Genomic DNA, 71388 nt, shown 5'->3' with positions numbered 1-71388 from the left:
GACTGAATCCCAAATTATAAATTATATTAAGACATTCATTCTTAGAAGCTGGAGGAGAGGCAATAGAGTAGATTCAGGTAAAGTTTTATAAGAATTTGAGACAAACTTCTTTCTTTGGCAAAACATTTCTCAAACATTAGTAAATCTTTCACATTATTTTGGTGTAAATAGGTTTTTGATCCTATTATTACAGTCCTGATAGTGATGATTATTTACTTTGATTACAGAGTCAAAAATACACAGTACGCCTTAACTAAACTATCCTTTGCAACAACTTCAGGCTTTTTAAGAAATTCACAGATGATTATCATCTGATGATAGAGATAAGTCTCTATATTACACACTTTGACCGACTTTAAAGTCCTTTTGGCTTCTTCTGAATGTCATAAATCCCTAATTAACTTTTCAAAGATGTTAAGTGTTTTTGGTAGATAAGCTTCAGAAATCCCTGGACTCCATATGAACAAGCTAGATATTAGCTTCTAAACCCATTTCAAAGTCCAGAAGTTTTTTTATTTTTTTATTCTCGAGATAAAATATAAAATACATTAGAAGGAAATGTTTGTTGTAAAAGCTAAGGGCCACAATGGGTATTTTACTAAAATCAAACAAAGTTTAAATTCAATCATTGTAAGAAAATAGTTATTTAATCCCTCCCAACACCAAACAAAATAGAAATTAAATGCTAATCTGGAGAATTTAAAGTTTGGACAGGAACTTCATAACTAAATGGGAATGGCTGTGACAGTTTGCAGTTTTTCTTCCTGACAGAGGTTTTTGCATCGATACAGAGATTGTGCAACATCATGTGTGACAGTTATAAGAAAAGCTTTTGCTTTACATATTATAATTTCCATACTTCAAACTTTTGATTTCTGTTGAACAGATTGCTGTCAATGACTGAAGATATAAACCATTTTTATGTATTTTTTTGCAACATGGAGCATTCTTGCATTCTGCAACCAAGTGAAATAAATTTACCAAAAGTCACCACATGTTTGCAGGGAAACTACAGCTGATAAAAGATGAAAACTGTGTTACATTTTTCATTGTAAGATTAGTAAAAAAATGAAATAAAATAAAAACTATGCACCATTTTCTTGTGTCCCGTGTGTCTCAATGAACCATCTGAGTTGGTAAACCAGGTTTATTTGTTTAGTCCTGGGCTCCACAAAATCAGTCTGAGAGTCAAAAATGGTCCTGGTGCAGTCATTAAAAGACCTGACATACTTTTGTCAGCCTGCCACCAGACAAGGCTGTGCTAAATGTCCCACATTCCCCGCTCTCATTCTCAAACACCTACTCGCTGCTGAAGGAGGATAATGCCATTTGCACCTGTTCAGATTTTCTCTGATGCTTTTCCCATGTGACGTAAAAGTTATATGTGAACTCTCTTTTTAAGGTCCCGGAGGTCCTATGTGTTATGTCTTGTTATTGCATGTAAAGGACAGCAGGGGGAGCTCTGACTATGTACAAGATAAGATATGCGGAAAGAAGAAGAAGGAGAAAGTAAAGAGAGTACTGAAGCTGAGCTACGTGTGATGCCTGCTTATTCCACTATTTCTACATAGCACACCACAACATTGGCGACGAGGATGTCTATTTCTGTGCCTTTACCTACTCCATTCATGCCATGCCCAGGGGAACCAGCGATACCGTTTCCAACATGGCTAAAGATGTTCGACAACTACATGTTGGTCATAGCTGCATCGGGGGATAGCTGGCCTGATGCCAGAAAGCGCGCGGTTTTACTTCATGCCCTGGGTACAGAGGGCCAACGGCTTTTCTACACCCTGCCAAATACCGGAGACACGTTTACTACTGCTATTGCTGCCCTTAAAGAACATTTTGTGCCGAAGGTGAACGTCATTGCTGAACGTCACAAGTTTCGACAACGAGCACAGAGACCGGATGAGACGGTAAACCAATTCTTAGCTTCTCTACGGGAGTTAGCTGCTACATGTGATTTTGGGAACATGGAGGACCAAATGCTACGTGATCAACTGATTGAGGGTGTTGCTAATACTCGCATAAGAGACAGATTATTGCTTGAACCGGACTTAACACTTGCTAAAGCTACTACATTGGCGTTGCAAATTGAAAGTGGATTAAGAGATGCTAACGTCCTTTCTGATGCTACCGCTGCTAGCGCTTCTGCTCCAGTGAGGGCCGTACAAAAACAACCAAAGCAAAGCCGCCGCTGGGACACGAAGAAGAAGCCGCCGGATCCTGCTCCTGCTACGACTCAAGCTGCTGCTAACCGCCGTTCCTGCTTCCGCTGTGGATCTTTCAACCACCTTGCTAACAAACCTTCATGCCCTGCTGCTAAAATGACATGCAACAAGTGTGGTAAAGTGGGACATTTTTCACGAGTATGCCGTTCGACTCAAAAGGAGGTACGTGAAGTCGTCATTAATGAGCCCACAGTTCTTTACATGAACAATGCAGTGCAAGACAAGATCCTCTGCACAGTTCAAGTGACTGTTAATGGACGATGCAAAGATGTTGAGCTGATTGTGGATACAGGCTCATCGGTGTCCATTATACCAGAGAACATTTACCAGACCTACTTTTCTGAATGTGTGCTAACTGAACCTACATTTGCTCTTGTTACCTATGCAAAAGAGAAGATTTCTGTAAAAGGGTGCTTAAAAGCTACTGTTTCTCATGATAGTCATTCTACTGCAGGTACTCTTGTTGTTGTTGAGTCAGGTGCTGCTCTTCTTGGCTTAGATTTGTTTCAGGCTTTACAAATGAAACTTGAAGGACGAAAGGTTATTACTACTAGTACTTCTCCTACCCCTACGGTTGAACCTGCTGTGCCAGAGACTGTATCAGATCATTCTCCAGACATGTCAGTTCAGGAAGTTGGCTACGCTAAAAACTTCATACACAAAGTACATATACTGCCTAATGCTGTTCCAGTGCAACAAAAAACTCAGGAGACTTCCATTTTCAGTAAGACAAGCTGTTTCAGAGGAGCTCAAAGATCTCCAGGATAAGGGCGTCATTGAACGTATTGATGCTTCTCCTTGGGTTTCTCCCATAGTCGTGACACAAAGAAGAGAGGGAGGAAAGCCACGCATGTGTGTTGATTTAAGGGAGCCAAATAAAGTAATTGTTGCTGATTGCCATCCATTACCACACATGGATGAACTGTTCTCAAATCTACGAGGGGCTACTGTTTTTTCCACGATTGATTTAGCTTCTGCCTACCACCAAATGCCTCTGCATCCTGAAAGTCGTGATATTACAGCATTTATCACCCATGATGGACTTTTTCGTTTCTGCAGAGTTCCTTTTGGCTTAGCTTCTGCCTCATCAGCGTTTCAGAAAATGATGTCAATCATCCTTGCAGGTTTGCCAGGTGTACAAGCGTACCTGGATGACATCATCTGCTATGGCTCTACACAAAAAGAACATGATGAAAATTTACGGAGAGTTCTTCAAGCCTTGACTGATGCTGGACTCAAACTGAACATGCACAAATGTAAATTCAATCAACCTTCACTAAACTACCTGGGTCACACCATTTCAAAAGACGGTCTTCAACCAGATCAGGATAGAGTCACTGCTGTGATTCATGCTCCAGCTCCACACGACACGTCTTCTCTGAGATCTTTCCTTGGTCTTGCATCATGGTACAGTAAGTTCATTCCAGATTTTGCGACTGTTATTGAGCCATTACGTGCAGTGCTCAGAGACTCCACAGATTTAAGCTTCAAGTGGACGACAGAAGCACAGTCTAGCTTCACTTCACTTAAAGACCTGATAGTCAATAGTCCTGCCTTAGCTCTGTATGACCCTGAGTTACCAACCTATGTTACAACTGATGCTTCAGACTATGGACTGGGCGCAGTGTTAACTCAACTGCATTCAGATGAAAGTGAGAGAGTTGTCGCTTTTGCATCAAGAACTCTTTCTTCTGCTGAGCGCAAGTACTCCACGGTCGAACGTGAAGCTCTTGCCTGCGTTTGGGCTGTGGAAAGGTGGAGAACCTACCTCTGGGGTCGTCGCTTTGTTCTTCGTACAGATCACCAAGCACTTACGACTTTACTCACCTCTAAAGGTTCTGGCCGTGCTGGACTAAGGATTGCCAGATGGTCCGCTCGACTGCTCTGCTTTACATACGACGTCACTTATCGCCCAGGAAATCAAAACGTCACTGCTGACTGCCTGTCTCGACTACCGCTAACTGCTGAAAATGAGGCAACAGAGGAACCTGACATGATTGCTGCTGTTTTTAAGGAGTCACTGTGTGCCATTTCCCTTCCAGAGTTCACTTCTGCCAGCGAAATCTGTCCAGAACTTTCACTACTGCGCAACCAGATTGACAAAGGTTGGCCTAAATCCAAAAAAGGTCTTCCAGAGAACCTTACTCCATACTTTCAGATACGACATGAGTTATCAGTTCATGGTTCACTGATATTGAGATTGACAGATCGACTAGTTGTCCCTGCTTCACTGCGTGCCAGACTTGTTGACTTGGCACATGAAGGACATCAAGGCATTGTCCGTACCAAGCAAAGACTGCGTGAACTTTTCTGGTGGCCACAACTGGACAAATTTGTACATTCTGTCATTGCTTCCTGTGTTAACTGCCAGTTCAGTGATAAGGTAGCCATAACTGCTCCTGCTCCACTCACTCCAGTTGAATTTCCTAGTAAGCCATGGGAAAAAGTTGCAATAGACATTACAGGTCCATTTGAAAATGCTACATGGGACTGCCGTTATGCTATTGTACTTACAGATTACTACAGCAAATGGCCTGAGGTTGCATTCAGTTCTACTGTCACTACAGATGTTATCATTCGTTTTTTAGCCACTGTGTTCAGTAGGGAAGGTAATCCAATGTATCTTGTCTCAGATAATGGTTGTCAGTTTACTTCTCATGCATTTAGTACTTTTCTGAGAGAGAGAGAGATACAGCACTTAAGGTCTAGTGTATACTACCCTAAAGCAAATGGTGCTGTGGAAAGATTCAACAGAGTACTTAAGGAGTGCATACAAACATCTGAAAGAAGTCACAGCTCATGGAAGGAAGCTGTAACAGAATTCTTGCACAACTACCGAGCTACTCCTCATGCAACCACGGGAGTAACCCCATTTGAGCTACTGAGAAACAGAAAGATGCGCACCAAGTTAAACATACTCCCAGTAGAACTGAAAAGCAAAACACATGCCCAAATACAACAGAGGGTGAAACAAAAGCAAAATAAAATGAAGGAATACGCAGACAAGAAAATGAGAGCTAAAGTACCAACAGTCAAAGTGGGTGACACTGTTCGTGTTCGCAGACCTGAGCACGTTTCCAAAGGATCTTCAAGATTTACAGAACCACGGACTGTCATAAAGAAAGTTGGACAAAACACTTTCTTACTAAGTGACGGACGCAAGTGGAATGCTTCAAAACTTGCACACTTCCCAAAACAAACCTTAACTGGTTCAGAACAAATCAGTGATACTGTATTTGATACCTTTGCACTGCCAGGAAACACTAATGAACCTGCTGCTGTACCTAGAAGAAGTCAGAGATCTAGAAATACACCAAGATGGTTGACAGGTTTTGTAAGATAAAGTGAAAATTAATGTAACCACTCCTGTTCAGAATGGTATTAGTGTTCGGTAAGACAAGTAAAGATTACTACTGTTCTGCTAAAGTAAAATACAGTAAAAATAAATAGGTTTAAATGTTCATCCTGTAATGCTTATGGTTAACAGTGAAACTGGTAATTTTATTCTAATGCTGATATTCATTTAATGTACTGTTGCTACTTGAGCTAATATGGTTCGTAAACTTTTCAAATTACTGTTGGCTTGCTGAAATGGTAATTTTACAAACTTAGTTTCCTGCTGTCAGTTATACAGTGCAAATGTAAGTAATTGCTTCAGGAAAAGGGAAAATGTTATGTCTTGTTATTGCATGTAAAGGACAGCAGGGGGAGCTCTGACTATGTACAAGATAAGATATGCGGAAAGAAGAAGAAGGAGAAAGTAAAGAGAGTACTGAAGCTGAGCTACGTGTGATGCCTGCTTATTCCACTATTTCTACATAGCACACCACAACACTATGGATTAGCGATTCTGTTCAAATAATGCCACCATGGGATAAATGTCAGCAAAATGTCACAGAGAAGTCAGAACTGCATGTTCTTTATCTCTATATCCATGAGCATAGAGTCCAACTGTTGCTGCACAGCGTCGCAGTCATAATGGTCCATCAACTAACCCACTTTTAAATCTGTCCACAAAATCTGTTCTTGTTTTTGTACTCGTGCCCTCTTTGTGTCATCTGCATTTTCAGCAACAACCACAACATTAAGAGCTGGTATGTTAACTGCTAAGCCTGCCGAGCAAAACATGTTTCCACACATAAATTATTTTTTCTTTTATGGGAACATTTTGCCTTTGTTGAGTTCTTCCCTTTATTTTTAACACTGCGCTGTCAATTCAAACTTCAGCGTATGGCTCCAATTTATGTTGGCATTGTTTAAACTGAGGCTTTCCACACTATCTGATTTTTTTTTATTGCAAGACACATTTGGACTGAATACACTAGATCAGGGGACTTCAAATCCAGGCCTCGAGGTGCTGGTGCCAGGCAACTTTTAGACGTGTCCCTGGTCCAACACACCTGAATAAAATAACTGAATCACCTCCTCATCATCTGAATTTTAAGAAAGATCAAACAATAAGAAGTCAGCATTCGCTGACATAGACAATGTTCTTACAATCTGAGACACAGCAGAGCAGACAGCAACATCACTCAGAACATGTTTTTTATTAAAAAGCTCCTTCTCTGCCACAGCCACCTGGTGGTGAAACAAAATTACTAAACATGTGCAACAGCAGTTTTATTCAAACTTATGTATGACGCATTACTATCGGTCAAAATCGGAAAGGCACAAAGCTGTACGATATTTGCAATATAAACTACATGTTAAATTTACCCAGTATTGGTTTTTAAATGTGTGTTCACATTCCAACTTCTTGTCTAGTGTGTTCATATATTTATCTATCACATTTTGTAATTATTTTTTCCTATATCTATTGATCAACAGAACTTGGCACAACACTTCCAATGTTGCCCCTACATTCATAAATGAATGAACCTTAAAGATCGTTAAATTTTAGTGAACAGAAAGAATCTTGGTGGGCTAAAACAAGAAAGAGATGGATTTAGTGTCAGACAGTGAGTAAATTTGGTTATCAAAATGCTTATATAGTGTATATAAATATCAGATTTTAATGTTCTGCCAAATTGCTTGCTGACACTTTGTGTTTAGCTGGCTTGTATGTAACAAGGATCAGGATATTTCACAGCAGCACCAACATAAAACTTCCAACAAGGACTAAATCCTACGTTCTGTATTTGCGTGAAAAAAAAAAAAAACACAAAACAAAACAAAAACTGGCAGCCTTTCAGAGGTCATATTGTACTAAAACCTCATCTTGTTCCTGAAAGTTCAACTCTATCCTCTGCAGTAGGAGTAAACTCTCCTCTAAGCTCTAATCTCCCTTTACATCACAATCAGTCTCTTCTATGTTTCTTTACGACACTCAGCCATCAATCCCTCATCCCGACCCAACCTTCTTTTTCCTGTTTCTTATCATTCAGCCCATCTGTTGCTGTTTCTATGGATGGCAAATCAGAACACAGAATAAGAGCTAGATATAGAAGCACAAAATATTTTTACGTTTTCTATGAGTCTTTGAATAAGGTCTCCTTTTATAATTACTGTTGTTGTTCTTACTGCTATGATTTCTGCTGTGACAAAAATCCCATCTGGCCAGATGAAACGAAAAGATATCACTAGACTTTGAGGGATTATTTGGATTTCCTTTATCTTTGTAAAAGTTGAGTTTATTCAAATAAAACCCAACTGTTTTTGGCCATGAGCTAATGCTGATTCAGGGGAGTTGGAGAAAGAATGAATCGAAAGGTTGCTCTTGAGAACTGAACTTGGGCAGCACTGCAATATCAGCAATGATGAGTCTATTGGCCTTAGTAGTAAACACTAAACATCGTGACTTAGAGCGGCCAAATGAGCCTCGGTGGAAATAGTCAGCACATATGACTAAATGTTCATTGAAAATAAATATATTTGCAATATGAAGCTGAAACCACATATCAGATTCTGAATTATTAGCCAAGAATGTACAAATGAATAAGGAATTTCACTCCTGTTTTCAAGCACTCCCCACATACAGACCTAAAGTACAAATATATAAACTTTAGAGGAAATAAAAATAAGGATAAAGGAACAATATGCATTAATTTGCAGTCACTGTTTTTTGTGTTGTGAGAAAAAAAAGGATCGTTGTGCAGAAATGCTTATTTTGTGTTTTCAATAGAGTTTCTGACTGATCAGGTTGTAAGGTGTTTACTGGCAAGGGATTCTCCCTGAAAGCAATATCTTAGAAATTACTTCTGAAGCATATCAGTCAGAAACACATTGACTGACCTTCCTTCATTTCTGAAGAGGGAAAAGCACCTGTTCCACCTCTTAACATTCAGAGAGAAGGAGGACTTCTCCAAGAAAATACAATGGCATCTTGGTCAGCAACATCTCTCTACCAGCCTGCAGCCAGGATTCATTCATCCTTTGTTTTTTATAAGTTATGAATGAATAAATGAATGAACACCTGTATAAAACCTGTTTCTCCAAAGACCCGTGGATTTTTCTTGTCTGAGTGGAAGGATATTAGCTGCAACACCATAATCAGATTCAGAGATGTTGTCAAGGGAAGGTCAAAACGTATAATTTGAATCACCTACTTGGTGGTGCACACGCTGGGTGTCTGCTTGCAGCTATAAATAACCCATTCTGGTTTCCAAAGGACGATGTTTATCAAGACTAAATAAAAGCAGTGATGTGGTTGTTCCCTGCAGGTCAACCCTGAAATGTTCCCCATTAAAGGGAATTGCATTATGGGGTTTATAAAGGACCCAATCCCGAGGCTGGCAGTGGTGGAAATGAGAAGGCCTTCACTAACAAATAAACTGAGGGAACTTACACATAAATCACAGGGAGAAAGGGACATGGAGCACCTGCAGCATAGCAGAATGAACAATGGCAGCCAGTGAGGTTATACACTGAGGCAAGGATAGAGAATGATATTGACTCCAAATAAGTTTAATCAGGGGAATGTGGAACAGCTGTCAAGGAGAGTAAACCTGGAGACTGAATGAAGATGAAATAAAAAGCACAAATATCACAGAGGGAGCTAAACTAGACACACAATGATCTACAAGTCAAATGGGGAAAGTAGGGCAAACCAAAATGCACAAAGGGAAAAACACAACAGATAAATAAGAAACTAAATAAAGGAATGAACCTTAATAACAATAATGAACACAGAGAAACTAATTAAATTTGGCAAAGCCTTACAAACATATATTAACAAAGAAATTATCAGAAAACCAGTCAGGAAATTGTATCAAATGAGAAGTGTTTTAGATGATTTTCCTGGTTTGAAGATATTTGCTCAATTTTGCCTTTTTAAAAATCCAAATTTGAACTATGCTAAAATATAACAATGGAGAGAATCAGCCAAGTACAAACAGTACTCCAACAAATGGGGTTTTGGTGTGATAAAGAGATTGTGTACAACCTCTACTACTCAAACCCATAACAAATCACTCGGAAAAAAATCAGTATGTAGCCTTAACATTCTTCTACAAGCACACAAACAGAAGATTAAACCTAAAATCCAGGTGTTATTAATCTTTTCCTGATAGTGCATGGCAAACTCCATACGACCTTATGCAGACATTTTGCAAAACTTTTGAAGATAGTTTGAACTCACCACTAACACTCCACAAAACTGTAATAATAACACAAGTCGCTTGATCATGCTGACTTTTTGAGTAAAATTTCTGTCATACACATTTCCTGTTTTGCACCCAGAAGCACCAAAGCAAAAAAAAAAAAAAAAAAAAAAAAAAAAAAAACTGTTACCATGTCAACATGGAACAAACATGACCAATGAAAATCTTTGTTCGTCTTAAATTTGAAATACAGCCAAAAAAACAACCTCAACAAAACAACACTGTTAAAGTCACATTGATATTGTTGGGCTGATATACCGTGCTTCTGATAGTTTTGTTCGTATGGCAACATCAACACAGATATTATTACTACATCCTGTCAGTTTTCTTACACATGGGTGAATCCAATGACTGAAAATCTTCTTACGATATGTGAACAAACTCATTCTGAATATAGCCAGTTATGCCTCTGCAACAAACATTTCAGATCAGTAAGTCAGATTAGTGTCAGAATTTGCCTGACCAAAGAGAGAAACCTTTCACAATATGCAACATCAGCAGAAAAAAGAAATTGTAGTTTAACAAAGCTTGAAGTGTTCTTTATATCATAAATGCAACTTTTGAAATGCTGAGGAGAGAAGTCGTGTACTATGCAGTCCACTTAATCACCATCAATTACCAGTGTCATGTTTAGGTTGATAAAGAACCCGAGTGAGGAACTGAATGAACATCTTTAGTGAATAATAACAAGGAGAACTTAAAGAGAGGGAATGCAAGGAAGCAGGTCCAGAACATTTGGCAAGGAAACAGAAGAATCCAGTAACAAATACAGAAAATCCAGGAGCTAAAATATTGAGGAGTGAGTTTACTGACAAGACGCAGGTGGTTGATTACAAACAGGCAAAGCTGGGAGAGAAGGAGATGAACCATAAAGCACAGATGGAACTGAATATGGGCTGAATGGATCTAGAACCAAAACCAAAGTTCATTCACATTCACATTTTTGAAATGGATAATTATTTTTAAATTATTGAATTTTAAACTGCAACTAGCACTATTTTGAAAACAGAATTAATCAAGAAAAAAATAATAATAATCCATGTCAGGTATTTCACTCGCTGGTAATGAATGGAAGCAGCTGAAAATGACACTTCTCTCTGTCCTAAACACGTTCTATGCTAACCACATCAGGTATGGAGAAAAGCTAAATCAAATCAGAACTGGGTTCTGCAGCAGCAACACTGTGAAGATAATCTAGCAAACATCCAGTATTGTGTAAAATAAACAATGCTCAGTGGGAATCAGCAAACCCACTGACATGTCGTCGGAGAAGGAAGGAGAAAAACTCATGTTTCCTTTAAGTTTTCTTGCTGCTCTTAAACATTATAGGAAAAAAGGCCAGACGACGAAAGAACAGGGAATGCACCTATTCATTCATTTGACAAAACAAATCAGTTGAAGTCCTCCAAAAGCTGATCAGAAGGCAGATTATCCCAACCAATACTGGGCTTATCTGTTAATGCGACTGCAACAGTTCATTCTTGAAAAGGTGTATTTTCTGTGCTTCCATGTCTGACCTCGTCAGATTACAGTCACAAATTACATTTTTAGACGTAACATATAAAATGCTCAGCTGCCATCTGATTAATTGAAAGCAGCCCATGTCTGATAGCGGCTTATGTCAGCCAAGCAATGTAAACACCAGCTCATGAACTCAGAAGTGACCCAATTTTTTTTTTTTTTTTGGCCCTACCTGTCCAAAGACGGAAGCCACAATGGGGCGCAGCTTCCTCTTGTCTCCTTCTGGCAACCAGAGGTCTGCAGGGTCTCCATCAGGGGAGGACAGACTCAAGGTCTTGGCTTTGGGCTTTGGTGGCCTCTTTATGCTTGCTGAACTCCACCGTCTGAAGGATTCAATCTTTTTCTTAATGGAGCCCTAGAGAGCAGTATCAATGGTGTCAACCAAAGCGCAGCAAAAATCACTCGAAAGAAAGACGGGAAGGAAACATAAGATGACACAATCTTACAAAATGAGAAAAAAATGTTCAAATAGATTTTTTTTTCTTATAATTAATAGAATAGACTTTGCATCTGCATCAGTGGCAGAACTTTGCACATCACAGTCATATATTGACATCCACATCCACTGACCTTCTTTACTAGTTTTCCCTCCCGCACGTCCATTGACTGCACCCTTTTCATCTCAGTCATCTTTGCGGTCCAGCTGAACCACAGAGACGTCTTTATTTTGTTCTCCCTGCGCCTCGGTCTCTCGTTCTGTCCTCCTCTTTATCTGTCACTACAGCATCTGACACCAAATCATAATCTGAGGTATATCCCCCCGCTGCCTTTGCTCCTCCTCTCATCCCTCACACTCTCCATGTTTTACCCCTCCTCTTTTATTTACATCCATCTCTCGCTTCATTATGCGTTTGACCGGATTTTATTTATTCTCCAGACTGTGCACATTTCCATTCACAACGAAGCATATCAGTAGGAAATGTTCTTTAGTCCTGTCATATAATTGACCCTTTGTAGGAAATAGATCTAAATATTCAGAGTTACATATTTATCAGAGGTGTATCAGTGGCACTCCTCACATTGTGTCTGATATGAGCCTGCCACTATTTTCCGCCCATGTATGTGAGTTCTTTGATAATCCTGTATTTATTTCCGCACTCACCCTTCTGCTCTCATGCTAATGTTGGCTTATCCTCAATCCTCTGCAATTTATAGTGCTTCACATTGTTCATCATTTTCCCCATATGGGACGGTGCTTCTTATGCATGCGCTAAATCGTACATACACACAAATACCAATTAAACATCTCAACTGCAAGGAGCTTTTAGCGCTGGCTTTCCGGGCTCCGTTTCTGCTGCGTTCCTCAGAGAAAAAAAATTATTACCATTGTAGAAATTTATCGCAGAAAAAGCTTTTTATAATGATATAAAGATCAATATATTATTTCTATTAATACAAGTTAGGCTGGTTGAGATCCAGAGTTTTCAAGGTGCAGACAACTAAAATACAACTAACAAAAAATACAGCCAAGATGAATTTCAAAAGCAACAAAACTTGCAAGCTTTTAAAAATCTTAGAGAGCTATCAGGTGTGATGGTTTCAATTGTTGCCGCAGTGAGTGTCAGAATTAGGGGGATCATGTGAGATGGTCTATTTTCCAACTCAGATGGGATGTTCAGGTTAAAAAGTCCTGAAAGTACAAGTTGTGACCTTGATGTTTGCTAGATGTAAGTCAAGTCAAATGAAATTTATTTGTATAGTGTATTTTAGCAACAAGGCAGTTCAATGTGCTTCACATGATAAAAACATAAGACAGTCAACAAACAACAGAAAAAGAAGCACAGATAATAACTTCAGTTTTGTTTCTGTTCATCTGGAGAAAGTTATGGTACATCCATGAACTGATTTGATCTAATAATCTGCTCAGGGCTTGGATAAATAATTGGACCTTGTGACATTGTAATGTAAAGCTATGTATCATCTATTTAGTTATGGGATCTGATTTTATTACTTATTATAGTAGGTTTCAAACCAATCAATTATTCTACCATGGATTCCACCCAGATCTCCTGTCGCTTCAATTTTTATGTTCAGCAGAGTTAAATGATGCGCTGAGGTTCAACAGAACGAGCACTGAGGTTCTTCCATATTCTAAAAGTTTATATGTAGGACAATAATAGTCCACAATAATAGTCCAAGTATTGATTTATATATCAAACTGCTCCCCAGGATGCATGAGTATAAAGATGCCCTGTTGACATACATTGATGGGTCAGAATGTACATTCTAGTATAATTTTTAAAGAATTGTGAATGATCTGGTTTTAGAGGCCACATTAAAAATGCACCCAAGAAACGGCCTGGCTAAAAGAAAGAAATCGCTTTCCATGGGAAAAAAATGTGCCATATTCAACCGTTCTGGGCGGTCTAATAGCTGGGTGTGCCATTCCAAGCATTTTAATCCCTTTGAATGCTTATTATAATCCTGCAATATAAGCAAAACAGAAACAAGTCTTACCAACATGTTACAAGTTATTAAAACATTCTCTTTTAATTAGATTACGGATGAAATACATCTGTCTTAACAGATTTACGTAGCTAAACCTTGTGGAAGACAAAACAATTTATGTTGATCAATAGAGCCTATGCTTAAGCAGTAAAAAAAATAACTAACCAAAAATGACTTGGTCAGTTCCTACTGTTTTGCTTCATCTTTTCATCCTTGATTCCTCTTAATTTCCATTTGTGCCTCTTATGCTTTATAACTGTCTCACTGGCTAATTTCTATTAACATCAAAAAACGACCCATCACCAAAACATTTCAGTCAAACTGAGCTTAACTAGAGTATTTCAATATCTTGATACTTTTCTTTGCAGCTCTGCTGTTGTCATCAGATTATTGTCTTGTCTCAAACCAGCCAAACTCACGCTTCAGCTTTTAGAAACATGATTTTTCTCAAAGCATGTATAGCATCCATGGATTTTTAGTCTTTTCATTTACACTGACATTTTGGCCTCTTTTCTCTTCAGCTGGCCATTTGGATTTTAAGATTTCTTTTTATTAGTTGTTTTTATTTCTCAAAATAATACCAAACAGAACATGTATTTGTGACCTTCCAGGCTCCAAACGAATATTTTTCTTCATATGAAAGTCATTTGCAAGTGCATCAAACTCTCTTATGAGACAAAGGATAAGATCACAAAGGTTAACCATCTTATTCCCTTTTAGTTAAAATAGTTCAGAAGTTTTCTTTTAGCACACTTTTTCAACATTCGTTATGCCAAAACTCAGATTGAGAAATTACTTCTGTTGCAGAGTGGTTTTAAATACCTTAAATATGCAAAACAATATTTGGCACAAAGTTTGTTTGAGTTAAGAAAAAATGTTGTGGTCACACTTAAAAAAGAAAACAGGTGATCCAATAAAAAAAAGAGTTCATTTGTTATAGGTGATCATGTTAAGTTCATCCAACTAAATACATTTATTTTATCACATTGTCATGTTAAACAGATGTAAAGTAGACAAGCTTAATTCCATTTCACGTAACAAACTTCCTTTTTTAAGTTGGAAGTCTATTCTTCTTTTTCAGTGCAGAATCACACATCTGTGAAAATCTCTGATGTCAGAGAAGAGAAAGCTCTCGGTAACAGCTTCCACGTTGCCTAAAAGTTGGTTTCTGAGCGAGCGATGAGTCCTGGTTGAGTTGCTCCAGGGATCAAAGCGAGTCTTGGAGAGCCTTTGAGTGTCAGAACTTTGAGAAAACTTTGATCCACCAAAACAGCCAGACCTGGTTGCATCAGAACCAGGGCTGATCATGCTTCTTTAGTTTTTTTCTTCATTTTTAAGGTATGCTTTGGTGTATTCAATAACCTGTTAGTGTACTTTTTGCATTAATAAGCTGGTTCCAACACCAAAGTGGCATACCTCCAGGTGTCTAAACCCAGAGCAAAAAGGCCACTGCTACTGTTCTATCTTAGAATGCTTGGTCTCAGTTGGTCGAAGAAGAATGTCTGTTTAGACGCTGAACCATTCTATGCTATCCTCTCTTAACCCTCTGATGCGTGAGTGACTGACTATACAGTCTGTGACTGGGTCCTTTTTGACCCAGGTTACAATCAATGTGTTTTTATGCTACTTTTGTCATTTTGATTCAAAATAATGTTTTGTATAATACTTTCTACTGTGTTTTATTTCACACAAGAGTTATTTCATGTTTGAAATATTTAAATTTTTCACTTTTTTAAACGTTTTTAGAACAATTTGTAGAACATTTCTGACAATTTGTAGAATAGTTTTAAAACAAAATCACAACAGCAGCAATTTTACAACAACAATGATGAAATGTCAATAATGGACAATGTTAACATCCATTATGTGTGTGTGTGTGTGTGTGGGGGTGTGTGTGTGTGGGCATGAGGGGGGCTGCAAAAGAGCACGTTTCTAGAAACTAGCTAGCTAACCAAGCTAGCTAACATTACTGTCTATATTCTATTATGCTATGTGTATCATGCATGTGAGTGTGTGTATGTGTGTGATTTATTTATCCATCCATTCATCCATCCATCCATCCATCTATCCATCCATCCATCCATCCATCCATCTATCCATCCATCCATCCATCCATCTTCCGATTATCTGGGGTCGGGTCAGTTATTAAGGAGGCTCAGAGTTTGCTCTCCCCAGCCTCTTGTTCCAGCTCCTCTGGGGGAACCCATGGCGTTCCCAGACCAGCTGAGCATGTCCTGGGTCTTCCCCTGGCCTCCTCCTGATGGAACATCCCGGAACACCTCACCAGAGAGGCGTCCAGGAGGCATCCTGACCAGATGCAGAGTCACCTCAACTGGCTCCTCTCGACATGAAGGAGCAGCGGCTCTACTCTGAGTCCCTCCCGGATATCTGACCTTCTCACCCTATCTCTAAGGGAGAGCCCAGACATCCTACAGGGAAAACTAATTTTGGCTGCTTGTATCCGTGACCTGGTTCTTTCGGACATGACCCAACACTCATGACCATAGACGAGGGTAGGAACTTAGATCAATCAGCAAATCACGAGCTTCGCTTTTTGGCTCAGTTCTCTCTTCACCACGACAGACTGGTACAGCGTCCACTTCACTGCAGACACTGCACCAATCCACCAGTCGAACTCCTGCTCCATTTTTCCCTCATTGGTGAACAAGATCCTGAGATACTTGAACTCCTCCACTTGGGGCAGGACACCCCCTCCTCAGACCCAGAGAAGGCACTCTACACTTTTCTGGCTCATTTATTTATGCATTTATTTCTATAGCTATGAATTTTTATTTTATTTATTGAGATGATAAAAGAAAGAACCTTGATCACATTGATCAACAGGTTCTGTATGTCATTCAACACAATCTCTCTCCTGGTTTTCTCATCCAGGATGTCAGACACACACACACAGACACGCACACACATACAAATAATACACATGCACAATAAAGTATAGGTCGTAATGTTAGCTAGTTGGTTAAATAACTAGTGTTGACTAACTTTGAAGAAGGCTAATATGTTGATTCGTGACAATGACGCTGTCACAGTACTCATGATTGACACACAAACACATTTGTGAGTCAAAAAATAAAGATAATACTTATATGTAAGAGTTCTTCCTGTGTAAAAGTATTATTATTCAGGGGTGACAGTTAGGTCTCAGTGTGTTTGATTCACAAAAATGTTTTTCCTTACAGTCACAGTTGGTAAGAAACAGAGATTCCCATTAAGTTCCATAGGAAATGAATGCGGGTCATTTTGGACCCACTTACGGAAGAATGGGGTAGTAACATAAAACATGCTATTTCTTAAAATGTATAAAAGGTCAATAAAAAATTTGAATTGCATGATATCAGTGACATGTTGCTTGAGGAATACCTGGAATATGAAGTGATGAAAACTTTTCATTACAAAGATATTGCAAAAAGATGACCTCACCGGGTCAAAAGGGACCCACTCACGCATCAGAGGGTCAAGAAAAACTTGGAAAACATCCTTCAGACATATGTTGTGTCTTTATAATTATTTTTAAATTAATGGACTTTTAGTGAGTGATCTTAAATCTGAGGTACAACTTTTGGGAGTTTTATTATTTCTTTGTCTCCTGCAGAATCTAATGTTGGTGAGAGTTTTCTTGAACATGCTCTACTGGAAAGATTGACATCTGTTTTGAATGTTTTCTTTCTCATGGTGGAATGACAGTTTGTGATTGGTTGTTTAACCCGTCTACTTGACAGCAGTAGTGGCTGTCAAGTAGACGACAACTTGACAGCAAGTTGATGTCAGCAAGTTGTCCCTCTTGCATCAAACAGACAACCCATCTTAATCTTTCGTTCACAGGACATTTCATGTGAGTTAAAGAGAAGGCTTATAAAGCATTAATGAGAAACTGATTCCTTTTGTTCCTGTTCATTTTCATGGATCTGATACATAATTAGAATAACAACATCATACAGTACATAAATTCTGTCCAAGGAACAGGAATTCCAGAAAAAGCGAAACAACAACTTTAACACAACATCTTCAACAAAGCCAAAATGTGGCACCCGTTTTCTCACTAACAGTGGGTGTTGGAGACAGTAATCAAACTTTTAGGACACACCAGTCCAAACAGAATCAGCTTTCTGTTCTGCTTTCAACTCACTACAAGACAAATGCGCAGGAAAGTCATTGAGAGGCAAAAAAAAAAAAAAAAAAAGTCAGTGGTAGCTCCATTCTATACAATATGCATCCAATGGTGACTCGGGTATAAAGGCTCCTGCACTGATGAAGACGGGCTTTCTTTTAAGGAGAGAGGTAGAATAATGGGACTGTGTGTGTGTGTGTGTGTGTGTGTGTGTGTGTGTGTGTGTGTATGTGTGTGTGTGTGTGTGTGTGTGTGTGTGTGTGTGTGTGTTTTTAAAGGAATACAGCACTGTTATGTTGATTTATGTGAGAAAATGTATTGATGTAAATGTCTGAAAAGAGAAATATCACACAGCTGATGTTCTAATGACTCAAAACATGTGAATGTATTAATTTATCATTTGGAAATCCTCAAGTTTGGAACTGCCCTCCATCTTTATACTTCCACTTTCTGTGACAGTGAAAGAAATGAAAGAGGCTTATTTTGGTGTTTCATTCAGAGGCAGGAAGTCTTGAAGCAAAACACCCACTTTTGAAAACGAGCAAGTCACAACAGCAACATTTTTTTCTTCTTGCAGCAACTTGTTGTGAAACATGGCAGTTTAGAAAACCACTTATGAAAACTTGTGCTCTTTCCCGTTTTAGAGTTCATAAAGGAGGAACACAAGAAGGAGAGGGAGCTTTTGTACTTAAGAGTCTTCACAATTAATTTTCTTCAATTTACATTGCGGTTACTTTAGAAACTTGGGGAAAAAGGACCTGAAATTGTAACTCAGTTGAAGACCAAAATTGTAAGTACAAGTCTGTCTTCTCTACAGTTTTATTGTGAGTTATTATTCTTTAAGTAATATACACTTAAATCTAAAATTATTCATTTTTCTGGCAAAATCAGATTTTAGATCGTCACTGTCAGGGATAAGAAAATTTTGGGTTGTATGAATGACTTATGCTGTGAAGATATATGGTTATTACAAATTTTGGTAACACTTTATTTGAAGGGGTGTGCATAAGACTGACATGACACTGTCATAAACATGACATAACATCTGTCATGAACATGAAGAAGTCTTTATGAATATTTATGACAGTTATCATGAAGTGTCATTCGGTAAATAATGACACTTTTAATGCAAAATTGCATTAAAAGTCCATTAAAAGTGCCAACTTTGCATGGTTTTGTAAATAATGCCAATTTAATGCAAAGCTGGCATTTTTAGTGGACTTTCAATGCAACTTTTAAAGCAACTTTGCATAAAAGTGTCATTATTCACCAAATGACACTTTATGACAACTGTCATAAACGTTCATAAAGACTTCTTCATGATCATGACAGATGTTATGTCATGTTTATGACATGTCATGTCAGTCTTTTGCACACCCCTTCAAAGTGTTACCCACATTTTTTATACAATTCATGACTTCATTATTAAGGACATGCCATTTCATCTCAACTGTCAGATGACGCATTAGACCTCTCCTCTTTACAAAACACGTCTTATAAGATTTTACATATTTCATGTTAATGCAAATTAATGCAAATGTATTAATGAATTGAATTAATACATATGCATCATTGCGTGCTTTACATTATGTTAGTTCCTCTGAAATGTCAGCAAACACGAGTTTTGCCACAATACTTGATGACATTGACTTTTTAGTTCAACTTCCTGCAAAAATGCTATGATTTAGCACAAGAAAAAATAGAGCTAATCAGCAGTGGATAAGAGAGACGTGTTGTTTTGAAGGTATGTAAAATCAGATCTACGTGTTGTGGAAAATGTTGAGTTCATAAATGCAACACTTTTGCAATGTAGATCAACTAAGGAACTTCTTGAACTGTTTTCACTCTGACCTTAATCGTGCAACCTCCAGGAACTTGGGCAATAAATCAGTCCAAATTTTAAAAAGTGCAGTCAAAAAAGTCCCTCTCACTCCACAAAAATGAAAAAAACTATTAGGAAATGTCAGTCAACTTTAATACTTCATGATAAATAGTCTTGTTTTTCAGCGCAAAGATGGTCAGAGGATTTCTTCTGCCCTAAATTCAGTGTGTAAAGCAAATAGCCCTGATAGACGGTTCATGGATGACCTATTGATTTTATTTGACATGAACACCGGAACTTAAACGATTGCTTTTGCAGATTGGTTTCAGATTCAAGATGCATTGCACTGTGCAACAGTGATCAAACTTGAAGTTAACACTAAAATGTAACTCAGTAATGATATAACACCAAATAACAGTAAATATGCAACAATTAATATTTAAATTCTAAATAAAGCAATGTCCAAAATAAGAACTGGGTAAACACCTGCTGTTTCAGTCTCTTTCCAATGTTTCCATGTGGTATGTTTTGCCATGCGACAACCAAATACTTCAATATATTTTAATGGGATATTTTTGACAGACAAAACAAAGTAGTTTGTAACGGTGAAGTTGAAGGAAAGACATGTTTTTTGTTGTTTTTGTTCTGCAACTTAAGCTCTGAAAAGTTTTGCAGCCATGGTATGTTCAGTGTGTTTTACTCTGAAAACAAATTCTCTTCTGAAATCGCCCATTCAGTAAACGGAGTTCACCATTTCATCTCAGGAAAAATAAAGAAGATATGTTAAGGCCTCAGAGGTTTTGTAAAGAGCGTTACTGAACATGAACACTGCAGACATAGGTCAGTTATTTGAGATGGGAAACTAACAGGACACGTCACATTTATTACTTTATCTCAACTGTGAGACATGGTGGCGGCAGCATCATGTTGTGGCTTTTCTTCAGCAGAGACAGGAAAGCAAGTCAGAGTTAAGAAAACAATGGATGGTGTTAAATCCAGGGCAGTTTCACAAGAAATCCTACTAAGGCTTTACAGTGATTCAGACTGGGGTGAATCTCAATCAGAACCAGCTTTATTGGCCTAAATTATCTGCATATACAAGGAATTTCATTTTGCTTTACAATTTCTCAAAGCAAACAGACATAAAGTCTATTGCATAAAATAAGGATAAATTAACAATGAGTAAATGCATTTGCAGCCATTATCTAAAGAAAGGAAAGCATTGCTATTACAGTATCCTTCTTTGTTCTACAGTAGAGTTGACTCATGCTGTAAGGATTTCATTGTGTTCAGAGAAAAAACCTAGAGGGGGATGTGAATATTCAGGTATGGAAGCTCTGACCTTAAATTGAAATGTATCACAACCTTCCTCTCAGGATTTTAATTCACAGATGCCTTCCAACAATACCGCTTCTCTCTTTTGAATGTATGCGTGTGGGTGTGCGTGCGTGCGTGTGTGTGTGGAAGAGCGTATTCTTAAATACACGATGATTAAGATAAATAGCGACCACATAATTCAGCTCTAATACTCTTGTCAGCATCTGCCAGCTATAAGTACGGCAGCCGAGCTCTAAACCCCTTTTAAAGCAACACTCCTCCTGCCTAACCTCTCCTTTCTATTTTTCTCATAACTCATCTGTACCAGCTGTTTTTACAGCACTTTACATAATCTATCGCTCTTTCTCTCTCTGGTTGAATCATTTTAAGCATCTACTGCATTCAGACGTTCTCACTTTTCTTCTGCTGTTTTATTATCTGTCCCTAATCCGCCTGAGACATGCAGTTAGGCGGGTTTTTTTTTTTTTTTTTTTTTTTTTTACACAAATACATGCTCGGACCATTGATTTGGATGTAAAATTATGGATTGAATCTTGGTTCAGACAGCTGCCTTCTCTGTTAGTGGGGCCTCTGGTGAAAATGTGCAAAATGCCTGAAAAAAAAAACAATAGTTCAAATCAGCAGTATCACAGTCTTACACTAGGGGCTTTAGAAATCCAAACATGTTATTTTGAGCACTTTTGCAAAGTGATAGAGGAAAAGAAAATAACAAATGGCACATTAGTGCGACATCTGTTGGCAGCTTAGACGATTCTCTCTGTGTCATATGCTCTCTTCTCTTCAGCTCATCTCTTTCAGGGGGACTTTTACACTTAAGGGCCATCTGTTTTAGATAAATATAGAAGACCAAAGGATTTTCTTGAAATTTTGATTTAAGAAACAGGCCCACAGCATGACAGATCTTCCCCCATACTCAACAGCTGGCATTAGACTTTTTTCTTTAATTTTGTTTCACTCCAGATCTGGTCTTATGTTTAAGACTTTTTATAACATGCCTCTCAAACAACCAATGAGAATGTACAGTGCACATATTGGTTGCTGTAAGGCCACTTTGGAGGTTGTTATTTTAGTATCCTATGTGATGTCAATGTGGTGGCAAAATACACTCGAGTCTTCACCCAGGTTTGTTTGTCACGGTTCCTGCTGATTTCAACGTTTTAATGATTTCTCCACTGACTAAATATATTTAAACTAAAGGTTGAATTCTAATTGATTAAGATATGCTTTTATTTTAAATCTTTTTTTTCACCAGGAGAGCCAATAAGCATGAAGGTTGGCTAACACAACCTGTGGGCTGTGAATGTTACCTAAAGAATGAGACAAATCCGCTTAGCTTCATCAAACTAAAGAAAAAAGAAAAATGTGAAAGCTTTCTATTATTATTATTATTATTATTATTATTATTATTATTATTTTTTTTAATTACTATTATTCTATTATTATATTGACCAGATTTAAAAAAACACTAAACTGTAATTATGAGTCCAACAAATATCAAAATGAATTTATAGAAGGAAATTTGAATCCAGAGAGGAGGAAGAGAACAACAGTTTGTTGGAAGGGAATGGCTCATGGGAACGTAGAAGCTGACCCAGGCCTAATCCCGGTTTGTGTTTATTCTCCGAATCTTCACTCTGTAATATTCTATCTAAATTAGAACTACCTTTGTGATAATCCCATGCTGTGACCTACATTGTACAAAAGCCTCTGTGTCCACCAGAGTGTGAAAAAAGCCACATAACTACAGCGTTGGTGATGAGATGGTTAATAAAAAAATATATCAGGTAGGATGAAATGCAATCACTCAGAGAGCAGGTCAGACGTTCAGCAGCTCAGATTTGAAGTGATCCTGGTAAACAGGACCTGAAGTGCATAATCCTACTTTCTCACTTCACTGCTATTCAAGTCATCAGTCCTATCCTGCCCTCTGGTGGGTGGAAGTAACAGTGGCATGCAGCATTGCTATCCTGGTCTGGGCTCTTTCTAGATGGAATTTGCATGTTCTCTTCATGCAGGTTTTGGTTCTCTCCCTTCTCACACTCACAGTCCAAAAATATGCAAGTTAAGTGGTTAAACTACCTTAGGTATGGATGTGTGCATCGTTGCACACATCCATCTGTGTATCTCTGTATTGCCCTGTGATGGACTAGCAACCTGTCCAGTGTGTACCCATTTCTCTCTTGCCCAATAGCTGCTAGTAATGGGCACCAGGTCCCCTGTGGCCCTATAGGGATAAGTGTGCGTAGATAATGAATGTTCACAACATATAACTCAGTCGATGAGGCCATCAGAGTAGATGAGTGTCATCAGAGGATTGAAACAATAACAAATTTTTTTTACTGTATAGAGTCTTGTAGACTATTGTCACAAATTTGCCTCAAGCCATCAAGCAACATATGGTTTGTGTGTAATGCTTGTTGTCATTTATCATATTTAAGGCATTTTTCTACAACCTAGTAGAATGAATTACGCAATTTTACCCCATTTGCATTCATCATACCAACATTTACAATCCCTTTTAGTCCACCAAAAACACAAATAACAATATTTTTTAAATAGTGAAATATTTTATTTTTGATCTTTTAATACTAAATTGTAATAGGACATAATGCAAACACAAAAATAAACATTTTAAACAAGCTTTTTATCCTTTGTAGACAAAATGTAAAATTGGATTCAACCTTAGTACCACAATGAGAAAAGTATGATATACATGATAAAAGTATGATCTTAAAGGAGAGGGTGATGTTTTGGCTAGTCACCATCCCATTTTCCACTTATTGTCCTGTTTGATCTGTTTGACTGTCTCTAAGGCCTTTAGAGAGTAGTGGCAATGGTTGTTCTGCACCAGGAGACTGGTAGGATGAAGATTTTGATGTCTTTGGTGACCCTGGCAGTGCAAAGCTCACATCTCGACTGTTCCTCCGCTTAATGTAAGCTTGCAGGTTCCTGGCCGGAGTTGTCAGTAACCCCCCACCCTCCTCCACAAGTCCATCAAACACTGCTCCCAGACTCTGTCGTATTCTCACGCAGAAGTGGGGGCAGCTGAAGACGTACAGGACAGGGTTCAAAACTGGATTCAGAAAAGCAAACGTTGCAGACACTGGAAGGCCCACTTGCACTAATTTGAAAATCTTTTTATTATACTGGGCTGCCATTTCTAGGATGCAGAAGATATGATAAGGAGCCCAGCACAGCACAAATGCTGCAATCACAGACGTCACCATTTTGGTGAAACTTTGAGAAAACAGGCTCTGATATGATGAACTGGAGATGATGGGAGACAGGTTGTTTAAATTGGACTTAAATGAGGAACCAGAAGTCACGCCATTTGTTTTAACCATTCCTGAATGTGCATCACAGCCAGGCAGAGTCAGAGTATCAGCCAGTCTGCCGGTACTCTGCTTTCTCCTTCTGTGTCTGTTTCTCAGGCTGAGGGCAATTTTGATGTAGCTCCCAGCAATGACCACTAGAGGGAAGAAGAAAGCTAACAGGAACTTGGAGATGGCTGTTGCCCCCTGCCTCACATTACAGCCCATTTCTAATGAATCCTCACTGGATAAATACAAAGCAAAATTATGGTAGCATAACTTCCTGCTATCAGCCTTCTCAATCACTGAACGAAATATTGAGTAAGGCAGGGTATTTAACGCTGCCCACAGCCAGCCCAGCGCGCACAACTTCCAAGCTCGTGCCACTGACCTGTGATTCTTACTCCACACTGGCTTGGAAACTAGAAGCAGACGGTCCAATGAAATGGCTGCCAGCAGGAAGGCTGAAACAAACATGTTGAAGAAAAAGATGGAAGTTTGTACTATGCAGAGTGGGTATCCGAGCTCCCAGCTGTGGGAGGAATAAAAGTAGAAGGTGAAGAGCGGTAGAGTCAGCGTGGCCAGGAAGTCAGACATGGCCAAGTTAAGCATCCAAATGGAGGCCACGGTTCGATGCCTGAGGCGAAATCCCAAAACCCAAATGATCAAGGCATTTTCCAAAATTCCCAGGGAGGAGAAGATGCCATGGATGCAAACCACAACCAGGTTGACCTGTGTGTTGTTGTTGTTTAAATTGTCTTCCCTCATCTGCTCCAGCAGTGGGCAGTATAACGGACCCTCAGGGACACTGGGGGTGACCGCCATGTTGAACATGAGACGGCTGAAACAAGAAATAAGTTAGATTTATGAAAAAATTTAAATCATTGCGTGTTTTAATTAGAAAGTTGACTGCCAGGTTTGCAGCTAAGCTGCACACTTTTCATTTTCAAATGATGGCTTGAATAGAGCTCTGTGAGGAGTCCAAAATTTGAGATTTTATTTTATAACCTACCGGTAACTCTTTTCTTACATTTCGCCACAAGTTGACCCTGACATGCTTTGTTTATGGGTCTTCATGGAGTTGTTAAATATTCTCTGAAAAAAAACCCCAAAAAAACTCTAAGGCCTTTGAAGAACGGCTGAGTTTAGATATGACAGGACGAAGTTTACTGTGATTTTAGAGGCACTTTGCTGCTCATTTTTGATCATTTTAGGATTTTAAACAAATGGAAAACCATAAATGATTATTCTTTCCACTTAACAATTATGCACTACTTTGTGTTGTTCTATCACAGAAAATCTCTGTAAAATATATTAATGCATGTAGTATTAATATTAAAATTAGAGAAAAATTCAGTTTTGCACATTTATTGCAAAACTGATTGATTTTGTTTTAGGATTAACGTTATCAGAAAGAGCCAATTAGATTCAAGAAATAATACATGTAAAAGATAGAAAACGTTTCGTGAAGACAACTGACTAATTATTGTTGTTTTTCCAGGGTGAAACACTTTTATACATTACTTAGTCTATATTTTTTTAAAGACAAATTACAACCCTAGTGCACTGTCAACAAAACCCCCAACAAAATAAAAGTTATTGTATGAAATTAAGTTAGCATTAAAAGATCTAAAATAAATCTGACAGAGACTGCAGGAGATAAAATTTTTTACACTATTCTTGAAAGCAGACACCTCAAGTGTTCTGTTCTGACTTGTTTCCATCAACAATCTCTGGGGACTGACTACCATCTGTACAGAAACAATGACCCTTTCAGCTGGTAATAGTCTTGACAGATTAAGAAGTTGTCTTTGGACTACAATTTGTCTTGATCTTTGGGACTTTGATGATGTGTTTTGCTTAATTTTATTGTTTATATGCTTCCATGTTCCCTGTTTAAAGGTATTTTCACCCATTTTATATTAGTTAAACTTCAGCCGCTTGCCTTTCTTCAAAGCAAAATGGTTTCTAATCAACGACCTGACCTGTCCCTTGTGTCAACTCTTCAGCTTAGATTAATCTTAGTTTGTAATATTACAGTGTTGCATGTCTCCTAGACCTTGTGATTGTTATGTTTTCACTTTGATTTTAAATAGTTTTTATTCCTCATTTTTCTAAGTTAATAGTCTTACTCTACCTTCTGCCTTTTCTCTGGGGCCTGCTCCTCACCATTTTGCGACACAATTCTAGTGAAACATATTTAAATCTACCTTTAATTGTACAGGACAGGTGAAGCAATCTCTGTAAAATCTTTATGAACTGTTCCGGAGTTACAGAAGCAAAACAAGAAAAAAAAAAAAGGCTGTGCTTTTGACGCTTATAGCGTGTTTAAGCCTGTTAATGTTGTCTAGCCGCATTCCTATTGAGAAAAACTGCTTGGACAGAAGGGATTAACACCTCAGAGGTGATAACATATTATAGTCAAACTCTGAGTGCTGTCTTGACTGAACTACTTATCCTGCACTGTACAATTTGAAACTATCACTAAAACATAAAGCCTTTCACAGTTAAAGATGCACACGTGTGATCAGTGAACGTTTTTGCAGCAAAAAGTTCTTAAAAATGATCAGAAACTGAATGAGAAAGGGAAGGAAAGATGAAACCATCAGTTCTCTACAGAAGGTAATGAGTCAGCTGAAATCTTACTTCGGCTAACAACAACATTTGAAAATTTACTCTTGGTTAGTAATTTGCTTACTTTTTTAATCCATAAAGTTGTTTTTATACATTTCAAAGATTTTGTTTTGCAAAATGTCAGATGGGCATCTGCTGCTGAACAAACATTTATGTCCAAGTTTTAGCAACTCATTTTACCTAAAGTTGCACAATGTGGTATTGTGAGTTTCTCTATTGTTAACCACTGTTAACAGACAGACATGAGAGCAACAGTAAGTGTCTCAACAATAAGTGTTGATCAACAGTCGCCGAGCTGAATTGTGTTCGCCTGCTCCATATGAATAAAAATGACCACTTTGCTCAAATAAATGAATAACTTTTGCTCAAATTACAGATCATTCTGTCTTTTCTCACTTCTCCTAGCACAAAAACAATTAAAGCAGCACTATTTTAAAGTCTCATCACTAGTAACTGTTAATTAAGCTGCCAGTTTACTGAAATTAACAAATAGATAACATTTAACCACTACACACTCAGGGACTACACTCAACTTTTCCTACATTAGCATGGATTTCTAGCACACTTATGCACTGCTATAATTGAGTTACTAATTTACATTTACCTGTTAAGAAACATGTGAGAACAACAGTGACTGTTTAAAACTCTATTTGCATGTTTTACCCAGCACCATAGGGAATATTTGTTGTTTTCCTGCTTCAGAATACAATAAACTCATGTTTAATTGCTGAATCAACTGTGTTGCAACATTTTTTACATGCAAGTCACAGCCAGTGGAAATATAAGCAGATTTAGGAAAATGTTTGATTGGTGTAATGCCAGTTCAGATATTACAATAATTATTGTCAAGGACATAAAAGCATTTTAAAAGTTTTCAACAAAATGTAAATAAAAACAGCTGCTTTTTTAAAATTATGCTCATTTGCATTGCTTTGTTATCATTTGAAAGACGTTTGTCATTTCCTGTTGTGAACCAATTTATTAGAGACTACATGTTTGCATAATTTTGGGATAACTGTACATTTAAAGGATAGCACTGATTACCTCCTCTGTTATACTTTTCAAATTAAAGTTTGAACATGAAAGCTTTAGTGTTTCATGGTTTGAATATTCCTCACAACCAAAGTCTCACACTTAGTCACATCCTGCCGACTGGAGGAGAGGTATATAAATTATTATTCCAAGTCAGCACATGAAAAGACTTGAGCAAACATTCGTCAGACGTTCAGTAAGAGCAGACGTCACTAATTGAGTTTAAATGTCTTGAACAGTAGAAAATTAGAAATAAAATACCTCTCACACTCACTTCCTTGATTTTCAATACATAATATGGGCAAATAACTATTGACTAGATTTATGAAAGTAATATTTTGGATTCCTCACAGTCCCATAGCTCCACACAATAGAACCTCTACACTGACTGTAAAACTGGGACAATTTTTCACCAGCTAACAAGAGTGTCAAGATATTAAAAGGTGATTTATTTCAGTATTCAGTCTAATTTAAACAAGCTCACATGAAAAGGCTTTTCTATATTAGCTGAACTGACTGATTGTATGATGTTCATGTAATTTAAAAGTGATACACATCTAAAATGTCAGTTAAAAAGTACTCCAAACCACAACAGCTTAGAATATCATAGAAATCTTTATCAACAGAGAACTCCAGCAGGAGCATCCAATATTACATTATTACATACTTCAATCTACTGTTATTATACTAAATTAACAGCTTAGCCTCTCATTCTGTAAGATAAATTAATCTTTATAAGTTCAATACTCACCAAGCTGTTGGTTACACTTGGTTGTAAGAGGGGAGCATAAAGCATTAAATCCTCTCCAGTGCTTCTTCTTTTTGTCGCCCGCATACACTCACGTCTCCAATTCTGTTGCTTTCTGCTGCCCTCCTGTGCTGGAGACACCCACACTCTGATTCACGCAGATGCACATACCTCGGCTGGCTCCTCCCAACAGAAGCTAAAACGGCACAGATGCAAATTACACTGAAATTTTAATGCAGGCAGCAACTGGTGAGGAGAGATGCAAAAAACCAAACAGCTCATGCAAAACTGCTAAAAGGGGGAAAAACTGAAATATAATATCTGCACCGTTTTATTATCAGTCTGACATCATAGGCAGGACTTGTGTGAACGTGACTCACCATATGACTGTATTTTTGTTGTGATGATACTCTGCTCCGGCAGTTTTTTGTTTGTTTGTTTGTTTGTTTTTCTTAGGTCAGTTACGGAAAAGTACATTTTCCTTTATTATTATTCTGCAAAAAAAGCATGGCTGTGACAATGTGAAGTTTTGACTAAACTTTTTGTAGCTGTACAGAAAGTTTACCTACAAAAATTGAGAGATCCAAGTATTTCCTAAAGTTTGGTTAGTAGTAAAGAAACCTTTTACCTTTTATTACCTTTCAATTTGATATTAAAATTCTTTATAATTGCCTTAAAAGTCACATGGTTTTCATGTTTAACCACAAAAATTTCCCTTTGTAGTTTTTAGTTGTCTATGAATCTTCTCTATCATATAATGCTGTAAAAAAAAAGTATATGACCTTTCACAGACATGTTATTTTCTGTTTTTGTTCAAGAATAGCAAACACATTTTACCATAAGACAAATGTAACCTTAGTGGATACAAACAACTTATGCTGAGTAGATAAAGCGATCAAAACTAGCTATGTGCAAAGGTATTTACCCTCCTTGTTAAAACATGAATTTATTGTTGTTAACCATATGTTGGAAAAGTTGTGTAACAGTTCACTGGCAAGTTAACGTGCATGGCGAATTACTGCCAGATATGTAGAATGAATAAAACAAAGTGATTTGCATCTATTAGTCGGGAATGTGTTATAAACAAATTTCTACTGCTTTCGGACCCCAACAAACTGCAACAACATCATTATCCACATATTATCCACAAATAAAATACAGTGGGGAACTTTCCCAGGACTATTTATTTACTCAAATAGTTTATCAGTGACATATTCCAAATGAAAAAACCCCAGAACAACATAAGAGTAGGTCTCAATTGCCTCATTTAAGGTCAGTGTTTACCATTCCATAACAAGACACTGAGAAAAAATGGCATCCATGGGAATAAACCACTGTGTCTGTGTTGGAGCACTGAATTCTGCTCTGTATAAGACATTTTTGAAAAGGACTAAGAAGTCATTACATTGAGAGTTTGTCTTAAATGGATTTGAGTTATAGAGCGGAAAAATGATCCATAGCACAACAGCATGTCCAACCCTGAAAGCTTCTAAAGGCAACAAAAAGACTCTCATCAGTTAAATGAAAGTCCATTTAAATCCTCTTTCATGCTGTGAAATCAGACAAATGGGAGCAAAGTCTGTTTGAACACACTATGCATCAAGACACGTAGTTGTTTCTCAGGAATTTATAAAACATAAATGGCTTTCAAATTGTCTGATTTTGTATTCAAATTCAAAATAGAACACAGTGGAAATAGCCTTTTTGTCCTGCAAAAGGGAAATTCAGATCTAACTTTCAGATTTAATTATTTAATTCAGCATCACACACACACACACACACACACCCACACACACACACACACACACATATATATATATATATATATATATATATATATATATGGCACATATTTCTTTATCTTACAAACCATTAGTCATGCTCCACTCCCTTTTGCTGGGTACTTGTACCTTTTGCTGAAATGCACTTTGGAATAACAAGCCAAGGAGGAGAAAACTGTGATTGATGTAATTTTCTTGTTATCTTGTTGTCCAAAGATTTTTAGGTCAGGGAAAGAAGTTTTGCATTTCCTCGAACATCATAAAGCTGTAAAGACTATCTGGATTTTGCAACCAAACAAGATAAATAAAAACCATCATTGATCAGAAATGGAATTTTTGTGGTGCAAGAGGACATGATGTTAGTTGGGTAGAGGGTGCAAAGGTCATGTCTAAATGGAGAGATGATTCACTGCAACAGTCCCTGACGGGAAAAGCTAAAGGCGAAGAACAAGTGAAGTAGCCTCATAAAACAGACATTAATGCTTTCAAGCATTAAATGAAACCAAAGGGTTAAATTATGTAACAAAACAAGAATATGGATTACATTTAATTTTATTTAAACTAGATAGTTAAAAATTGCATATAGGATCAACAAAACCAAATGTCAATTTTTATGGAGATAAAAGTTTTTAGCTTGTCTTATTTTATCTAAATGAATCTTATCCAGTCTTATCTATCCTATCATTTATTAGAGCATAGCAGACATTGACACCTAATGGTTATTAACACCAAAATAGATTTTGTTTTCACTTTTTTTTTTTTGCTTTTTTAAATTTGTTTCAAATTAGAACAGCATGGCAAAGCCTAATATAAGGAACAGCCTTCCATACATAATCCAGTGTGTACCAAATAAATTAACAATCCAGTTTTCTGCATGCCTTGGTAAATCAGTCATATCTGACATGCCCCACGTTTGTCTCAAGCTTTGCATGAAGACATATTTACTCACAACATTCATTTAATGAATCAAAGGGTACACAGTTATTCGATCATTATTTTTTTACACGACACTACAAATATTCCTAAAGCTGTAATAGTTTGATGACAGAATCAAGTTTTGTTAAGTCAGGAAGTCAAACTAAACAGGAAGCTAAGCTCCCTGGAAGTCTGATTTTAGTCATGTAGGTGTGAACCAATCTCCACCCTGTCATAGCAAAATTCTATATATAAAGCTGTGAACAGTGAAACTCTACTTTACGTTTTGGGGGGGAGGAAACTAGGGTCATTGCTGTTGGAAATTATTCAGGTATGAGCTAAAATTTATTGATTCTGTAGTAATATGTGTCTTTTCAGAGCATCTTGCTTTTTCTCAATAATACTAATAACCAAAGTAATTTTAGTACTGTGACATTTTAGAATGTATAATTTGTCACAAGTCTACAGGAACAACATCTGATTTACTCTTGAGTCTTTTTTCACTTTGAGGTATGAAGGATGAAGTATTTCACCCAATCATATATGTATTTTAAATATTTGTTTTTCATATCTATTTGAAACATTTAGAATAATTATAATCACCTTGCCTGTGTGGCTCTTTTTCTGTGCAAGGTCATATTTATTGAGACACTTGTTAGTAACTAATACAGGATGAAATGAATAAAGGACCAGGATACCAGGTTGGCAGTGAGCAGAAACTGGTTGAATGATTTTTCTGTATCTGTCTCTCTTTTGTCTCACATCTCTGAACTGAACAGCTTTTAGTGTTGTGGAAATAAATTGTATAGTTAGGCCTGTCACAATAGACAATAAATCAATTAATTGCATGACAAAGTAAAACAAGCTCCACAATTTGCATTTGCATGATTTGTTGTTTTCCTCTTTTCTCTCGCAGACAAAAAACTTAAGTCTGATGTATTGGTCTTAACTAGCCCTTTTTTTTGAAGGACAATCTTTTACAAAGACTTCATAATTAATTTTATTTGTTGTTCTGTTGTTTTGTTTATTTTGGATATCTAAAATGTTCCGGTGTTAAATGTCTATTAGAATTTAAAGTTTGTTGATATTTGAGAATGTGCTCTTGCATTATAATGCCATTACCGATATATTACTTGAAAATGGTCTCCAATCAACTACGTTGTTTATTGCAATAAATTCTGGGACAAATTGTCATTGAACAATATGTGTTATTGAAACAGGCCTATATATATCGTTCATGTAAAGAGATATGTTGCCTTGCTTATTTTTCCTGTCACAATTTCTTGCATAATGATACTGAACTGTTGCATTTACTCTTCTGAAAAATGTTGCATTCTCTATATTCAACATGAGGAAATATTATTCAGACTTACAGAATGCAGACGTACTCCTGTCATATTTAATGATGAAATGGTTTTTATTTATCTCTCTAGAGACGCCATGACTTCACTGCTGGTTGCAGTCTTGCTGACTTGGACTCTCATGTCCCCTGCCTTGGCCTTTGTTCCGGTCGGGGGAGGGACATCCACTCATGTCAGCATTACTGGGACGGCCCTGCTGCAGAAAGTAGCAGAGACGTGCCGGGCGGTGGCTGATGCAGCCGGACATGAGTTCAAACCTACGGTAGGAAGGAAGAAAAAAGCACATGCAATAACACTAAAACTGTTAGTCAACACATAGAAACTGAGGACTCTGACATCACATTTTACTGTCCATTTTATAGGCAGTAAAAATAAGAGAACACACCCACACACACATACCAAACATTCAGATTTTGCTTTATTCAGTTAATATTTTTATCCTAATTACCTTGATATCAACATATGAGGAGTGTAGCCTCTTAACTCTTAATTCAAAATATAGAAAGAAAGGCAAGAGTATATAAATAATTTCTAGTCTCTTTTTTTCTTCTCAGTAATCTTAATAAAACTCATTATTCTGATAGGAAGGTTTTGCTAATGTATTTTCAAAAAGAACATTAGAGAGCTCCTATGAAATTAGCTCATGTGCTGCTTTGGTTTTAAAAGACTGTTTATTAAACCAGCAAACATTGCATTAATCCATTTCATTGTTTCTATTCAAAAAGTTAAGCTTATTGCATCCTAAGACATTTTAACTATTTATCTTTATTAATAATCTTCCAAACCCAAAATTCAATTTCTCAAAACTGTAAATATCAAATAAAAACTTTATGTTTTAATCCTGAATACCACTATGTATGGAAGTGCATGTTGTATGTTTCATTATTTGGACTGAGTTCCTTAAGTAAATTAAGGTTGTTTGTGATATTCAAATTCATCCGAAAGCCCTTGTATTTGTTTTTCTCTTAAGTGACTCAATAAAATAACTCCTTATTTTAGTTTAGTCACAGTTCTCTTGCTTGTGTTATTTTCTTTAACGTCTTTGTATTAATTTATCCTTCAATTTAAACATGCAAACTTTGTCATTTTCACAGTTTTTTTCCCCCCACCAGTGTTGATTTTAGTCACGAAAACAACAAATATCCTTTTCTCTGCTTCGATACAAATCTCCACTTTTATCTCTGAGATCGTTGGCTGTTCCAGTGTGCATCACAGTTTGGACTTGGAAAAAGTTCATAAAAATCTCACTGAGCATTTAAGAGGATGCTTACAACATTTGTGCCTGACTTGGTAAAGACGAAACCAAGACACCCACTCCCTGTTTCAAACTAGCACTCTGTAAGATCATGACTGACAATCATCTTGTAAAAGAAAGATCCAGGTTAATGTGTAATTAACCTGGATCTTTTACGCAATCCTAGCCACAAGTAACACAGTGCAAAGCGTCATAAAAATATTCAAGTCCGTTTCAGTCACTTTACAACTGTCTCTGTTACATTTTGTGACTTCTCAGAATATTACCTCACATTTGACAGCAAAGAGAAACCTGACTCCTATCATGACTAACTGCAATGCAAATAGCAGGAGTTCATGTACCAGGCTGGTCCTTTGCTTCTCCCCAAAAATTAAATTTTTACATTATGAAAATTTTGCAATGAAGAAGAGGAGAAATGACCATTTAACTTCTTGCATTGTTTTTATCCACTCTCTTAATTATTATCTTTTGACTTCTTCTGAACTTTAGGGCTCTTCTCCAGGAGAGTTAGTCCAGGCCTGTCTGGGTCCCACCGCACCAGGAGATGTCTCCGGTGCCAAGTTCCACGCAGCTCTTCAAGAGATCTACACCCAGAACGGCCTGGTGGACCGTGACTTTGTAAACAGGTACAGTGGGAAGAAAAATACCGTGGAAAGAAGTTTGAATTAAGATGTACGCGTGCAGTAAAATGTTTTGCATTGAACATTCCTCCAAACTCCAGTCCGCCACATCACTTCAACTCCGAAGCTTTCTTAGAGGGACGTGGACTAATCACTGAGGGCGTAGTGGCCATCAAGGCTAACATTCAGAAGGAGAACTTCAAGGCTGCCAGGGAAACACTGGGCAGAGTCCTGCACACACTACAGGTGAGAGGGGTCAATTGACACTAAATATAAAAAATAAATAGCTCATAATGATAACATAAGACAGGCTAGTACATATACCGTATGTCTAATGTCTATAGTACTTTTTTTTTCAATTGTTTTATATGTAATGTATAAAAAAAACTATAGTCAGAAGAGGAAAAAGGTTTAAATGCTTTAAAGATAGTTCAAAAGGCTGCTATAATATGAGTGTAAATGAGATGTAGAGGTGGCCATTGCAATTTTTTATGGGCTAACTGATTTTTCATGGCATGAATGTTCATGTTGATTCTCAGGATTTCTACAGCCACAGCAACTGGGTGGAACTGGGATACACAGAACCATATGTCAACCTCATAAGACCAGATCTGCCCCTAGAGAACCTGGCAGGTAAAAGTGTTGAAATACCATAAAGAAGGGCATTTTCTTTATGGTATTTGAGTGAAGGGTTGGGTGAAGTGTCTCAACCTGCGTCATCCTTTCTTGAAAAACACTCAGGTGTCCAAAGTGCAAAGATTGCTTACTTGTGGCTTAGGAAGTCTTCAGAACCATTTAGCCAATGAAGTAAATTAGCAAGTGTTTTCACAGTTATTCATCTGACAAAATTTAATTTAAAAATTGTGAAATTCCACAGCCATCTTTTTTTTTTCTTTTGTGCAGATGTGAACACTCCAACCTGCAGTGACTGTGCCAATAGAAAATGTCCTAATCAGATTCTCCCCAACATCCTGAACGAGAAGAAACTCACATCAGGCTACATGGGAATCTTCTCTTCTCAAAAGCCTAAAGGTATATTATCTAATATTTACAACAAATCTAAAACAACACAAATCATCCAGTCCAAGAGTAGTAAGGAAGTTAAACAAAAATGTATCAAAGTTCGTTGTTTAGTAACTCCAGCAAAATGTGGAACATCCACTGTTCCACTGTAAGTACTCTATCTGAATACAACCATGCAAAAATCTTATAGAAGTCTAAATGTTGTCTTTTTTGACATGGTCCTGCAAAAAAAAGAGGAATGCATCTTGAGAAATCTTGTAGGCAGCACAGAATTTTATTCCTTTCTTCAAATGCTTTCTATTACATAGTATGAAAAACTAATGTGCAGTCTTTTCTCCAAGTCAAATTGTATCTAAATTCTTGAAGACACCATTAATGTTTAAAAGTTATTTTAATACTCCACAGATAAGTATTTATTATGATCCAGTTTATCTTTTTCATCCTGTTCTGTTTCAGGCAAATGTAGCCATGGAGGTGAATCTGATCTCACCAGCACCAAAGTTCCTCGAGGAGGCATCAGCAAAGACGAGCGCCGCTCTGACAATAAGGAATTTCACGATGCTGCTGTAAATGCAGCAGTAGCTGCCAGCCTCCAGCTGTTAGAAGACATTCGTTTGGCAGTAGGCAACCATGACTTTTTGAGGTATAGCAAGATTTAAAGATTAAAAAAAAAGACAATACACTAAACAGACATAACCTTAGAATCACTGACTGAGAAAGTAAGTAACACTTAATCCTACGTATTAGTCAGTGGGGATTGTCAGAACCCAAGCAAAAATTCGGAGTCATGGGCAGCCAAGGGATATGGATGGCTCGTGTGCTCCATTCTTCAAGATGAGTAAATATAGCTCAGAAATGCTTTGTGAAGCTTGAAAGTTCCCTATCTACATACTTTCAAGTCAATCAAACCTCTGAGTTCGACTGTACAGACAAGTTCAATACATGCAGGCTTCACCTTCAGATTTGGAGAACATAGAGGATTGGCTATTAACATCTTGGAGCCTGATATCACAGCTCTCTTTCTGGGTTCTAGTGGAACCCATGCATTGACTGGATAGAGCTGTTTTGGCAGCAAATGGTGAATAAGCACATTAGGCAGGTGGTTATTATTGTATGTCAACATACAAAACTGCCTGAAAGTAAATTTTGCAATTAAAAAAACATATGCTTGTCTTTTCTCATAGAATGATGGGGATTGCTCGTTCATCTGTGGTGTGCTTTGTCATCGACACCACCGGCAGCATGTCAGATGATATTGAAGCAGCTAGGTCGATTATGTATAAAATCATTGACAGCAAAAAGGGAACACAGGATGAACCATCTGAGTACATCCTCGTGCCCTTTAATGACCCAGGTATGAGCAATTTTACCTTACTAATCCTAAATGGAGATGCTTTCAGGTTAGTCTCTGTGCTTGGCTCAATTATGTGTGTATTTGTAGAGTTTGGACCTATGATCAGGACAACTGATGCTGACAAAATAAAAAGAGAAATCTCCAAGCTTAAAGCAACAGGTGGTGGAGACACACCAGAGATGTGCCTATCAGGACTTCAGGTACATGAACTGACTGTGATGTTTTAAAATGTCAACTGGAAACTAGCAGTGCACCGATTTATCGGCCAGCTGATTTATTTGTAGCGATTTCCTTAATTTTGGGAGATCAATGATAGGCTGATACTTATATATGAAGAGCCAATATTATCCTCCGAGTTTATCAAAAATCAGCCACCGTCCTCTTCTACTCTCCCGGGAGAGAGGTTTGACTGACAGACCGCCCCACCAGGTCATGTCTGCATGTTTGCACTTGAAAATATTCGCCCCAATTTTGCCAACTCAGTGACTTTCTTGCTATATTTAGTGACATTTCAGACAAAATGGTATCTGCCAAAATCAGAATCAGCAGGTCAGGCATAAATCAGCGATCAGCCAGAAAACTGTAATCGGTGCACTCCTATTGGAAGCATTAAAAGTAACTGTGAATCATCATTTTGAACTTTTCATTCTTTCAGCTGGCTCTCACTGGAGCCCCTTCCTCATCCAACATCTATGTTTTCACTGATGCTACAGCCAAAGACATTGCCCTGAAAGACACAATCATTGCTCTCATGAGGAGCACCAAGTCAACGGTAAACACTGAAAAGCACTAAACGGTGACGTAAGCATAGCAAGTCTACACAATTAGGGAGATGGAGGTTCTAATCTTTCCATGATCTCCTTTCCATAGGTCTCATTCTTTGTGACGGCAAGGAGTAGGCGGCGACGGTCTCTCGCAAGTTCCTCCTTCGGAGACTATAATGACTTGGCTTTGGCATCTGGAGGTCAGGCTATCCAGGTGTCCAAGTCCCAACTCCCTCAGGCTACAGATATTATCCTTGACACCTCAACTTCTGCTCTGGTAGGATTATTTACATGTATTAGTCTGGAAGTGATTGAACTGGTTTAAAGATCTATGAGATGAATTATCCATCCTTCCGGCAGGTAACAGTTCTTCAGAGAGCTGCTGTTGCAGGGCAAGAGACTTTTCCTTTTACGTTGGATGAATCTCTGAAAAACATCACTATCTACATCACAGGAACATCACTAACTTTCACATTGACCAATCCTGCTGGTAACTCACTTTCAAAGAAAATCTCAGATAAAACTGAAAGAATGCCTGTCTGTTCTCTGAGAGTAACCACGCTGACTAATGTGGCATGTTTCACATTTATAGGTGTTACCCAGACTGACACTGAAGCCAGTGGTAAACTGGGAACCATCAACACAGTCGGTAACCTCAGGAGAATCCGTCTGTATGCTGACAAGCAGTCAGGAACCTGGCAGATCAACATCAAATCCAGTCAGCCATACACACTCAAAGTCACAGGTCACACACCGTATACTTGTTCATCTTTTTTTTTTTTACTCCTAAATGAAGTTAATGCACCTGATCTATTCTGAATGTATCCTATTTTTTTTTCTTTTTGTTTCCAGGCCAGAGCACAATTACCTTTATCTATGACTTTGTCGAAAAGTTCGCAGGACCTCACTCAGGCTATGCAGTACTCAGTGGACGTCCACGAGCAGGTGCACAGCACAGTTCTGCATTTTTTGCATGTACAGTCATCTAAAGTGAAATATTAAAATGTATTTATCGAAGTTTAGAGTTCTTCATGACAGAAATTTGTAATCTCTATCTTGTATTTTTACAGTGAAAATGTAGGAAATAATAATAATTTCCTACAAGTAAAACAAAACTAAAACAAATTTCTTTTCAAATAAAATAACAGATCAGCCTGCCACCCTGATGCTCTCGGTAATAGGAAGAAAAGGTCCAACTTCAACAACTATCCAAGAGGTTGGCTTGGTAACAATGTCTGGTCCAGAGGTTGTAACCAATGGCACAATGACTGACATGGGCAATGGGGAGATCCTGGTCACGGTTGCTGCTGTTCCTGAGGGGGAGTTTGTGCTCATTCTGAAAGGAACGGACACATTGTCTAACAGCGAATTTCAGAGACAGTCTACCACCCAGATGTCCGTCTCCAAAGTTAATATCCAGGTCTGTTCTTGCAGTATCTCTTCACATCCTCCAAATACATCTGTTTGACTCATGACATCAATAAAAAGGAGAGTGAATTCAGATTAAAAGTATGAGGTTATGTGAAGTGTGAAATGTGAAAGTTTTCAATAATCTATATCTTAAAATGTTGCTTCAAGCAAGCAAATCAGAGTTTTAGTGTTTTAAAGTGTTTATGCAAAATACTATACAAGTTAATTTGTAGTTTTCCTTTAGACATTTTTAGCCCATCTTCTTCTCAGTAGGCCTGCTTGTATTTAACCATGGTAACATATTCTGCAAAAAATAAAAAAAATAGGCAAGTGAACATTCTGAGAACAACAGAAGGCCTTTAAAAGCTATTTGCTACAGGAAGCCATTGCCAGTTCAGTGTCAGCTACGATTTGACACTGAACTGCAGAAATGCATCGTCTTGATCATATGTAGTATACCAAGTTTTCACAATTGAATAAAAAAACATACACTCGGTGCCTAGTATTGTATGTAAGAACATTAAAATATATTTTGGTGTGAAAAGACAGAAACAGGTCATCCCCAACAATGTGCCGTGATTATTCTTTCTCAAGGCTGCAGTGGAAAGCAGTGTTGAGCCAGGAGAAACTTTTAAACTTCCCTTCAGTGTGATGACCCAAGGTGAAGGGGGTATATACACCATCAGCGCCCGAAACGACAGAAACTTTCCTATGTCATACCCAAACACGTGAGAAAAATCTGTTTCATATGGTTTCTTTCCAAATGTTCCTGTATAAAACTGACATGATGTCTAATGTGACATAAAGCATCTACGTAAGACTCAGGAATGTACTGAATTAATGAGCAGCAAAACTTGGCCCAAATATTGCAAAACAGACAATATATAAGTAAAAGAACACTAAGAATTTAACTGTTAATTGTAAAAATGACAATAATGATAATGCAAATTCTCTTTTTAGTTGGAGTACATCCATGCTATGATAAATTATCTTTCTTGCAGTTCACAAATTCTCTCAACATAATTTTAAAACTCATTTTTACATCTTTTGACAGGCTCAGTTTGTTAAGTGGAGAATATGCTAATGCTACACTGACTATTACACCAACTGCTGACACAGAGTCAGGCACTGATGTCACTCTGACTATTGATGCCAAATCATCAAGTGGCGTTGACTCCAATTACGCCGTTCTGAGACTGTCTGTCGTCAATAAGGTAAGATGACATATTCTCATTAGGATCTCCAAGAAAGCGTGGTAGAATAAGACAGGATTTTATTCTGATTTATGTACAAATAACATCTGCAAAGAACACTTGTATGAAACTTTCTTACAAATGGAAAGTGTGGTATAAAAGTAAAAAATGAAAAGACATCCACGTTAAAAATGACAACTAATGTCATTAGGTCAAAAGTTGCTTTGGGCTGATCAAAGCAAACATGATTTTTAAAGTCAAGGCTTAGATCAAATTTGAACATAACTATAGGCCAAAAAGCCAAATTTTCAACATTTTATCTTTGCTAAATAAAGATATTGATCTCCTGTGTTTGGAGGGACTTTCTTTCACATTCTATAGTAAATTTCATTTTGGGGAATTTTTCATTATAAAATACTGAACTGAAATACTTTTAGGTCACGTTGGTTTGTCTTGAGTTTTGCGCTTACATTGCATGGATTACCAAACACACCAAGCATTTGCATTAGCTCTAGAAATAGACTTTTAAACCTAACCAAATAGTGATTTATTAGAATACCGTACTGATTTGAAAGGCCACTCCAGTTCTTAAATGTCCACAAAACAGTGTTAAAATTACAACTGATCCAGGTCTTTGAACTGTCACTCCCAGAAACGAGCACATCTCATTATGACCTCCCTCCAATGGCTGCCAGTCCATTTTAGAACAGAGTAGCTCCTATAGGCTTTGCCCCACCTTATATTTCTGAGTTATTGAGTTTTTGTGTCTGAGGTAAATCACTGAGTCCGAGTTATTTTTTAATATATCAAGAACTAAATATAAACATTGGGACTAGGCTTTCCAGATCACGGCATATAGAACCAGCTTCCTCTGGACCAATCACTGTCCTGTGCCTTTTTAAATCTAAGATTAAGACTATCACTGTGGCATTTTATTCCAAAGTAAAATGATTAATCATAAAAACCCAGTTTTATTAGGGATTTGTGGACATGACGAAGAACCACTGTATGTAATAGTCACCTTTCTTTCTGCATTTTGCACAGATCACAGACTTTATTCCCCCAAAGTGTGAAGTGACGACCGTAGTGGCAAATTGCCCCCATGACGTCTCAAAATGTGGACCTTTCCAGTGGGAGCTCTCTGCCAACTTCACTGATGAAAACGGCACTGGGATTCAAAGCATTTCCTTGATTCAAGGCAATGGGAATTTTACACACACCGCTCTGAATGCTTCCGTCGTCCAGGCGTACTACAGCGCCTCCTGCTGTTCGCAGATCGTCGAGATTGTAGCTGTGGATAAGGCTGGCAATGTGGGCAAATGCTACCACTCGATCATTCGTTCACACAGTTTTCCTGTTACAACTCTGTCGTTGCCACTGTGGCTTTGCCTTTTGGCATCTATGTTTGTGGTAAGGCATTAAAGAAGTTTACATGATATAATGATAAAATTTAAGTATATATTTTTTAATTATTCTGCTTGAAAAAAAGCCTACTTCCGCTCTGTGCCTCTTAATAAATACTTAATGCAGTTTGCTAACTTAAAGCTATTTGCTTTTGACAATTGTGATGAGATTCATTGCACACCTTGTTGGTGCTGCAACAGCACCAGTAAACAATAACTTGCTGGATAGGTTAGGTCATTGCTACTACGCAGAATTAAATTCAATGCAACTTTTAATGGTTAAGAGTCAAATACTAGATATCTGGACACTTTTGTGTCCATTTAAATTAGTGAACAAATAGCCTCTTGAAAAATGTTTTGATCTGTTTTTGAGAATCAGATGCCACATCTTGTACATTACATATACATAAGTGAAATACAGCACACATGTATTCAAATCCACATACACTAAAGGTTAAGGCATCAAATAACTGATGTATTACCAAATAAAATTGAGCATTTCACCATTTCTGTTTTTTGAGTGTTTATTATAGACTAAATGACAGGTATTGTTCTTGTAAGCTTGTCCAAAGTCAAATAACAGTAGAAGCAGGTCTAGGCAGCGAGCCTAAATGTTTTAAGCAGCAACAATCACTAGCTCTTCCTGAGGACACATTAATGACGTTCAAGGTAAGAAGAGTCAGTATGGACAGATCTGGACTTCCCCTAATACCTTGTTGGTGAGACATGTCCAAAATACCTACTAAGCTATCTGAAGTCATTTCACAGCTCCAAGTTTTATATCACCTACTAGCATAAATCCAAGTCTGTAGGATAAAAGGATACATTTTAATTCCAACATAAAAACAAGACTTTTGTATGTTTCATTTATTATTTCTTCAAACAAAATATCCATCTGAAATTGACAGAAATCAGTAACTTTACAATATATACAGCAGTCTTCCATAACTTACATATCAAGTCCGTTTTGCTAAAACATTTTAATATCTTGTGCACTGAAAAAAAAAACTTAGGCAATTAGTAAATATTACTACTTTTGCAATGCAAGAGTAATCATATTAATTACATGTAATACTTTTCTGCTTTCTTCTTTAACTCAGTCAGCAGACACTGAAGCATTGTCAAAGTGCTTCTTTATCCTATTTGACAAAAAGGTTAAACTAAGGCATGAAGTCAAAATAAACTTAACACATGATATCAGAACACTTTGTTTCTGCTCAAACTGTTCATATCCTGATATCTAAGTGAATTATAAGCCGTTTATAAAACATCCTTGCCATGAGAAGTGTAAACAGAAAATAAAGCAAAAAACATTTACAGCTCTTCTGATGTCGATGCATTAAGTGCTTACATACTTGTGTTGAATTACTGTAAAAGCAAGTCAATTCAACGGTCAAACAATAAGTCGGACAAAGCTACATAATGAAACAAATTACAATATTAAAAACATTCTCTTAAATAAAAAGAATTATATTTAGATAAACAATGTGTTCACTGCTGGTTCAAATTTCAATGTTGCATTAATTCTCGTTAAAAAATTTAACTGTTTGTGAGGTTACGGGAAAGTGAGTCAAATACTTGCGTCACTGGATAATTTAAAACAAGTATCTAAGAGCTACAACATGCAGACTCTTGGAAATTTACAAAGCATTCAGTATGTAAGATAATTTTCCTATAACGCACTCCTTAAAAGCTATGGCAAGCAATGAAAATACAAGTTACCACAAATCTGGTAATTGTTACTCACAAATGAAGTAAAGCCAACTACTTTCCCACCTTAAAATGAAAAAGCACAAGTTTGCATAACGTTGTCTTTAAATTCCAGATGAATCATTTCGAACAGCAAATATACCAACAAATGTTTTTTCTTGCTACACTATAAAAAGCACACTGTGCCAGTTGTATAACAGTTTTAAAAAAATAAGACATCAACCTATCTTCTAAAAGTTGCATCCATTTTGTGCAAATTCTATTGAAATTTTAGGGCTCGTCAATGCATCTATATTCACATTATACACTTTGCCATTTTGGTTTAATTTTCCTAAACTCTTACATGCATAAAACAAGATAATTACTTTTCTTTTTCAAAAGGAAAATAAAACCAGTTCTAAAGCAGGAAACTTTGTACTGCTTGCATCAAGTCATTACTAAAACAAAACAAAACGAGAAAAAATTACTTTTGAATAAACGTACAATTAGGTGATTTTATCTTACAGTGCAAGCACAGAAAGGAACAGGGTGGTCCTCTGTTTTTTAAAAAAAATTATCCTGGTTTTATTTTTTATGCACAGTTTTAACATGCTTTTTCAGGTGACCAGTCTGAGAGAAATTCTTGGGGCAGTGTGGGCAGGAATATGGTTTCTCCCCGGTGTGGGTATATTTGTGTCTCTTCAGGTTATTGTAATCTAAAAATCCTTTACCACAGTATTGACACCAGTGTCTCTTTTCTCCATTGTGCCACCGCAAATGCACATTCAACTCCACTTTCCTTGTAAATCTCCTTTCACATATGTGGCATTGGAAAGGTTTCTCTCCAGTGTGGATCCGTATGTGGATTTCTACATCCCGTTTGGTGTAGAAGCCGTTGCCGCATACCTGGCAGATAAAAGGTCTTATCCTGCCATGGACCATTTGGATGTGTTTGCTTAGACCGAAACGATAAACAAAACCCTTCCCGCAGTGCTGGCAGACGTGAATCCTGCCGTTTCGATGCACCCGATCGTGACGCTTAAAAGTCTTGGAGTCTGGGAAGTACTTCCCACAGAGTTTACAGGAGAAAGGCCGGTATATTTTATGGAGACTGACATGGCTCTCGAGTGCATTGCTGTTGCTAAAAACACGGCCACATTCTCCACACTGGTTCCTCAGCAGATGCCTGCCGATGACAGCCAACGGCTGTAAGGGTGACACAATAGGTGGTGCACTAAGGGGAATATCTGGAATTCTGTATTCTACCTTTAGAGGTGGCGGCCTTATTATATCTGTCATAGGTTTTTCATTGGGCGGAAGCGTAGGAGGATACCACACTTTAGCTCGCCACTTCTTCACAACCCCTGATGAAATCACTGGTAACTCCAGCTTTTTCTTTTTATAGCTACCTCGTTTCTTCCCAACTCTTCTCCTACCTTTAGCTGCATTGGTCAATTTCTTGGCACTTGCAACTTTATGGTTTGTTTTCCGACCACAATGGCCTTGAGGTTTCTTAGAACTGGATTCTACAGCCATTGGGGGACTGTCATTGGGATCATTTTTTGCCATTTTAAGACCCTTTGGACTGGGGGATTCGGGTTCACTCTTAGTTATCTCAGTAATAGAACTGTCTGCAGTTACGATATACCTCCTAGGAGTGAAAGAACTGTATTCTCTTTTCATGGATTTTGTCTTGGGGTTGGATTTAGGTGATGTAGAGCAACTTCGAGTGCTCGACATCTCAGGGCTTGAGCTGCTTTCACCTGGACTAGATTTTGTCTTTTCAGGACTAGAAACTACTTTGGTTAACCTCTTAGGACTCAGTGAACTGGATTTTGTACTTTTAGGGGTGAAATCATCTCCTGTTATTTTAAAACTTATATAAGTGGGTCTCCTGGGACTGACGGAACTGGACCTTTTGATTCCTGAAATTGTATCATTTTCATCTGAAAGGGGCTTCTTTGGGCTCACAGAAGTTGATTTAGTTACATTTATGCTTGTACTTTCTTTTGGAGAGCTCGACTGCCTTGGACTTTCAGATATAGATTTCGTAACACTATGTCTACCTGAACAAGGCTTCTTAAAACCTACATTAGGTGATTCTTTTGTAGATACTGACATTCTAGAAGTATCACTTAGTTCACCACCGCCCTTGTGCAGTCCTAAACTCTGCATACAAGCAAGCTTACTTGGAGAGACAATATAAAGAGCTTGAGCTGGTATTTTGGTTGAGTCTTGAGCAATTAGCCGTGGTTTCTTGTTGTTTTTGTTCTCAGTCCGCATTTCTTCTCCTGCAGCCTGTTTTGTCGAACTTCTTTTTGATTCCAAATGAGCCTGCAGATGACTACGTAGACGGGAAACAATGGATTTGGTTCCTTTGGCATTTGAACTTTCATTAATATTGGACTGTAAAAAAGAAAATATGAATTTAGTACAACCCAAAAAGAAAATAGAAATACTTCACTATATCTATGCAATTGCACAGCTTACCTCATTTTCCAAAGGTGACACAGAGAGTTTGGCCAGAAACTGAGCTTTACTCATTTGAACATGAGGGTCAGATGTATCCTCATGTGTTATGAATGCACCTTCTTGTTCGTCCTCCATATCACTGCATAACATGTCCTGTTCCAAATCAGGAGTTAGTGGACCTGCCTCATCTGAGACATGAACATATGATGACTTTTCTTGGATAATACCCTTTGATACCAACGTTGAGATTAAGACCGATTCTTTGGTGGAAATGGACAACGGGAGTCGAGTTAATCTGACCACTGCTCTGAGTTTACGCTCAGTACCTTGGGTTAATGCCGAAGACACTGATGGTGGTACTCCATCAGCTGGAAATTCTGAACCTGAATGTTCTTGAGTGGAAGTTATTGTACTTTCAGCATTAGAGCTAATTTGTCCAGAAGAGTTGAGGTCGTCAGTTGTGCGGTGTAAGTTTTTAGATGATGTTGCATGACCTGAATAAGATGAACTTGATTCTTGTAACTCCAACATTAGGCGTTTTGATGATTCTGGATGAACAGCAGCTACGAGTTCCTTGTCATCCAGGCTTGCTGCAAGAGCAATTGTCTCAGGTTCTCTGGAGACTCCAGATGGCATCGTTTTTGAAACAATAGTTATTGTTTGAGGTGCCACATACTGATGATCTGTAAAGATGGTGCTTGACTGTAAAGACGTGACAGGATCCTGTTTCCTGTAGACAACTTTAATAGTTTTTTTGGGAACTGAAGAAAGGGGAGGCGTAGCTGATGTAGATGAAGGAGGTAGATAACTTTTGTTCAAAGTTGCTGGGTTAACTGGAGAACGTAGGGTTTGAGACCCTGCTTTGGCAATATCAGATATAAGAGAAGGTCTTGGGAGAATAATTATTGTACGAGGTCCTTTACTGGGTGCCTGCCTATGGATCAGAGGAAGCGGAAGTGACTTGATGACAGTCTGAGTAGCAGAAGCCGATGACAAAGAAGATGATGCGGTACAGCTTGGAAGCAAATGTGACGGTTGTAGTGCGACAACATTTTGAAGGTCTACGACTTTTGATGAAGAGACAGCTATTAAATCGGCAGATGCAGATGAGGTCAGAGTTTCAACAGGAGCCATCTGTTGCACTGCTGGGGTCTCAACTATTGCTTTGAAGGAACCCACAGAAGAAACAGAACTGGAGGTGATCTGAGGCTGTGATGTGACTTTTAATGGGAGATCCTTTTTTTCCAAAGTTGTCTGATTCATAGCTTCAACGAGCAGCAAGGCATCCTGAAGGCTAACTGAAGTCTGGCAAGCTTTGAGCAAACCTGAAGATGCTTGTAGTGGTACGCCCAATGAGGTGGCTGGTGTTTTATCTGCTGTCACATCTTTTACAACTTCTGGGCAATGCTCTTGCAATCCAAATGTGGGTTGCTCTCCAGAGGAAAAGGTGCAACTCAAAGATTCAACATCTATGATGTCGTCTTTCAAAGAAGTATCTGCACTCTCTTTGATTGATGAACTCATGACAGATGAAGTCACCAAAGGATGTGTTAACTCCACCTGGTGTTTTGGATCTTTATCTGTTGTAGGAAGAGCTCGTTTTTGCCTAGTTTTCTTTGGTGGGCGTCCTCTTTTGCGACCTGTTGAAGAATTGGGCTTGGAATTATCTTCCGTTTTAAGAACTTCTTTGTTTAATTCTTCACCTGCCATGTTTGTGTTGACTGATGCAGACTCCAAATGGATTTGCTCTTTATGTGTTGTTTCACTGTCCATGTGACATACTTGAGGATCGATTTGTTTGCCCTCAGATGTTGCGAGCCCTTGTTTTGCCACTTCCACTATTTCCGACTCTTCCTTAATATCATCCCTCAGGGCATCTTTAAGTGAAATAACCAAGGAATGCTGCATGTCAGTGGACTGGTTGTGTGTTACCTGTGAACTTTCAGTTTCTAAACAGGGTAACTGTAAATCCACTGGGTTGTTTGTTTTTTGAGGTATTGTTATTTGGGCAGTTGAAGAATTGTTTACGTTTGGTCTTCCAACTGGAGCTCCACCAACAGAAGCCCCAAATGAACCTGGTTAACACAAAAATGATAAATGAGAAAGAGAATTTAGTTTTTTTTTTTAAATTACAATATATTTAAAAAATTGAGAATACAACATAAAACAAATGCAGGCTATGATTCCCATCCCCCACCTGATTCAAATTCAGGGTCATCATCTTCTTGCTTGAACTGGGACTGCAGAGAAGAATGGCAGTGAGATTATTGCAGGAATTTAGCAAATGATAAATTTTCCAAGAAAAATATGGGAATTATCTTAAGCACCAAGTTTAAAAACACACCTCTTCCTTGACAACTACAAACTCCATCTGAGAATTTCTGTCTCTGTAACTGACATAGTTGTGCTCTTGTAAACTGTGGTTGTTCCACTTATAGCTGCATTGCTGACCATGGCTTTCCAGTTCTCTGCGCATTAATGGTTCACATTCCTCCACCAGAATTGTTCGGCAAGGAACAAGATCTGTAAACATGAATAAAAATGTCAGTAAAAATAATTTATGTTTCACACTCAAACACAATTTGACATGGTAGACTGAAATTAATAGTAAAATTGGGAAAATTTTGAATAACACAGTTAATATGCATTACTGCCTTTAGAATAACTTTTCCTTTTTTAGCAGAACTGAGGAATATAATTCAAAGCCCCAAAACCTGCTCATATTTTCTCATTACAAATTCAACAGTATGTTTTTTAGGAGTTTTAGGAGCAACTGTGCAGAAGATAACAAAGGATGCTTTCAATTATGAACAGAAAAGATATCTAAATCATGTTGCAAAAATGTCTGCAACAGCATACTGTAGTTTTGATTGGTTAATACAGTCAGAAGGAATGTAGGCCTATCAAGCATGCTCCTTAGCGCTTTCCATTAATTGTTATAGTGTTCAGAGAAAAGTGCTTAGTATATGAAACAGGAAAACAATTAATGTACTGCATAAGTTTAATTCAGCACATGACTAACTGGAGAGGGTACAAAAAACATGTAGTGAGTCATATCCTTTCTCCACCATCCAAGATCGACAGCAGAAGCCTGACACATTTTTACGAGACTTCAAAACCATTTGTAACAAGCGAGAGACCAGTTTAGAAGTAAATAACGGAAAATAAACAACAAAGGAGAGGTGTTAGAGTAAAACAGCACCTCTTTAAAAGTTCCAATATGGGAACAGCAGGAATATAAAATCTTAGCAATAAAAAAGTAAGCAAAAATAACAGCAGGAACGCTGTCCTTTACACTTAACCAGACAGTTGAAATATAGTGTGCATTTTAAGTATATAGTTTAAACGTGTTTAGTTTTGACAAGAGGGTCTGTTTCTCACTCTCATATAAAACAAGTGTGAAACTTTGTAGTTAATACCACAGTACCTTTTTTTTAAACAAACTTGTTACCATGGCCTGACTGTAAATTATAAGATAATCATTAAAAAACAACAAAAAACTATCTACTCTGGCTCTTCCTCAGTGATTCTACTGCAATCTGTGGAAAATGCACACTCCTGGTCAGAAAAAAAACAATCAGAGACAGGAGGAGGGTCTTAGCACTTTCAATCACACTCGTGTATGACCTGCTCACAGCCTCCTCCGCACAACATGTAAGCTAATGGTGAAGAAACATCCTAACATTATGGGGAAACTTTTTACCCATCATCATCGGTGTCCATACTTTTTAGCCTGTGCATTCACAGTGGGGAGGCTTGCCTGGTGGCAACTACTGATTTACCACCAAGCACTGGTGGGGCTGTGTGTGTGGGTGAGAAGATTTAATACCTGAACCTGTTCTGTGACAAAGTTGTACCAAGCTGTACCGCTGTACCCAATAGGAAAATTTACAAACTTAATCATCATTTGACCTAAAGAGGGGCAGCAGTGAGACAGTTTTAGGCAAAATATTGTAGAGGTAAACAAATGTACATGAAATGTGAAAATTTGCACAAAAACATAAAGATAGAGTACTAATTAACCTTTTTAGACAGTTTATTAGCAAAAAGGAAAAAAAAAAGTTGATTTTGGGGTTAGTTACAGTAACCAAATGAAAAAACACCAAATTATGCAGCACATGTCAAAAATCAAACTACTATAACTACTTCCCACTTCCTTGCCATTTTTTTTAAATTAAAACTTTTTACTGATCTGTGTTAAAAGTGATACCCTTGAACGTTATCTAGTTATAGTGTTGACAGTTAATGGCAAAACACTGCATCCTTTTTCAGATTTTTTTGTATGATTGTGACTTTTTCCTGATCACCAATATTCCTGACTCAGTGCATAGCAATGGCATGTCAGGTGCTGTCTAATCCAGTCAATGAAAGTTTTAACAAATGTGGAAAAAAAAAAAAAAAACATTTAAAAAGTTACCTGCTACAGGTTTAACAAGAATATTTCTAAAACACTGAAGAGTTAAATGTTCTTAAGCACATCATTTTAAATTTTATTTAATTGCAATATATTTGGAATATTTTTCTGTTAAACTTGAAATTTTAAAATTGACAAATATATATAGTAGACAAATTTTAAAGGCTGGAATTTTATATTTTTCCATTTCACAGCACAATCAAGTGACTGTTTTTGATAAGGAAATAACATACCATGACATAAAGCTATTTTGTTAGGTTAATAGCTGAACCTATGAAAAACAATGTGTGAGTTTATCTTCTTTGTTAAGTACTTTGATGACTTGCAGAGGAATAATCAAAGGTATAATGTACTACAATTTAACGTAATCCTGTATGATTTTTGAAGGTTTTATAGACAACTCGCTTCCTTCGATTGTGGTACTTATGCCGGTTTGGGCCAGTTAATAAAGAAGAGACCCTTTGCAGATAAATATTTGAGTCCCTTAACGCTTCCTTAGTAACAGCCAATTTTAAGAAACTACTTCAATTAGTGGTTGTTACTGTGGGCACAAAACGTCCTCGAGGCGGGTAAGAAAACGGTACAAAACGTCCTGTACCAGACCGCTCGTTTGCTTTGACTTTAGTACTTAGATGCAGTCGGATACGAAACAAACAACAATAATAAAGTTGGAAATTGATAAACAACCAACGTCTAACACTATATCGAACAACTTTTTTAATTTGTTCTTGGTCCTTTAGTTGGTCAATCTCTTTACGCTCTAGACAAAAAAAAAAAAAAATAGAAAACTGAGAATGAGAGAAAATGTCAATGTGTAACGTATGAGGAAATTTGTCATGTGATTAGTAAAAGTAGCTATAGCGCCAGAAGACTGCTGCAGAATCGCTTTTGCTTTCACCTGTTCCTTACACCGAAAGACCACAGTACGGTTTCCCTCCTTTTATGTATCCCACCCTCCTGATAAGATTGGCCTTACGCCGCGATTACGTAACGGTCGTGAGCTTAGGTTACCCAGCAAAATAACGTGGAAATTCTGCCGCGCCTTATTATAAAATCTAAACGAGAAAAACACAGTCAATAATACTAGTCCTCCGCTATGCTTAATGTAATAAAGATAACTACTCACCACACTGTATAGCAGTGTCGCATTTCTCAGAGGCATCGCCTGGTTCTGTAACAGAGTGACTTTCTCCTGTGTGAGAAACCGGTTTGCTTTTGGCAGTCTCATATTGGAAACATCTCGTTTTCAGGTCCTCGTTCTCCTTTTTGATCTTGGATATTTCTTCCTTCAGCTCATCCACCATGTTTTCAAAAAGTTTAGTCGTCTCCGCGATGGCGCTCTTCAACATACTCTCCATGACGGAGGCATACTTCGACTGAAAATCATCCGCCGACATCTTGATAAAACCTAAAGGCCCCTCCGTTTGTGCCCAGACGAGTTCAGCTGTGGAACGAAAGCATTAAAAACAGGGTATTAACGGCTGACCCAATATGGCTCCTTCACACGCACAGGACGCGGACTCTGCTTTGTGTGACGCACATCAAATGACGGTTGGAGTTGAGCTAATATCCGGTCACGAACTATCATCCTTATTTGTGATTTTAAATGACCTAAACCACCAGAATAAATTAAAACCAATATTAGCAGCAAATTACCTTTCAGTTTACGTAAACCTCCGAAACTACAGACACGCCATTCCCTGACACACACAATGCCACAATGTGGCTAAAACGTGTCTACTTCCGCCTCTTTCTTCTTCTTCGGTGAATGAAAATAATCCCGTCTTCTGCCTCCTAGTGGACACTAGTGTGGGACCCTGAAAAACATCAGAATGACGAGATTTTCTTTTTATATTAAAAGTTTTCTGAAAGCTTATAAATTCAACGACAGCAACTCAGTCAAGCCTATTAATACAAACACCCGGAAATTAGTGAAATAAGTATTTATTCACTTGTTTATCTATTTATTTATCATTGTCAAATTTGAAACAAGCAAACAAAATTCTGATTCGTATCAAGAGAATTTTAATCCAAAGACGTTTGTGAAACTTTTTAACTTTCCCCAAAAATCTAGTCTTGAAGAGTTTCATGTTGATCACAATAACGTATTGGAGTTTTCTGTTTAACCGTGAACATGACCACACTAATTTATAACACATTTAGCAGGAAGTAATTTAAAACGTAACCCGCATTACATCTTTCATGAACTAGAAAGTTTTTTCGTATTTTTTTTTTTTACCTTGCATATCACCCAGAGGGAAGAAAAATTATCTTATAGCTTCTGTTATAATAAAATACAAGGAAAGCAGAGAATATGAAATATATTTTAAGGATAAAATGAAAATTAGAAGTCGACTGTCGATCTAACTCACACTCGACCAGTTGGGGGCGGTAATGCGCACATTTATTTCCTCCGCCAGATAGAGAGACTGAATGGTCTCATTTCGGCAACCGTATTTTTAAGCACAACAAGCCATAACTTACTGGGCTAATATTAGACGTAGAGAACCTCATCGTCGACATATTACTCTTCTACCTTGTTGAGAAAAAGAGGGAAAAAACAAGTTATTGTTTTGGATGGATAATTCTGGATAAATTAATAGATGTAGTAATAGATAATTTTCAAATTAGCCCTGCGGTATTACTATTATTTCCTCATTGATCTTTGGACAAGTTGTAATTGATTGACTGGCAAAAATATCCCTCGTTTACTGAAACGAAGGAGATAATTAGTAAGGAATGAGATGGAATATATAAGTAGGAAGGAAATATTCAGAGTATGTTCAGAACTATACAAATGCCTCTAAAATGATACATAATAAAGTAGGTATGTCTATCATAATTCCAGATTTAAATATTATGAAAAATAAAATAATAACAGATAAATTAATGGCAATGGGATTGGGGGAAGTTAGAGAAAAGACAGTTGTGATTTGTTCACACTCAAATACCACATTGACAAAGGTAAAGGTAATTTTATTGAAATAGCATATTTTCAGCAACAAGGCAATACAAAGTGCTTTACAGAAATTAAAAGGAATTACAAACAAAGTAACAAACCAAAAGAAAGAGCAAAGAAAGAAAAATAATATAATGTTGATCTAAAGTATTTACCGTAAACTAAGTGGGTTTACATACAAGTATTCAAGGCAATATATTATATTGGCTATAACTCACTCAGTTTTCAAATATGGATCACTCCCCATATCGGGATCGTAATTAGTTGGCTGGCAATTTTGCTAAAAGTGCTGCAAAATACTGTTGATTTGAATGTAAAAAAAAAAAAAAAAAAGTATAGTAAAATTTTACATGTATGGTAGTAATAGAAAATCTGATCCATACTCCAATCTGGAAGGTGGCGGTATTGCACATTAAGTTGTTTGCCAGCCGCCATAAAAATAGAAGAAGAAGCCGTTTTTTTTTTTTTATTTTTTTTTTAAACAGGAAGTCGGGCTGCTGTCCTCATAGTGCTGGGAAATATAACAGTTACGATTATAAACAGTTTCTATTAAGGAATAAGCTGGCTGTTAAGTTGTTAGGTAACTCCTTCCACCAATGTATCGGTTGAAAGTAGACCTTATAAAGAATGGAAAGGGTAAGAGATGTTTCAGATAATGATGGGTTTGCGGTAAACTAAAGTTAGTGTAAAAAGCTAGGTGGCTAACAATTCATATTTACCCTGATCATTTATTTAGCTGTGCTTTACTGACATGGAAATCAGCTGAACATTAAACCTATACGGCCTTTTTGGTTGGCTTAATAAACTAGTTTGTAGTAGTTTCCGCCCTTTTTTTTTAACTTGGGTATCAGCAATTTTTTCCAGCGAGCTTTGAAGTTTAATTTGGAGGTTTCCCTCTCCCTCAGCGTTAAAGCCGCTATAAATTAACACATGGTCGCCACAATGACAGAGACTATTCAGTCTTTTCAGTCCCAGCTTTCCGGAGTGATGGAAACGGTGTTCAAGGCTGCCATCTATGAGATCACCCGGCTGGTGGAGGAGAGCTTTGTGGAGGAAGTGCTGCGGTGTAGGGAGCAGGTGGAATCCCTGGAGAAGAGGCTGAAGACGGCAGAGAGCCGCCGGAAAGATAGGCAAGACAACGGGAAGGAGATGTGTGTTGACTGCGGGAGAGCCAGAACGACCGGAGAGGACAAAAGCCTGACAGGTGGGTGATTTCTCATGTCCCTCTAAAACTACGTCATCTTAGTTATTTTATCTCTAGTTCAGATGCATCATGGTAAATAAACCCAATCAGTCACCCCACTGTAGTTTCTCAAAAATTAGAAACGTTCACAGATGGAAAGCAATCTTTACAGTTGTTCCAAAATCTCTAAAATAAGTGATTATAGGATGTGCTAAATTGGCTGCTCCTTCACTGCCTTTTATTCAGACATGGGAATCTTTTACCATCTCATTGGTCCATTCTAATTTTGGGGACCACGGTTTTATTCAAGATCGATTTTCAATTCGAAACAATTACTAACAATGATTTCTGTTTCAATCTATTGGTGTGCCCAGGATCCTCATCTACTGTTTTGCAAGGCAGTATGATAAATTGAGACATTCAAGTCTCTTTTTCACATTATTAATTCCTAAATATTAATCCATGCTTAGATGGAATTGTTGTAAATAATGCCACTTTGGTTGTTTTGGTTAAGGCACTGGCAACCTTACTTTTGCTTACTTACTCTTGGTGAAACTGTGGCACAGCTGTAGTTTTCAAGAAAAATAGTTCAGCGATTCTGAATTGTTCGGCTGGACTGCTTATTGGGGAATTTATGATGTATTGCTTACGCCTCATGCTACACATTAGCATAATGCATAGAACCATTTCGGTAATTGTTTCCCCTCATAATCTAGATATCATGAACTTGGGTGAAAGTCGGAGGAGAAACAGACTAATAAATTAGAAAAGTAATGTAGGAAAATGTTGGTGAGCAGTCAAATGTTTCTTCTTTTCCATCATATCTGCTCTCATATACAGTATTTTAATTATATTGTTCTTATTCATTTTTCTATTCTGTTACTTTTCTCTTTACTTTAACAAAAAGCCTCAGTTATGAAATAATTTTGTGAAGCCATTTTGGGATTTATTTGGCTTGAACAGAGATATATTAGAATTTTAGGTTTCGCAGCTTGCGGCCAGATAAAACCCATAAGACAGCAGAAAACTTTAAAAGATAAGTTTAGTAGGGCTATCCAGAACTACTGAAGAAAAAATATTATCCAATTAACTTTGCTGAATTTAAGTGGATAAGGTCTGAAATTAAATGAGACTGGATTTGACCTAAAGATTCAGTTCTATATATATAAAAAATATGCAGATCTTACTATTTCAGGTGTTGTGGATATTGCAATATGGTTTTGAAACAAGACAACCTTTTCAAAGACTCTGTCACTAGAGGACCCAAATTTGGGTCCTCTCGTGACAGGGGTGTCAAACTCCAGTCCTCAAGGGCCGCTGTCCTGCAACTTTTAGATGTGCCTCTGCTGCACCACACCTGAAAAGAATAATTAGGTCATTACCAAGGCTCAGGAGAACCGATCTACACAGGGAGGAGGTAATTAAGCCATTTCATTCCACTGTTTTTTACCTGTGGCACATCTAAACACTGCAGGACAGCGGCCCTTGAGGACTGGAGTTTGACACCCCTGTCATTGTGAATGACAACCTGAGACCAACAGGTTAACAATATGGAAAAGTCTGCGGCCAAATTAATCAGGATTGTTTAAAATGATTTTCTTACTTCAGCTGCCCCAAATCCCTGTCAGCCACAAGTTTAAATCCTTGTAACTGTAGTATTATTGCTTTTTTTTAAATCTGAAAATTACTGCAGGATTTGCTTGTTATTTTAATCTGTTGTTGCTCATCCCAGACTTGAGAGTGGAATATCTGTCAACTGTTTATGTAATAGAAAATTTTGTTTTCAGTCTCTGTTTGTCCATTAAATAAGTTTGCAGACAATGTTTAGATGTTTCCACAGTTGTGATAGCAGGAGAGACCTGAAGACATCTTGGGTAAAATGCTTGATCTGGTAATTGTCTTAAAGGACTGACGTGACCTGAACCCATGACTAACTGACAAAGAAGAATTAGAAGTTTCTTCTGAAGTTTCTTCTGGGGTCAGGATTGTGTTTGTGGCAGTAGAGATAAGATCAGACTTTGGGTGGGTCCTTTCCTTGCTGTGACTATATAACGATGTGATGTATGTTGTCCAGGGCTCTTCTCCTGACTGCGCTAAGGAGAGGGGTCTTTGAACGCTTTTGCCTTCGAATAAAGAAACTTAAAGACAAAGATTAATCTTTCTCTTATTATTGAAATGGCTTGTCATTCTTTGATAATGAAATTTCCATAACATTTACAATGCTACCTTTTCTAGTTAGTTGATTAGTTTGCCTGGTTTAAATAAAAAAAAAAAAAAAGCCCTACAGAGTGAGGGATACCTCAGATGTTACCGTGTGGTAACTAACAAAACATCGTGCAGAGACGCAAACCCTGATACAAGATATTTAAAAATATTCTAACTTCATAATTGATTTAAAAGTGTTTTAAGATCATTAGATCGTTCTTAAAACTACTTGGCCCTTCGTGTGTTGAGTGAGGTGTATTTTTTTTCTGTCTTCTACACAGACAAAAGCCTGAAACAGGAGAGAGTGACACAAGAAGAGGCACACAGTTACCAAGGCACTGTTGGAAAGAGACTAAGTAAGAACGCTGAAAAGGCGACGCAAGCGACGAGCGGTGAGGCACAGGTGAGGGCTTTTATAAGAACTCATACTGGTGTGGCATCTATGCAAAGTTTTTCTGTGCTTTTGAGCTGATAAATTTGGCATTAATCAGACTTATTACAGTATGCAGAACTGTTCTTTGATAAATATTAGTGATCCAGTTTTAAGCATGATTTACAATTGTAAATGGCTTTTCAAGATGCTTACATAAAAACTTAAATAGTTAATTTCAAGAGATTTGTTTGTTTTTCCAAGGTAGAGCTGTCTTCCATAGTTGCAATTAGGCAAGAGGCAAACTGCACTGGGTCAAGTAAACCCGATACTTTGTTCTTTAAAACCATCGTAGGTGTTGCAGAACAAAATTTTATTCAAAATACTTCACTAATTGTGAAGTAAAAGCAACTGATCTAAATTCATTCAGTTCAGCAGATAAGTTGCCCTTTGTTACAGGTGCAAGTTATATTCTTACACAGTAGGGAAAAAAAAAAAAAAAACTTCTGTGGGTGAGAGATGAGTTAATGTCTTTCAAAGCTTCACAAAGTTGAACTGCATATGTGAATCCTAAATTTGCACAATTGTAATTCTCAACAATCCCTTTTGTTTTCATTTGGATGTTACAGTTCAGGTTGGAATCCTCACACCAGACTCCTGGGCATTTCTCTGTCCCACTTTGAGTTGACTTATCTTCACATGGTGATCACACTTAGCCCTGCTGGTTACAGATGTTAACTGGCCCTTATTAATCTGACAGTCTGTGTGCTGTTAGTTTAATAGTCCTGAGATTACATTGGACCTCATTTATCTAGAACTGCATAGATTTGGGATTTTTATTAATGATTTTGTCTCCACACTAATCTGTCTCATAAGGAAAGGGCTAGTTTATCTTCAGGTAGCCCAGGACTCTACACGGAGACTCCCGACATGGTTGAATAGAGCTTTAGCTACCATTTAATTTCAGAATTTATTGTAAAATCTTTGGTTTTAACCTTCAGTTCTTTCCACGTACTTTTCTTTTAAGGCTGATTCAGAGCAGCAGAAAAACTCAAAAAATGGCTTTAGATTTGCAATGATGAGCTATTAATAAGGAAATTATTATTTAGAGAGGTCTTGTTTTTGCAAATTGCAGGGAATATATGGATGTGTGTACACAAGTGCTCTCTTGACCTGGACAGCTGTTGGTGGCATCAAAAAACAAAAAAAAAAACATCCTGATTTCCTTAGTTGTTTCTGCCATTATCAAATTTGTAAATAAATAAAAAAAACAATATTAATTATTATTCATTAAAATACACAAAAAAAATTTATATCAGTAAAAAAGAGTTCACTTTGAACCATTTTGAAACAACGGCAAATTTCTGAATCTCATTTGGCAAATAACCCAAGTAGAGATATCCTTTAAGACTCCAGCCACTGATAAACCCCCCCCCCAAAACCCTAAATGCAACTTTTGTATTCTTGCTCATCTTCCAGGGTGCAAGTGTACAACAGGATACATGTGAGAGACAACTCAAAGAAGAAACTCCTCAAAGCATCCAGCCAGAAGACGAGGAATCCCACGGGTGGAGTGTCGGCAAAGAAGGTGAGTTTCTATGGAAGTTGGTGATGAAAACAGTATTTATTTATGAAAAGACTACAAAGTATAGAGAAAAAACACGTCTTGCAAACTTTGTGTTAGAAAATTTAACATGGTCCACATTGGAAGCTGACTGCATTATTCATATGCTAGGTGTGTTATTGTGACCAACTTGACAGTTTGTTTATCTTATTTCAGAGACAAGTCTACCAGGACCAAGTAAGCATTTCAGTGAACAGAATAACCCAGCTTGCCATGTGAACTGGGAACCTGGCTTTGACCAGAGACCGGACTTGAGCCAAGACAGACAATCGGAGGTCCTCTCTGAATCAAATTTCCAGAACAGGTACGTCTTGAACGACTTGGGCAGCTTTGGCAAACCTGGATATGGAGAGATGGATAACTATGATGGGCTACAAGATTCTCCAACCCATCTACCTGACGGCCTTAGTTATGTTAATCAATTTGACGAGAACAGGAAAAATCCCGAAGGAGCTGAGCACCAGTGTTACACAGCAGGGTCTCCACAGAACAGAGGAACTGAGGAGAGCTCCCCTGTTAGGACTAACAGTGATGTGAGCGGGGAATTCAGCGGCTTGCTTATTGACGAGGAAGGATATCTGCAGGAGCCAAATATCAGATACTCCGAGCAGATATCTGGTGATCTGGGCAGCAGAATGAGCTTCCGAGGGCAGGAAGTTCAGTTCCCCACTGCATCATATGAATCCTCGGCTTCATACGGCGAGACCTTGCAGCAAAGATTACATCATCAAAATTCAGAAAATGAAGCAAGGAGCAGCACCCACAACCACTGTTTTACCACGTTACCTAATTCGGTTTCTTTTAAGCCCCACAAACAGTCCCATAAAGGCACAGGACAAGGATCCTCATACATCTGCAACCAGTGTGGAAAGACCTTCACTCAAGCCTGTAATCTGAAAGTCCACCAGAGGATCCACTTGGGGCAGGGCCTCCATCTGTGCAGCCACTGCGGAAAAGGATTCCCATCCTTTGCCAACTTAAAAACTCACAAGTGTGGCCAAACAGGCAACAAACCTTATTGCTGCGCTGTTTGTGGGAACAAGTTTAGCCGCCTTTGGAACCTGAAGCTGCACCAAAGGATTCACACGCAGGAAAAACCTCACCAGTGCAGCATGTGTGAGAAGAGCTTCACTAGGGCAGACATCCTGAAAGTGCACCAGCGCACCCACACGGGGGAAAGACCATACTGCTGCGCCATTTGCGGCCACAGCTTCAAACGCCTGGACCACCTCAAGTCACATCAGCGCAAACACGTGACAGACCTGTAGGACTAAAGCGAGCGAGTTTGGGTTTAATGGTGCTCTCCGTCTTTCAATCTGGTAATCTACGAATGAACGTTTGCACTGCTAAGTTTCAAACTCTTCAGTTGTCGGTTGCATTTATTTAATGCAATTATTTAAATACGTTTTGTTATGAAAATAAATGACGAGATGTAATATTTTTCACATTTAAATTGATGTCTTCAACTGAACACCTGCACACTTTGTATATTTAATTCACTGTATTTGATTAGAATGTACTCAATGTGAATTCTCAACTGCATTAAAAAAATAAAACTGGCTTTGGATGTCATTGCTTGGTCATTTTCTTCTTTTTTGCTTCCAAAATAGAATAATCAGCCTGCTAGATGGCAGCCAATCATGGCATTTTATTTAATTTCCTTCTGGGATTATTAAAGTATTTTTGAGCTGAACTGAATGCTTTTCTTGCCAGTTCAAGAGAAGCTTGTGGCACATGTTTTCGTAATTCAACTTGTTTGATCAGCTTGGTGTGTTGTGTATCCTGAAACTGAGGTTTTTGACATATACATCAAAATGATTTGTTTTTTTTCTTTAGGTAACCGTAGCAATCAAAACTGCTTTAATCAAGTATTTATAAATTAAGCTTCTTCTTTTTTGATTCAGAATAAACAACCTTTTTTAAGTGGATTGTAAAGTCAATCAATCAATCACGTTTTATTTCTATAGCACATTTCAGCAACAAGGCATTTCAAATTGAGAAGATCATCAATCACTATCATGGAACATGAAGTATCACTGAGGCATGAGTAGATCTGATTCTGTTTATATATTTTGTCTAGTTGATGTATTACAGATTTATTGGCGCATTTAAGATTAGTTGTTTTGTATTCAGCAACTTGTTTTTCATTTGTCTTTATAGTAAGTTCATTTTCTTAAAGAAGGAAATAGACTGAAATGCTGATCAACATTTTTTATTTGTGGAATTCTTTTTCATTTTGATGCTATTATTGTGATTTTACTTGATTCCGTCAGACGATGCTCTGCACAAATTACGTTGCATTTACAGTGAACATTTTTACATTTTGTCGCATTACAATCACAAACTTCTATTGTGGTGTATAGAATATACCAAAACAAAGTGGCACATTATTGTGAAGAAGAAAGGACAAACACCTGGTTTTCAAGACATTTTCCAAATGCTAAACTGTAGATTGCATTTGAATTCAGCCTCCCTGATTCTTCCAGAAATATATTTTGGTGGACTTACTGCTTGCTGCAAGTCATTTGAGGTATGAGCGGGCCATTCTGCTACACAAATATGATTTTATATAAACCAATAAAACACTACATGAAGCCTTCACAAATATTAAATCAGCATTCACGACAGCCCTCGCCTCGGTTCATCAGACCATCATTCTGTAATGTTAATTCCTGCATGTTAGCCCCTGTTTACTAGAGGAAACCCGATGTAGAAGTAGGTGAGGGTCTGGACTGCGGGATGTGTGTCAGCGTTACACACATCCCAATGCACGGTCTAGGATATGGTCTAGCTCCCCTTGGACTCAGCACCCCCCCTGTCTGATTCTCTCACAGACAGACCCCAGTCTGTGGGGGTTTTGCAAAAAATACCTCATGGGTCATCTCTCTCAGCACTGGCTCCTTCTATGTACTGAGCCCACTGCTCTTCATCTTGGTGAACCATGACTGATATACAAGGACAACAATGAACTGGCTTGCTGAGAGGAGGTGAGACACCTGATGGAGTAGTCTAGTGTGATGCAAACAATATAATCCTGAATGTCAACATAAAGGAAATTGTCGAATTCAGAAAAAAAAAAAAAAAATCAACAGTCAATTCAGTCACAGGTGATAAGAGCACAGCAACGTCTGCACTTGCTCTCCCTTCCCATTCTCACCACTTTCTACCGAGGTACTAGAGAGAACAACAGCATCTCTGTCTGGTTTGGGACGTGTAATGCCTCAGATTGGCATTATGTGGAGAGAGTGGTAAGGACAGATGAGAGAATAATCAGGACTGGTTTCCATCTTTGACACAGCTCACAGTCACTGCCTCACAAAAGACCCCTTCAGGCCTCACCATTGTTTGTTCTCCTTGCTGACCTCTGGCAAAAGATTCAGCAGCTTCAAATTCAGAAAAATACAGCTTCATCCATTATGCAATTAGACTTTTTTTTTATTTTTTTATTCTATGTATTAGTACTATTTATATTTTTATTTATTTTCACTCGTTTTTAGTTTTTATTTTATTTATCAAAATTTGAAAAGATGTTTAAGATGTATGCATGCTTTTGGCATTAGACACCCTATTTAGCAAAAACTCCACGGTGATCTACAAATAAACTAGACCATAATTTTTGTTTAAGCTCGTGAAGCGTATTTTAAATTAAATTAAAAAAAAACATTATTGCATCTACGGTAGAGATTTCCGAAAACGTTTCGCAATCATTTTCTAACCGCAGGCCACCGTACTGCGTCAGCTGTGATGTCATTAGCAAAAACAAGGTTCACAAAGTGGGTGTTGATTGCCTTCTTCATCGCAGCATCTGTTCCTAATTAGAGATTATCCCATTTAAAAATCCACGGCGGAACGTTCGGGTCGTTTGCGTTGTGGCGCATGCGCTCCATGCTTTGTTGCTTCTCGCTTATTTTACTAACGAGATTTAGCGTACGGGACGCTAGCGTCATGCTAATATCACGAGGCTAATATCACGAGGTGAATATCTGATGTCAGCAGTAGTCAGTAATAATATTTAGCGTTGAATCACGCCACGCCATCACCTGCTAACCAGGGAATCTGATACCGACAAATAGATGCTTGGCTGATCCAAACCAAAAGCACTCTTAAAGATTTTCCCCCAAACAGTTTTGAAAGTGGACACTAAAGGACAGACTCGCAGGGTGTCAGGACACAGTGGATCATGTCGGACCTGGACACCCTCATCGTGACCTTTCAGACCCAGCTCTCCGACGTGATGGAGGCTGTAGTGAAGACAGCGATGTTTGAGGTGACCAGGCTAGTGGAGGATGTCTTCATGATGGAGGTGAGGCGCAGCAAACTGGAGGTGGACTCTCTGAGGCTCCAGCTGCAGTGGACCAGGAGCAAACACGGCGGGGATGCAGAAAGGACCGACGGGTCTGTTCAGTCGGAGAGCAGTGAAGCGGATCAGAGTCCGGTCGTGGTAAAAGCCAAAACAGAGGAGCATGGTAAGAACGTACAGCAAGAGTTTCAAAGAAGGTTATGGGTAACTCTGTGTTGCCTTACATTTCCCTTTTATTGCAGACACAATGAGTGACTGCGAGGTGAAGAATCCAGATGCTGCAGTTGAACATTGGTTGTCAAATAGCAGCGAAGAATCCAAGACCGGGTCGACAGACGATCCAGAACCGATCCAGAGCCCTGGAAGAGAGTCGAAGGTGAGTCACATGACTGTCGAAGTAGAGATGTCACTCGGTTGACTGGAGGTTGGCAGCTTTTTTAAATATGATGCCTTTAAAAAAAAAAAAGAAAAGAGCATCTATAGAACTTCTAAAATACTCACTCATACACGTTCTATGGCTTAAAATCATCTCAGTGGATACCAAAGAAAACACTGGCTTGAATAGAGAACAGTAAGGCAGTGCTGCTGAAAAGCAACCAATTTGATTTCCAACTTGCTTCCAACAGAGACAAATTAAGGAGCAGATATACACTGTTAATCACATTCTAAAACTACAAAATGTTAAATGAGTAGTTGATTAGTCAGGTATTTTAATGCAGCCTTGCTTTCTGCAGCAGCACAGGTCTTATGCGGATAATATGAAATATCTTGGCCCCCATATCGGTGTTGGCCAATATTGGTACGGCTGTGTTGGAGCAGAATAGCCTCTAAAACTGTCATGTTGATATACAGGCACCACAGCACATTTGTTTTTTGGTTGGTTTTTACTTCTATAGTGGAATGTTGAACTTGCTTGGCACCCAAAAAGGCTCGAAAATGTCATTTACAAAGCTTGTTTCATTCGGAATGAACTTGAGAAGAATGTACAGATCGTAAAACGTTAACTAAGATGATTTCATACGGTGTCTTGGTTTTCATCACACATAATATTCCTTGTTCAGATCACAGGCGAAAAGGAAATCATGGCAACTACTGAAATGAAAGAGGAAGAACTAAAGAAACCGTCTTCCTGTTCTCTGCATTTGAGAGAGTGGAGCAGTACTTCTGATCGTAAGTATCCAATTCAAAAAATGAACAGTACTTTTTTTAAAAAGAGTAGTTTACAGGTGAACTGTGGCTACCTTCTCCAATTCTGGTCAAGAAAAGCATCTCCACAGTATAATGCTGTCATCACCGTAGAGATGAACCATAACAAAAAGATTTTTGGAGTACATAGCTCATAGTTGTCATGTCGACAAATTCTCCTACCTGAGCAAGGACACTACACTTTTTCCAGATTTATTTTTGCAATAATTTTTGAAAAATATTCAGATATTATCCATCCACCCCAGTATTATGCCCTAATTTATGTTGATTTGTCACGTAATAACCAAATAAAATACTTTATTGGTATTTGTTCAGTTGTTCAGTTTATTGTAAATCTCCTTAAATTCTTCCAGGTGAAGCTGGACCAGAGAATGCAGGTGACTTGCTAGAGGCACAGCCGACACCAGCCCAAGCAAACGGTGAAGAGCTGCAGAGAAATCTCATCAAGCGAGACCCACAGATGTCCACTGATTGTGCGTATCCCGAGACCCAGGACGAAACGGAAGTGGCGGCGGACCAGACCAATGTTTTAGCTTTTGAACTTAATTCCAAGTGGGCTGACTTGCCGGCCACTGCAGCTGAGCTCCAGCAGAATCACAAGCTTGGCACAGAACCCGAGTTTCCAGGCCCACCTAAAGGTTCTGTGAATTATCTGGAGCATGAGCTTCCTGGCTCTGCCAGAGCAGATGTTCAGTTTACCTCAGTCAGAGATCAGGTTTCCCGTTCTGAATCTCCCAAAGCCAGACTGCGAGCCAACAACACGCCCCGCGTGATCGTTAAAGAAGAAGTCCTTATCGATTCTGATGGGTTCACAGAAAGGGTGAGTACAGAAAAGAAAGCTGGGGCACAATCATTCACCGGTTCGTTACAGGAACAAAGAGTGAACTCGGCAAACAGACCAAACCACTTTTACCACAGATCCTCAGCACAGGAGGGAGTGAAGCTCCAGTCTCACAGGGGTTCAGGACTCAGGCTACAGGCAGCCATACAACACCTCCACCGACCACCGAAGAGGCCTCCACACAGACTGTCCAACATGACAACAGCAGCGCTCTCTGACCCTCGCTCTCAGGTTGCACCTTCAAATAACCCCAACAGGGTTTCCTCCACATCCAAAGCTGCTTTGTCTTTACAGCCACTGCAGCGCGTTCACCTGGGTGACAAACAGACCGTAGCTCTGCACCGCGCCAACGCCTCGTGGGTCGGCATCAAATCCCACAATCACCCTGCAAACTGCCATCAGTCGGCCCGCAACCCCGTCTCCCTTTCTGATTCTCCGCTGTACAGGCCCTTCCTGCGCTGCGAGGAGTGTGACAAGAGCTTTCCCCACCCCAGCAACCTGAAAGCCCACATGCAGATTCACACAGGCGAACGGCCTTTTTGCTGCCCGCTCTGCGGCCGCAGCTTCACCAAGCTCAGCAACCTCAAAGCCCACCGTCGCGTCCACACGGGCGAGAGACCTTACTGCTGCTTGGCATGCGGCAAACGCTTCACCCAGAAATGCAACCTGAAACGCCACCAGAGGATCCATCTGGACGTTTGACCTCAGAGATCTGGAGGAGAAGGAAAATTCATGAGTGTTTTGTGTTTTAGCTCGAGACGGTCAGGGCTCACTTTGCAGTGCAGCACAGTTGGTGGTCTGCGTCACGAGACTACCCCTCTAGATTTGATTAGTTTTGTGCACTCCTATGAAGCTCACCTGCTAACCTCTACAGGTGTGCTGGGCTCACTGTAGGATGACAAACACTGTGTGTGGTGTGTGTTTCATATTAGACAAACCAGCTAATAGTCATTACAGAAATTAAATGTTTAGTTATTTCTTATGTGGACCGCAAGTTATTTATAAATGTACAGTGGCATGACAAAGTGTTTGCCCCCTTAAAGATTTTTGCTATGATGGCAGCAGTTTCATGTTTCAAATCAACTTTAATATCAGACTAAAACCAATCGAAAGCAACTTTATGCCAGATTGATTTGATTGAATAGTCACAACTTATTGCTGACTGAGAAATTGCCTATATTTTTGATAAGTGATGGATGTCGACAATCAAGATAATCAATTAAATAGAACTTGTCTGATAACATGAAATAATTTGTTGGATTTCAAAAAGCAACACATTATTCCCTTGTCTGCACAAACTTAGCAGATGAGAAATGGTACTCAACAGCCTGGAAAGGGTTACAAAGTCATTTCTAGAGTTTTGGGAGTCCAGAGAAACAAAGCGGGAAAATGTGGAATAGTAGCAAACTTTCCCAGGTGTAGTCGGTCTACCAATAGAATACAAAAGACCCCAGAGCAACATCTAAAAGCACTGGCAGCCTTACTTTGGTGAAGAGCATTGTTCATGATTAAACACTAAAAAGGAAAAGCAACACCATACCTTGTGTATGACGTTGCACCGTTCGTACAAAGAGAAGCTGGGCAGCAGTCATCCATGGAAAAGTTTCAAGCCCAAAATTAACATCAGCTAACATCATTTTGAACTCATTACTTTGAATTTTGTTATAAGATTCTATAAATGTTCTGCGTCCTTTTACATCCATTAGAAAATGTCCAGCCATCAGTTTATGACCTTCAGTTCAAGCACATTTGTACAGCAGGACAATGATCCGAGGTGTGCTAATATGTCCAAATCCTAAGGCTCAAAATGGCATCACAAAGGTTTTGGGGTGGTATAGTCGCCACCCCAAGGTCTGAACTTTGCTGTCAGGAACTTTAGGTCAAAGTTCAGACCTAAATGCGGTTGAAATACTGCAGCACACATGCCCAATGACACAACCTTTTACTTTGTTCTCTTTATGCATAAAGACCATAATTTGAAAACTGCTTTTTGTGTTTTCTCTGGTTATGGTTGTCTGGTATTAAATTTGTTTAATTTCAAACATTAAAGTGTGACTAGAAAGGAAAAGAAGATCCATTTCAACATACTGCTAAGGGGCCTGTTTTTATCAAAATGAAAAAAGAGAAAAGATCCTACCTTAATTGTTTCCTGTCAGGAAAAATGAGTTGGCCTGAAAACATCTTAATATTGGTTCTTATAGTATTAATGACCGCAGCACTCATGAGCTAGAGCACAGTTTCTTACACAAGTTATTCTGAACGATCACTATGGACTGATAATTGTATTAGCTCAACTTTGTTTTAATCCTAAATTGAAATTCCAGCATTGTTATATGACGTAAAATTGTCTTGATATATGTCTCACATTGTAATATTTTTAATATTTTTATTCTTATCTTATTAAATTATAAAGATAGAACAATTGTCTTTCAACTAATTTACATGAAAGATGTGTGTGTGAGTGTGTATTACATGTACAATTATTTATATATATATATATATATATATATATATATATATATATATATACTGCTCAAAAAAATAAAGGGAACATTTCACTTTAATTTTGTGTGTGGCTCCAAATCCAGGCCTCCATTGGTTAAGAAATTTGATTTCCATTGATGATTTTTGTGTGATTTTGCTGTCAGCACATTCAACTTTGTACAGAACAAAGTATTCAATGAGAATATTTCATTCATTCAGATCTAGGGTGTGTTATTTGAGTGTTCCCTTTATTTTTTTGAGCAGTGTATATATATTCTTTGATAAAGACAGAGGCTCAGATGCCTTTTACTGAACATTTCTGTTCAGTAAAAGAAATGTTTTATATATATATATATATATATATATATATATATATATATATATATATTTGTTCATATATATACATATATATATATATATTTGTTCATATATATATATATATATATATATATATATATATATATATATATATATATATATATATATATATATATAAAATGCTCGCACAGAAATGTGGCTAGCATTTTACTTGCACACGCACGCACGCACGCATGCACACGCACACACACACACACACACACACACACACCTAATAAGGCATCCTTACTCTGTGTTACTGACATCGTGGAGATTCCTTCACACGTCTACATCCCGGAATAGCACCTGACCCAAACTCTTGCCCAAGTTGTTCTTGAAATCTGCCTTTGAAATACAATCATGAAGCCCTTTTATCCCCAAGGCTCCTGAATGACACAAGACAATAACTTCTGGGTTCTGGACCTCAATAAAATTATGTATTAGTGCATGCCTGGGTCGCTCTTCTGCTTTTGTTTCTTACGTTTGGTAAAATAGTCAGCATTAAATTGTCTGCGAAAATTAATAAAAATAAATATAATAGGTCACAGACTGTTCCTAGCACTGTGCAATGATTAATACATGAATAATCCTAATGAATTAATTGTAATTAAAAATAATAGTGGATAAAAGGCTTCAGAACATTTATACCACAGCAGGTATGGAAAACCACAAAAGCAAAAATTAAATCATATACAAGTCTATTAATCTCTCCATGTTAAATAAATAAAAAGTATAACGTTTTATTTAAATATTTATGTCAGCTTGAGTCATGCAGAGCTGAGCTGATCATTTCCATAGCAACAATCAGAAGCAAGACGTTGTGCTAGATTCCAGTGAGCTCACTGATGAAGTCATAGATGTACATCACAGTAGATCAAAGAAGTTCTAATGCTTGAATGCTGGAATCTCTAAGCATCAGTCAAGATCCAGACGTTTCTTGGAGTTTCAGATTTGTGTAAAGCAACAATGTTCAGTTTTGCAACGGCGATTGTTCCCCTGATATTCCCGGTTGGTTGGGGCATTGGATATGCCGTGACCACCGGGATGAAGAAAGTGTGCGATCGTTTCTTTCCTGGGAAGGATGGCAACGAAGACAATGATCAGACTGAAGAGGACGATCTGTTTTGGAGAGGATTTCCATCCAGTTCAAAAAAACAAACCGACCCGGCTGGGGAGGTTTGTCCTGAAAAGACTTTGGACGTTGGGACTGCGGACTCCATCTCGTCCTCTGTACGAGACAGTACAGAGGACGACTGTACTGTCTCTGGACAAACCGACCCGGCTGGGGAGGTTTGTCCAGAGACGATGGTACACTGTGAGGGTGAGGCTACAGTCGCAGAAAAATCTGACCCGGCTGGGGAAGATTTGTCTGCGACTGATCTTGCAGCCAAAGCTCTGGGTGAGGAGACAGCCAAAGCTTTGGTTTCCCTGGTCCCATCCTTAAAGAAGAGTCCTCTGAAGGGGACGTTCACAGGGACCTTTGAAATACAAAGTTCCCCGGATGGGGAACTTTGTATTTCATATAACAACAGAGCTGCTCCTTTGCCCAGAAAAACACCTCTGAATTTAAAGATTTCCGTTGGTGTCGAGGTTTACTGTTCCCCTAACGTCAATTCAGTAGATGGCGTTGGCTCGGATCTGCCAGTTGTAGGGAGGACAGCCTCTGCAGGACCCGGACAAGCTGAGGAGAACTTTTTCAAGTTCTCCGATGAGCTCCAGAACAGCTGGGTGAACTCTGCTTTCCAGAGCATCCTGAACCTGAGCGTCACCAAGCGGTGTCTCGCTCAGGAAAGGATTTTTCTGGAGGCATCGTCCATCCCCTGCTGTGGGAGGCTCTTACTCTCAGCTGTCCGTCAGCCCGGCAAACATTTTAGTCAGGGAGACCTTTCCCCTGTTCTGATGGAGCTGAGGGAGAGGAAGCTGCCATCAGGCGTGGGAAAGGACTATGACATAAAAAGTTTGCTGGAGTCTGTTCTGGTCTGGCTGGATTCGTTTGGCGGCGACACAGAGAGAGAGTTGTACGACAACGACTCCTGCTCTAACTGTGGAGCCACTTCCCTCAGGCTCCTGAACAACGGCGCCCTGATTGCCCTTCCACCGATACTATTTTCAACCAGTATATCTATACTGCTTGAGTACTGGTTGGATTTGGCATGCAAACGCCGTTGTTCAGGCTGCGGGTCACCCTGGCAGAAAAAACACTGTCTGGCCGATAACAAGGTGCTGGTGTTTTTTCTGCACAGGTTGACCAGGAAGCACCAAACAAAAGCCACTCAGACCATAGAGGTGCCTGCAGAATGTGGGACGGAGACGTACCACCTGTCCTCCGTCATCTGTGGGGATCCAAAGCTGACAGACATCTACTGTTACTTAATGAAGGGAGAACGAACCGTCAAGGCAGACAATGAGCATGTCTTCACTGCAGACAGCGACTGCAGTGAAGACATGTCCAACAACGGTTTCATTTACATTTATGAAAAGAACTGATCAAACACCAGAGGTTAATTTCTCCAGCCCCTCCTCTGGAAGATGGCAAAGACCCTTTGGAGAGGAGCTCCATATTAACATCGGAATATATACATATATACATCCAAATATTAACATCGGAAGAAGAAAAGAATCCTAGAAGACCTAGTAACCATTTTGAGGCTGGAGAAATCTGACTGGAACCAAACATGTGTCTGATTTAAATTTATGGGGCAAAAGGTAAAAAGATTTGACAGGTTTCCTGTTTGCAGGTTTCTCTCCGGGCACTCCGGCTTCCTGCCACAATCTGAAATAGGGGTTGCATCAATTAGTCGACTAGTCGATTCTTTTCTCTGCAATGACTTTTTTCTGGGCTAGTCGACTAGTCGCAATCACATGACAAAAAAGATGAAAGAAGGAAATGAAAGAAGGTGGACTAGGTGAGTTCGTCAGAAAGCTCAAATTGTATAAAAATGTAAATAATTTAACAAAGACAATCTGTAAATTACAGCATAGGCTACCACAATAGGGGCGTTGCGCGGCGCGGTGGTTAGCACGGTGCCCCGCATACAGAGACTTTAGCCCGCGGTAGTCAGGAGTCCGACTCCTGTCTTCAATTCGCTGGGCCAGGCACGTGCAGAGGGGGGAGCTGGGGGTGCTTGAGCACCTGCCCTTTTTGCTCCTTGCCCCCAAGTGCCCTTTTGGTCAATTTTTATTTATTCATTTTTTGGTATTATTATTTCCCAAGCCCTCTTCTGACACATAAAAAACATGTACTAAAATTATTTGCTTTTTTGTTTCTTTTTTGTACAACATAATAAGCTGGTAACCTTGTTACCTTTGACCTTTTGCCCATGACGCATGACGCAGTTGCCTCTTGCACAGTGAGGTAAGGCGGCTAACTGGAGCTCAACGTAGCGAACG

The 71388-nt window shown here is 38.3% G+C and overlaps 5 protein-coding genes across 7 annotated transcripts; 3 read left to right on the top strand and 2 right to left on the bottom strand.

Annotated features, from left to right (window-relative positions):
- Window positions 1–18441: 18441 nt before the first annotated feature.
- Window positions 18442–42400, top strand: vwa11 (von Willebrand factor A domain containing 11). The gene is made up of 18 exons (XM_015007732.2): window positions 18442–18720; window positions 32945–33134; window positions 34617–34753; window positions 34849–34993; window positions 35287–35380; window positions 35651–35779; window positions 36227–36413; window positions 36955–37124; window positions 37212–37324; window positions 37780–37896; window positions 37995–38165; window positions 38249–38378; window positions 38481–38633; window positions 38741–38833; window positions 39037–39308; window positions 39893–40026; window positions 40353–40512; window positions 41536–42400. The coding sequence occupies exons 2-18, from the start codon at window positions 32952–32954 to the stop codon at window positions 41911–41913; spliced, it is 2766 nt and encodes a 921-aa protein (XP_014863218.2). The 5' UTR covers window positions 18442–18720; window positions 32945–32951; the 3' UTR covers window positions 41914–42400.
- LOC106930289 (prostaglandin D2 receptor 2) lies at window positions 23638–29034 on the bottom strand. The gene is made up of 2 exons (XM_015007734.2): window positions 28819–29034; window positions 23638–25242 (listed from the first exon to the last, which is right to left on the bottom strand). The coding sequence occupies exon 2, from the start codon at window positions 25233–25235 to the stop codon at window positions 23868–23870; it is 1368 nt and encodes a 455-aa protein (XP_014863220.2). The 5' UTR covers window positions 25236–25242; window positions 28819–29034; the 3' UTR covers window positions 23638–23867.
- Window positions 42401–42746: 346 nt separating the features above from the next.
- LOC106930286 (uncharacterized) lies at window positions 42747–52244 on the bottom strand. The gene is made up of 6 exons (XM_015007730.2): window positions 52126–52244; window positions 51596–51913; window positions 48400–48578; window positions 48253–48295; window positions 46074–48130; window positions 42747–45989 (listed from the first exon to the last, which is right to left on the bottom strand). Exons 2-6 carry the CDS (start codon window positions 51864–51866, stop codon window positions 44169–44171), a joined length of 4371 nt encoding a protein of 1456 aa, XP_014863216.2. The 5' UTR covers window positions 51867–51913; window positions 52126–52244; the 3' UTR covers window positions 42747–44168.
- A 1166-nt stretch (window positions 52245–53410) lies between these two features.
- LOC106930293 (uncharacterized) lies at window positions 53411–60382 on the top strand. Of its 3 annotated transcripts, none has more exons than XM_015007741.2 (5): window positions 53411–54064; window positions 54398–54632; window positions 57098–57219; window positions 58666–58774; window positions 58967–60382. In XM_015007741.2, exons 1-5 carry the CDS (start codon window positions 54056–54058, stop codon window positions 60076–60078), a joined length of 1587 nt encoding a protein of 528 aa, XP_014863227.1. In that variant the 5' UTR covers window positions 53411–54055; the 3' UTR covers window positions 60079–60382. The 3 variants fall into 3 exon arrangements, with proteins under 3 accessions (XP_014863227.1, XP_087872152.1, XP_014863226.1); XM_088016026.1 differs by having other exon boundaries at window positions 53412–54064; window positions 54334–54632; XM_015007740.2 differs by having other exon boundaries at window positions 53433–54064; window positions 54389–54632.
- A 2198-nt stretch (window positions 60383–62580) lies between these two features.
- Window positions 62581–66685, top strand: LOC106930291 (uncharacterized). The gene is made up of 4 exons (XM_015007738.2): window positions 62581–63276; window positions 63353–63486; window positions 64172–64280; window positions 64670–66685. Exons 1-4 carry the CDS (start codon window positions 62991–62993, stop codon window positions 65857–65859), a joined length of 1719 nt encoding a protein of 572 aa, XP_014863224.2. The 5' UTR covers window positions 62581–62990; the 3' UTR covers window positions 65860–66685.
- The last annotated feature ends 4703 nt before the right edge of the window (window positions 66686–71388 follow it).

The sequence above is a fragment of the Poecilia mexicana genome, unplaced genomic scaffold (assembly GCF_051168715.1).
Source record: "Poecilia mexicana isolate PSO_F unplaced genomic scaffold, ASM5116871v1 scaffold_1, whole genome shotgun sequence".
Lineage (NCBI taxonomy): Eukaryota > Metazoa > Chordata > Actinopteri > Cyprinodontiformes > Poeciliidae > Poecilia > Poecilia mexicana.
The sequence above is the reverse complement of the archived record's forward strand: the minus strand, read 5'-3'. Positions and strand labels throughout refer to the sequence as shown.

Coding starts and splice junctions, on each gene's coding strand:
- LOC106930289 (XM_015007734.2), bottom strand. CDS start 25,235: ATGTTCAACATGGCGGTCACCCCCAGTGTCCCTGAGGGTCCGTTATAC.
- vwa11 (XM_015007732.2), top strand. CDS start 32,952: ATGACTTCACTGCTGGTTGCAGTCTTGCTGACTTGGACTCTCATGTCC. Junction 39,309..39,892: donor TCTCCAAAGTTAATATCCAG/GTCTGTTCTTGC, acceptor TTCTTTCTCAAG/GCTGCAGTGGAAAGCAGTGT. Junction 40,513..41,535: donor GACTGTCTGTCGTCAATAAG/GTAAGATGACAT, acceptor CATTTTGCACAG/ATCACAGACTTTATTCCCCC.
- LOC106930286 (XM_015007730.2), bottom strand. CDS start 51,866: ATGTCGGCGGATGATTTTCAGTCGAAGTATGCCTCCGTCATGGAGAGT. Junction 48,579..51,595: donor CGACACTGCTATACAGTGTG/GTGAGTAGTTAT, acceptor TCATGTTTACAG/ATCTTGTTCCTTGCCGAACA. Junction 48,296..48,399: donor TTGTAGTTGTCAAGGAAGAG/GTGTGTTTTTAA, acceptor TCTTCTCTGCAG/TCCCAGTTCAAGCAAGAAGA.
- LOC106930293 (XM_088016026.1), top strand. CDS start 54,359: ATGGTCGCCACAATGACAGAGACTATTCAGTCTTTTCAGTCCCAGCTT. Junction 54,633..57,097: donor AGAGGACAAAAGCCTGACAG/GTGGGTGATTTC, acceptor TCTTCTACACAG/ACAAAAGCCTGAAACAGGAG. Junction 58,775..58,966: donor GTGGAGTGTCGGCAAAGAAG/GTGAGTTTCTAT, acceptor ATCTTATTTCAG/AGACAAGTCTACCAGGACCA.
- LOC106930291 (XM_015007738.2), top strand. CDS start 62,991: ATGTCGGACCTGGACACCCTCATCGTGACCTTTCAGACCCAGCTCTCC. Junction 63,487..64,171: donor GCCCTGGAAGAGAGTCGAAG/GTGAGTCACATG, acceptor TTCCTTGTTCAG/ATCACAGGCGAAAAGGAAAT. Junction 64,281..64,669: donor GTGGAGCAGTACTTCTGATC/GTAAGTATCCAA, acceptor AAATTCTTCCAG/GTGAAGCTGGACCAGAGAAT.